General features: G+C 38.0%; 1 protein-coding gene and 2 long non-coding RNA genes across 3 annotated transcripts; all 3 read left to right on the top strand.

Annotated features, from left to right (window-relative positions):
• The first annotated feature begins 5,962 nt into the window (after nucleotides 1-5,962).
• LOC149895082 (uncharacterized) lies at nucleotides 5,963-7,243 on the top strand. Its single transcript, XR_016458536.1, has 2 exons — nucleotides 5,963-6,438; nucleotides 6,840-7,243. It is a non-coding gene; the product is annotated as an uncharacterized LOC149895082 (long non-coding RNA).
• A 43,881-nt stretch (nucleotides 7,244-51,124) lies between these two features.
• On the top strand, nucleotides 51,125-68,458 carry LOC149895081 (uncharacterized). Its single transcript, XM_090119142.1, has 6 exons — nucleotides 51,125-51,188; nucleotides 55,109-55,837; nucleotides 56,162-56,274; nucleotides 56,413-57,861; nucleotides 67,335-67,504; nucleotides 68,413-68,458. The coding sequence occupies exons 1-6, from the start codon at nucleotides 51,125-51,127 to the stop codon at nucleotides 68,456-68,458; spliced, it is 2,571 nt and encodes an 856-aa protein (XP_089975268.1).
• A 389-nt stretch (nucleotides 68,459-68,847) lies between these two features.
• LOC149895080 (uncharacterized) lies at nucleotides 68,848-70,055 on the top strand. Its single transcript, XR_016458535.1, has 2 exons — nucleotides 68,848-69,264; nucleotides 69,652-70,055. It is a non-coding gene; the product is annotated as an uncharacterized LOC149895080 (long non-coding RNA).
• The last annotated feature ends 2,034 nt before the right edge of the window (nucleotides 70,056-72,089 follow it).

Here is a 72,089-nt window from a genome sequence, read left to right as displayed (position 1 = left end):
AACATCAAGAATATATTTGCCGCATCAACGAAACAAGAAACAAATACTGGAATTACATACGTTATCTAATTAAAATAGCCATTTTACTATTATAATAAACAGTCATAGCCATTTTACTATTATAGAAAGCAATGAAAACATTGGTCAGACGCAATAGCCAAACAAACATGAGTGACATGATGACTTTTTCTCACTCCAAAAATGTCTCGAAGCTGACAAAAGAAATTTTCTGTTCACCAAAGGAAACGTCGTAAGTGGACAAAATCCTTGATAAAAGCCAAAGAAAATTGACTATCACAGTGAAAGTTCACGGTAAATATAATATATGTAGTTAAAAAAAAATGGCATTATGATCCAGTTGCCGTCGTATGTGAGGTCACAAAGTTTTGGAACTAAACTGAAGTGCAAATTATAACCGAACGAACATGAAACTAAAATCCTAATATTAACGACATCAAATACAACACTGAAGGCTATGCTTTTATGATTGATTTGTATGATAATATTTTCTGAAACGACATCCAAACAAGAACATGAATTCTATCCGGTTGCTGATCGCACTCGCTGGGCTTCCCAAAAGGGTCTCACCCGGTGGGGTTGATCGCACGGATCCTGCAAGCAAGTGGAGTTAATGAATTTTAATTTACCTACATAAAAATACTTGACTGTATTCAGTATTGAAGTATGGTGGAATAGTTCGATATATATGTGAATAGCGTTTATTTAGTAATTCCAGTATTTTGAATCACCTCAATCAAGCAAGATCAAGATTTATTTTATAATTTAGTATAAAAAAATGTATTCGTATAAATTTATTCTTTCATCTCGTTTTAAATGGAACTAAAGTTTAAAACAAATGTTGGTTGTCGATTATTATGTACTTATGAAAAAAAAATATATTAACATACACGTTACGTTGTCAACAGTTATTTTAAAATAAATTAAAGTTATAATATTGTAATTCGTATTGCAAAAATAAAAACTTTCTTCCTTACTTTTACTCTGCCTTCTCTTCTTCGAGAGAAACTTTATTGAATTAAAGTATCAGGCAACTCTTCTATTTTTTCGCTATACCTTCTTATGTAACTCGCCCTTTTCGTTTCGTGTTATTTAATTACACCACTGTGCCTATTCTTCTTTCTCTTCTTTATATCTTCTCTAAATTCTTCTTAATACGTTATAGTTTATACTATGTGTAATTTAAAAAAAAATCAACGTTAACCTGTAATATTAAGAAAGCATTGTATATAAAGTACATACTATCATTATGTAAAATACATTTTATCTTAATGTACCTAATGTTGGAATACAGCTGGTCGACTGGTTATTTATTTTGTAATTTGAAACATTTCATTGCTTGCTTGCTTAAAATAATTAAAGTGACTATGTAGTAAGTACGGTTATCGTACAAACTCCAAACCTATCGAGAACTGAAGAATTGTTATACTAACTAAGTACAATCAATTGCTTTTTTCACATGCATATAATATATCTATAAAATATAATTTTAGTTTTTATTAGATACATAAGTAGAACATTTATGTTTACGTATCACCTATAAGTTTTTGTTATTTACAATATTTTATTAAGACAATGTAAAATGTATGAAATACTCTAAGAGTTGAAAACATCTTTTGTTAGTATGATAACCATATTCTTGAATATTTTCCAACGCAAAAAAAAACTACATTATCAAAAACAATTAATCAATATCATAATTACTTCGAAAATGCATAGTGTCTTATTGTGATTTTTTTACCAAGGATATCTTTGCCCGAAGATCAATTCATAAGTCAATTTTTAAATTGTTAAAATACCTTCATACTTTGGCAATATTCAAAGTATTTGGTGTAAAATAGTTGGTTAATTTGTCTGTCAACACTGCCTATTGTGTGTGTCGCTAATTTAAATCAGCAACTTGTTGTAACTCATTGAATATCATGTGTCAATTCGCGGGAAAAAAAAATGGTGAAAATTCAAGTTGATAGTTTGTGCATGATGGCGAAAACACAGGTTTCTTTTACTCATAATATGTCATTAAATAACGTTTGAAATATTATAACTAACCACTGAAGGTTGTTTTAAACAAAAGTTACAATGATGGGCAAAATTACCTAATAATGTAGCGATCTATATTTTACAACATTGCTCAGCATCAAAAGAAGCTTAGGGTTAGCACATTTTATATTACCACATAATTTGATAGTTAATAAATATTATTTCTATTCGGTTAATTTCGGAAAAATAAGCCTAATTTGGTATCTCGGAAATAACCATGGTAAATAAAGTTAAATCACTGAATTTAAAGCACAACTTAAATGTAAAAATATGATTATTTTTATTTAATTGTCAATGAACAATATTCTGTTTTGCTTTTTTTGTCTTTTTATTGCCTACAACATAATCCCACTACGAAATCTTTGCAGCAAAAGAAATCGAAAGAATGCTCATTTTACTGAGATGTACCAGCTTTTTGGAAAAGTAAAATGCGATTTATATGAAAACGAGAAAAAAAAATGCCTGGGTAACATTTCCCAGCATCTGAAGGTTCCCGACCTTTCATGATACTGCTTTGACTTTTAAAGTAAACGACATCTTTCGTTTTGTGAATATTTCACGGTATATTAATAAAATAATATTAATAAACATGTCCATTTAAATTTTGTTTACATGATAGTGATAACATTCACTCAACAATTACGTTTTACATCTCACTACTACAACATATTGGCTGCATCATATCGATCGCTTGGCTTCATCCTACGGTGCTCCAAAGAATTCAAGGATCCTAAAACAGCGCTTGTACTTTACAACAACTTCGTTCGTAGTCGTCTGGAGTATTGTTGTACAGTCTGGAACCCATCTTATCAAACGCATATAATTCGGATCGAGCGTTTACAAAAATTACTGGTCCGTTGTCTAGCATTCAGAACTGGAATTGGTAAAACCTGCACAAGTTATCTGGACAGACTCAATAACTTCAAGATGTTGAGCTTAAAATCTCGACGTACAATATTACGTTAGATATATTTTTCTTATATAAAATAATTAATAATTGTATTGATTCTTCTGAATTATTGGGCAGAATATGTATTAATGTCCCCGCCAGGATCCCTCGATATCCCTGCGCTATACTCAGAACTCCTCCATTTCGAACAAACTTATGGAAGCATTCCCCAATAGTTAGACTTACCCATGAGTACAACGTTGTTGCAGCAAAGTCGCGTGAAATTGATATATTTCACAATTCACTTGCGGTATTCAAGCGTACTGCGTATTCTTAATAAACATTTCAATGAAACATGTCGATAAGCACCATACTATTTACAAATAATAGTAGTCAGCATTAGTTTTTTAATTAGTAATTAGTAATATTAGTAAAAACGATATTATTGCAAATTTGTTTTGGATCTACTTTGGTAAATTATTATTTGTTTGTTTGTATTTCCTGCATCAGAAATTGTATTTCATTTTTTCATTAAACTAACATGATATTGTTATCCGTTTAAATATACGATTGTTGTAATTTCCTATAAGTAAAGAAACATAATATATTGTTATTATACGATAAGCTATTTTAGTATTAACTATTAAGAGTTTATAAATTATGTTTTCTTTGTTGGAAATTCTTAATAAAAATAAAAAAATAAAAACATTTATCAAATTTGATACTTAAAATAAATAACAATTATTTATAGGAACATAAAATTGTTTTTATTTTGTGTATCCGTGATCTGTCCATTTTTTTTTCAAATACGCAAATATTTTGGTTAGGTTAGCACAATTATGACATATTATAATATGAGATGTAATATAAATATTAATACATATAACTTGAGAGAAACGCCCCGCATTATCAATCGTAATATTCTATTGTTTCGACACTGTCTACATCTAGCCACCGCCATCACTGCAGGCGCGACGCAGCGCCAATGCAAAGCGACTTAGGGCACCGCACTCACCTCTGCGACAGAGCCGCTCCTGCGCCCGCCGCGGCGCGCGCCGGCCCGGCCACGTCTCGCCGCCGAGCGAGGCCGCTCGCGCGCAGCTCCGCCCGACACCGGCCCGGTACCGTCCGCGGATCCATTCCTTCCGTTGGACTAAAAGCGCCCGCTATCGTCTTTCATGATCCATCGTTATTCTATATTCGAAGGGCTATCATTTCATTTTTATAAATTGCATCACGTCCGACGTATATTTACAGTACAACGCGCTACATCATTACTTCTAATATCGTACTTTTACATTCGCTGAGCGCATTTTACAGTAATATTTAAATATTTTGTCTCGCTATGCTTCAATTTTCTATGTAGATCAATCAATTTTGTTTTTTAACATAAACTTACATGCACAACACAAACTATATTTTTGTGTACATAAAATCAATTAAGTTTAGTTTATAGGTATATAGACTAGAGTAAACTAGAGTAAATTAATTTAGATCGTGTAAATTATTGATGTAGAATGTAGATATTTTATTCATACATTTTATTTACGTGTATGTATTTTTGATAGAATCATGGTTATATTTATTTAATTTTATTTTATTACACGCATAACGCTTTACTTAAACACGTGTCAATCATATACACACTTTACAATTTTTATTTCTTTTATAGTTAAGTATAATAGTAGTAATTAGTGTATATCGAGTATTTAGACGGTAGTTAGGTAACTCCGCCTGTGTTTGAGGGTGAATAGAATAAATTTTATGAGATTATTTTATTCTACCTCATCGCAGCCAGTCCCAAGCCTGGATAAAGGAGGAGGTGGTAGTTTTGCATTAATACAGAAAGTTTCATTTATTTATTTATTTATTTAAAGATATAATTTGCTCAGTATGATGTGAAACACCTCGCTGCCAGTCAAAAAAATTGAAAACAGTGTTCCTTTTTGCGGATATTTGTCATAGGTTTATATTATCTTTTATAATCTTCTTATTATCTTTCTAAATTTATGATACAACTTATATATTTCATATTTTCCAGATCGCAGAAGACGGACAAACAACACAAAATAATAGGTTTAATATGACAACATTAAATCACAAGTTAAGTATATTATATTTGTTTGGCATAATTCCTGTTTGTCTAAAAAGGAGCATTAAAAAAACATAATATCTTGATTAAGTTTAGATAACAAAAGTATGGATGCAAAACTCTCAATAAATTTAAAAAAAACCGGCCAAGTGCGAGTCGGGCTCGCGCACAAAGGGTTCCGTAGCAGCAAATATAATAAATTACAGTTAAATCAACCTATCTCAAAAACTATAAGAGATACTTTGATCAAACCAAAAATCGTTGAAAGAGTTAATTAGCATGCATCACCTCTATTTTTTTTAGAATTTTATACCCCGTAGTTATAAAAATAGAGGGGGGGGGACATACTTTTTACGACTTTGAGAGCTGATATCTCAAAAACCGTTCACTTTAAGAAAAATGTTTTTTAGAAAACTTTATATCATTTTAAAAGACCTTTCCATTGATACCCCACACGGGTATGTACATCGAAAAAAAAAATTTCATCCCTCAGTTACATGTATGGGGGGCCCCACCCCCAATTCTTTTTTTTACTATTTAGTGTCATATTTTTGTAGCGGTTCATACAACACATATTCCCATCAAATTTCATCACTGTAGTACTTATAGTTTCCGAGTAAATCGGCTGTGACAGACGGACAGACGGACAGACGGACAGACGGACATGACGAAACTATAAGGGTTCCGTTTTTGCCATTTTGGCTACGGAACCCTAAAAAACGTTTAAAATGATTGCCAGTGATAAAAAATGAGGATAATCAAATATTTTATAAATGTTTTTTTTTTCAGAAACGCCACAATTGAATCCCAGTAGAAATAGGAAAATATAAAAGACCAGTTTCATCCATAGGAAGAAAGATACTACTTATTTTACCAATAAAAGGACTTGAGGGCAAAATATTTACATATTAGGTAACTACATGTATATAAAGTTTTGATGAAGAATTTTGATGAGAAAAAATATCAAGTTAAGTACATAATATATTTATTGACCTAATTCCTGTTTGTGAAACATTTAAACTGCATAAATATAATAAATAACACATCATGATTAAATTTACATTTTAATCGACTTCGAAATTGGATTTATTCTCTTTTTCGCTTTGTTACATCATAATTTTTCACTGGGAAAACCGATTTTGAGAATTCTTTTTTTTTATTTGAAAGCTGCCTGCAATGTGGTTGGTGGTCCCAATTATTTGATTTAGTTTTGACAAATTGAAGGTTTTCATTAAATGTGGATTTTTTTTTTCAGAAATGCCACAAATTACTCTATAACATAAAGACAGTTTCATCAGGAGGAGGAATGACACAACCAATAAAAGGAATAATTGAAGTCAAAATATTGTACATATATAAAACAGGCTTTGTATCAGTACAAAATGGAATCACCAGTTAAGTATGTTAATTATATTTTTGGCCTAATTTTTGTTTATGAAACGATCAAACTACATAAAGTATTGATCAAAAATAGTTTCCTCAATGCAACCTCTGTTACTATTAGAACAAAATATATTTTTTTATAAATTTATACTATTAACTATATTTGTTGTAAAATACATTAAAATCTTTAATTTCTAACTATAAAACTCTCGTCACAAACAATAAGTTTTATAATAAACATCGCTGTTCAAAACCAAAGTTGTGACTTTCAAGAATTCATAGATATTATATCTATTCATAAATTGAATTTCAATCGAATCTTTATTATGGACTATTCTTGATTTTTGATTGATACTCATACTCATGCATGTGAAAAAGGATAACAAAAATATGTATTCATATTTTAAACAATTTCAGCCAGACGCGCCAGGTGCTCAAAGCAGCGTCACTAAGAAGAAACACGTGAAAGCACGAAACAGACCACCATCGTGCTCCGTGGCTTTATCCGCATTGTTACGCTCCTATTGGTCTTAGCAAGATGTTATATTATATGTTTAGCCTTTAATATGTTGATCCGACCTGTTTTTATAATATTTATTCAAAATTTTAAGTTTATCCATGCACTACTGTTTACGTCTAGCCCGGGGTAGCATATTTTTTGCTTCGATTATTATTTTGTAAATCGCACCCAAAAAATATTCAAGTGTATTTTCCTACGTTTTTTTTATGTATAGATTTTATTTAAGTTGTATGAAAAAATGTATTACTGTTACCATTAGTTGAATAATATAGTCATGTTAATAAAACCATTTTAGTTTCAATTATTGTTGTTTTATTCGCAATTCAAAAATAATTATTATTATTGATTTTATGAAACTAAATTTTGATATAATATGTAAATAATCTATGAAGATAGCTGTTTTATTATTGAAATAATTAAAGTTTTGATTAGATAAATTGCCTATCATCTACTACACAAAACAATGTTTAGTACTTATTACCTACTTAAAATTAGCTTTTTCTTATGCCATTTACTTAATGATCTAAGTATGCCATAGAAACACATAGAAATGAACTACTAAAATCATTATTCACATGTTCGATTCAATAAACAGTGTATGAAGAACTTAACAAATTAATCATTGCAAACCGACAGATGGAACTGATAACATAAATAACGTAGATATAAATCACATACCTGAACTCAGTAGTCACGCATTTATCTCATTTAATCTACCTATGAATAAAGTAGTAAAAATTAAACCTTGCTGGAAAATATACAGATCGTTAAAGGACATTGATATTGAACATTTTAATAATGATTTAATGAATATAGATTGGAAAAGTATTTCGTGCCTACCTAATGTAAATGATACAGTAAATGTGTTTACGGATATTTTGATACTGTTGTTTGATAGTCATGCGCCATATAAAAGAATATTTTCTAAAAGTTCTGTTTCACATCCTTGGATTACCTATACAATAAAGGAAATGATGAAATTGAGGAATGAAGCTTTTGACAACTATCGAACTACTAAAAGTGACACACATAAGGACTATTATAAACAACTAAAAAAAATTACTAATACAGCTTTATTTAACGAGAAACGTGCATTTTTTAGTAAAAAAGTTAATGACCAGTTTACTAATCCACGTATTCTCTGGAAAAATCTAAAAAAATCGCTCAATATAAATAAGAAACCAGAAATAGAGATCCCACCACATATAAATAATCCAAATCTTATAAATGCGTCATTTCTTAATGCTCCCGGCAATAATGATATTGGTATTGACATTATTCAGAAGTTCAGTGATTGTAGATATGGAGACTCTAAATTTGACATCCGCACAGTTTCCCAAAATGAAGTAAAAAAGGTTATCGATTCTTTGCATTCAAATGCGACAGGTATTGATGGTATTAACTTGGATATGGTAGCTCTAACTATGCCTAATAGCCTCTGTACTATAACTTCTATAATAAATAAATCAATTGAGTCACACACCTTTCCAGAATTATGGAAAAGGGCTATAGTAAAACCATTACCTAAAAACAATGAACCGGTGAATGTGAAAGATCTAAGACCAATCAGCATCTTGCCATGTTTATCTAAGGTTTTGGAACGTATAGTGTACATGCAGACGATCTCATATTTGGAAGAGAACAATATTTTACCATCACGTCAGTCAGGCTTTAGAAAGCGTCATGGTACAGCCACTGCACTCTTAGATGTTACTGATAGTTTGCTGACTGCTCAGGATCGCGGGGAAGGGTCCATCTTAGTACTATTAGATTTTTCGCGTGCGTTTGATACAATAAATATTAATCTGTTGCTTGCTAAATTGTATTTTTATGGATTCGAACCTGGAACCATTGAGTGGTTTAGGAGCTACTTGTGCGGTCGAACCCAAGCTGTGGAAGTTCGTGGAAGCGATGGAATTGCCGTTAAATCAGACCTACAGCCACTTATTAGAGGAGTGCCGCAAGGCTCTATTTTAGGCCCTTTACTTTTTATTCTTTATACAGCAGAGGTTATAAATGAAATTCAATATTGCCAGTATCATCTCTATGCAGATGATATTCAAATATATTTGTCCTTTAAACCTAATGATACACCCAGGGCCGTGGTAAAAATTAATGAAGACCTGGATAGGATAGCAGCTTGGGCAGATTCGGTATCTTTAGCGTTAAATCCTAGTAAAACAAAGTTCATGGTATTGGGATCTAAAAAACAAATAAAAGATATTGTTAGTTATAATTTGGACATAAAGGTACAAGGTGTTTCAGTGGAAAGAGTTTTAGAGGTTCGTAATCTAGGACTTATTTTTGATCAAGAGCTTAGATTCGAAACTTACATACAGAATTTAGTTAGGAACTGTTTTTACCGTTTAAAAATGTTATATCAAATTCGTAGTTTTCTTAGCACTGATATTCGAATTAGGTTATGCGAGGCTCTTGTACTTTCTAAATTTAATTATGCTGACTGTGTATATGGGCCTCGACTTCTTGCAAGAACAGAGCGAATAGTGCAGCGAGTGCAAAATGCTTGTGCAAGATACTGTTTCGACATTCCTCCTCGCACTCACGTGACACCTTACCTCAACGAGAGAAACATTTTAAAGATGTCTCTCAGAAGGGAACTCCACATTGCCACTTTGCTCTTCGGTATTGTGACCAGTAAGAAACCAACTTACCTCTACGAAAAACTGGAATGGTGCAGTGGTATTGTTAACACTCGTCTGGTAAGCAACCCGGCACTGCGCTTACAGCGGTATAGCACGGCGGCTTTTCGTGGTAGTTTTAGATACGTTTCGTGTAAGTGTTGGAATAACATTCCACCTCCCATTCGCAATTTAGGATCTGTCTATACATTTAAAAAACAGTTAAAAATTAAACTAAATCATCACCAAAATCAGTTTCCTCCTGGCTCACGCGTTCTTCCCACTTACACGGCGTATATTTCATAACTGCTGTACCTGCTTGCTTCATCAGTGTCTAGTGCCGGCGTATTTATTTATTTGTTTCTTGTGTAGTTAATGGTAGTGATATATATGTATGTATATGTATTATGTGTATGTGTGTATGTATGTATGTGTGTATAATATGTATGTGTATTATGTATAAACGATTATTTGTTGTATAATATATTATATAAATATTTATATTCGTTCAGGCTATATAGTTAAACTTTGCGGGAGCGATTTGACTTTTTTTAAAAATAAATAAAATAAAATTAAAATTAAACTTATTTAATTATTAACTATAACAAGTGGACGATTTGGAGTCACAAATGTTAATGCCAGAATTACATGCAATGATACAATCGATACCTTATTGCGAAATAAATGTTTTTCAATAACTGCAACGCTTATGCTAAATTGCAAGAACTCTCCGGTGGTCTTGCTGAGGCCAGCGGAAGGCTATTGCTCAACCTAATACAGAGGGTTGGGGTGGATGCGTAACTCCTCCCTCCTTAAGTGCGAAATTATCGGTTTGTTCATTTTTAATAACTATCCGATGATTTCGCAGACATGTTACATTTAATATCTTATAACGAAGTAAGTAAAGTAAAAATAGAATTACAAGTACAAAGATTAAAAATAGAGACGTATAGCCTAAAGTAGCACTGAATCTAAAATTTCTTTCACTGTTAACCATTTCACTATCACTGAACACTGATTGCTTTAATATCGTTGACATATATTTAACTTCGTCCAAGTTGATGCCTCGCATATTGAGTACACGTGTACTGGATAATATTGGAGTTCTATTCACAGGTAATTGCGGCAAAACTATAATTTTTGTTGGTTCTACAGGATCATTCTCAGTGATTACTTGGTGAGGGCGAATCGTTATATTCTGGATCTCGATGCTACATGGTTCGTCGATGGTCATTATGTATGTGCCCACGACAGGATATTTGCTGACATCACCATTGCAAATTTGAGTCAGAGTATTTCTGTATTTTGAGAAAAGTATCCAACTTATAGGTGTGATTCTTGAAATTCTCGCATTCTCTATATTGATTAGCTGTTGTTCGCAGTGCATTGGGTTTCCTTCAAATTTAAGCAGTTGTTCTATGCAAGTAGTTTCAGGATATGGCGTTTGATTTTGTTCATCGCATAGAAATTGTTCTCCAGCAGCGAGCGATCGGCACGGTTTTACGACCGGTAAGTATTTCATCCCCTTTGCCAACAGGTAAGGATATTTAGGAAAAATGGAAACGGTATTACTATCGGATTCACGGTACATAGGTATAGAGTATAATTTGTAATAGTTATAAGTATAATTATCTGTAATTGGAACCTCCATTATGAACGTAATCTGGTTTTGTTTAATATACGATTTAACATTAATAGTTTCTTCTAGTTTTACTAAATTTGCCTCACTCGCTTTAAACACTAAATTTTCAGTTTGAGATATAAGAATTAAATGTTGCAACAACTCAGTAGAATTAATAATACTTTGATGTAATATGGATACTTTACTAAATGCTAGAGCAGTCTCTATTTCTCCTAATTTTATAAAAATAGAACGAAAATTACTAACAAATAAATTTAAAAGGCTTACAACATAAGTAGTATAAACCCAATGATTATCCTTAGATGCTAATTCCTTAATCATAGATTCTACAATTTTTAAACGCTTATCTAATATATTAGAATTTTGATTTAAGACTTCAGTAGAATTGATAAAACTATCGAGCATTTTAGATATTAAGGTAATTTTATTTCTAATGATAGTCTGATCGTTTTCAAGTTTAGCTGTAAGTTTATCGTATCTAATTGCGTCACTATAGTCTAAATTTCCCGTTATAATTTTAATTAAGGAACCCAGAGGGTTGAGGATACCTCTCTTGACGCGTTTGTGTGGAACTAACTGTTCGTATTTCTGAACCGTTATGTCGCGAATATATTCAGCGTGATATTTTGCCACTTGAAAATCGTGTAAGTATGAAATATTCTTATTAATTAAACTATCGAATTCTCTGTATTTGCTAATAATAAAATTTAAATCATCATTTATCTTATCTAAATTTAAAACCTTAATTATAGTCCAATAGTCTGTTTGGAGATATGCTTGCCCTTCTTTCACAGGATAAATTCCCGGGTTATGTTGAAGAAGTTGTAGTTGAAGGGCCAGCGCGGACTTCATCACTATCAGCCAACACCACAACGCGGAAGGCGTTTTACATTTTTAATAGGGACCATAGTCTTCCTTTTACCAATCTTTATCGATATAACGTTCCTTGAACCTTGACCTATAACCTTAGCTTTGTGGAATCGCGGCTTATCCTTGCTTTTTCGCTTATTAACGTCTTTCGCAAATATAATTTTTCCCGAAGGGAGACTGATTTGATCTTCACCACCTCTCCTATCCTTTACTTTTTGCTTTTCACGTGAAAGGTCGTGAACTTGCATTTCGTTCTTAAACCACGTATATACTAAAATTTGATTTGGTTTCGTATCTATTGCTTCATGTAATATAGGTATACCGGACGATTCTACTATATTAGCTGAATGAACTGTATCCGATTTTGACGTTACAGATGGTGACCTGACTGGGTAGTCACATGTTCTAGGAGAACTTAGCGCCGATAGAGTTTCAGAGTCGGGAATAGATATCGTTTCACTAGAATCGCGTTCTGGTATAGTAATTGTACTAGAGTCGTTACGCGCTCTTGGCCTATTGTCTTTATCGCCTATATTAACAACCATAGATTCGTTTTCATTATCGGAATGCGTAGCGTTAACTCTAATTCTAGATAAAGCGTCCGCGTTAAAATTTTGCTTCCCAGTATCAATCATAAATTTGGAATTAGTTTCAGGAATATAATTGTGTGGAAATTTCAGATTTGGATCGCAATTTAATTCTATGATTTTTTCCTTGTAGAGGCTTTCGTTTGAAAATTTTCTTCATCAGACGGAAGCACATTAACGTCTTGATTATCGTCAGTGGGTGTATAAATCTCATTCGCGACGTATTCGTAATTCGTATCGTAAGGATTACAGCCATAATAATTCGTATAGTCGTAAGGATTATAGCCATAGTAATAATTATCATATAGTGAATTGTCATTATGTAAGTCGGTTTCATTCACTCTAAAACCTGGCTGAGTTATATTTTGTGGTCGAGGGGGTGCCGTCCTCATGGAAACGTCAGTAGACTCAAAGCGGTTATTTTGAGGAGGTCTTTGACCGAAATTCTGTGGCGTCATACCAAAAGTTTCAGGAGGCCTATAACCAAATTGTGGGTTTTGATTAAATGTTGGCCTGTAACCAAATTGTGGATTTTGATTTAATGTTGGTCTATAACCAAATTGTGGATTTTGATTGAATGAAGGCCTATACCCGAACTGTGGGTTTTTATTAAACGGTGGCTTATAACCAGATTGTGAATTTTTATTAAACGGTTGTTGGGGTGTGAATTTAAAACCAAATTTTTGAGGTACATTTGGTGTCCCAAAATTAAATCTTTGTTGAGGATTTTGTAAAAATTGGGGCACCGTTGTATAATTATGGGTACGATTGCGCGACTGATATTGTTCGTGAAAATTAACTTCTTCTAACACAATTTCTAGAGCCTGTTCTAATGTATTAGGCGATTTTAGTCTAACAATTCGCACCATATTTTCGGGCAAATTATACAAGAAAACGTTCAGGGCTGTATGATTATAAATCGCAATTTTCGCGCGTTTAATTTCCGTATCTACCGATAAATTAACCTTCGATATTAGTAACGATCTAATATTCTGTATCCTATTACAAAATTCAAGATAACTTTCCCCGGATTTTATTTTACAGGACTCGAGAGAGATTTTTATGCAATCCTCAGTTCGCGGATCGCCAAAATGTTGTTCCAGTAATTCTTTTAGCGCGGGCCAAGTGTTAATATCTTCGCGCTCGGATAATAACGCGGCGGCATCGCCTATTAATCTACTAGTTATTGCATGTAAAACGTAAATATTCTGCTCTTCATGCCCTCTAAATTTATTAATTATATATTCACATTTTCGAAAGAATAGATTCAAAATTCTTTTGTCTCCACCAAAAAGAGGAATAAGCTTTAACATATCACTCGGAATTGTTATTATGTTTACGCTTTCCATGTTAAATAAGTACAGAGTAATTAAAGTTCTGAAGTCTTTAACCAATTACAATAATTTCGAATTATAAAAATCACACACACAAAAATCAATTTAAAACACAATATAATAAAAATTCTTAAAATATAGCACAATAAAAAAAATTATGTTATCAATTACTATAAAAATTAAAACTTGAAGTTAGGTATAAAATCACATATAAAATATAAAAATTATTAATTGAATTACGATCGATTTTGAGATCAATTAAATCAATTAATATTGATATTTATTTATGCAAAAATCATTTAATTTTCTAATTCAAAACTTTTAATTAAGTTACACTCTATAGTTAATTAGTCTGTGCAGAGTTTTATGCAAGACAATTTCTTAGAATTAAATACGATATTTCTTATGCATAAGTTATAACTAATTACTGATTTAATAGAATTTCATATTAAAATCAGATCCGTTATAATGCGAGACGTTCAATCCCAAAATAACAGTTAAAAATAGTTAAAAGTCAAAATTACACTCTCGTGAAAAGGATATGGGAATATATCAGAAAGGATGGCAAAAAGTTTTACTCACCAACCGATCGTCGATCCCATTATTCCTCGTCGTGGTCGTTTAACAAATTTATTTTTCGGTTCTTTTAGGATAGCACGGCCTTTATAGCAATGTTCTAGGGCTAATTTTGAAGACCTCTAGACATGCAGACCTTATATGGCTATCCTACCGGCTGCGCCAGTTAAACTTTGCGGGAGCGATTTGACTTTTTTTAAAAATAAATAAAATAAAATTAAAATTAAACTTATTTAATTATTAACTATAACAAGTGGACGATTTGGAGTCACAAATGTTAATGCCAGAATTACATGCAATGATACAATCGATACCTTATTGCGAAATAAATGTTTTTCAATAACTGCAACGCTTATGCTAAATTGCAAGAACTCTCCGGTGGTCTTGCTGAGGCCAGCGGAAGGCTATTGCTCAACCTAATACAGAGGGTTGGGGTGGATGCGTAACTATATTGACTGGCAGTCGTGCTCTGTTATTTGAGCCGCAAGTCCTATTACTGGTCCTCACTGAAAACCAGTGTTGCAGAAACACTCTGTAACTTTTGCTGACGTGGGGACCCTTTTGGCATCACACTAACTTTATTTATTTTTTTAATTTTAATTTTATTTTGTATTTCTTCTTTTTGTTCATTTTTTTATTTAATTGCATTATTTTTGTAAAAATTGGTGCCAAATAAATGAGTTTGAGTTTGAGTTTGAGTTTGATATAAATAACTATATTTTTATTTTTTTATAATAAACTTAGGTATATCTTCCTAACACCTAATTCAGTAGGTACATAAATTAAATAAGGCACTACGAGGATTATAAAATGATAGAATTAAAAAAAAAAACACTGATGAATGATATTGACAAACGAAAATTTTAAGATTTTTAACTAAGTAATATTAATGGTCCCAACTACTATTTAAATTATTGGCTTGCAGCTAAATTACTAAAATACCTAAGGGACTAGAAATATTGAGAAAACAACTTCAATTAAAAATCAACAAAGTCAATTTAATGTAACTAGATAAGAAAAAATAACGATAACAAACTATTATTTCGAGGTTTTACATAACGAACTACCTACCTACTTAACATTTAATTTTAATATCAGCTACACTCCACAGGAGTACTTGTTTATATAATTCAGTTTTTTGTTAGTTTTTAAACAAGACAAGAGGTAATCATTATTTGTAGGTATATGAATATGTTCAATGAAATTAAAACACATTATTTAGGTATCTAATTTTGTATTGTATCTTTTAAAAACACGTTTTGCCGAGATCACTTTTTCATTAAATAATTTCAATCTTCTATTTTCATTATTGCTTCTGTTAAAAACAATCACTTTCTATATTATCGAAGTCGTTCAAAACTGAAAGAGAAATTAGTGATATTTAAATTTTGTATTATAATGTTTAATATATAATATGTATTTAAAGACAAGTAATTTATCGGCTGGGATCTAAGAGACTAGGCTGCTCGAAAACTGAGCATTGATTTATTTATTTTTTCTTATATTTCGCTTTTTTATACTTTTAATTAAATAAGAAAAATAGGGTAGTACATATATGATTAATGAATATCGATCAAATTATGAAGTATGGTGGTGTAAGATTTTTAAACATTATTTTTTCAATTATTATTCTTCAATATATAATATATCATAATAACAATATTAAAGATTGATGTAACACAGTATAAATATACAGGTATTACATATATTTAACTTAAAAAATGTGTCAGTTTGCTATTTTCTTTTTAGTTGGTACAACTATAAGTATGTACTATACAACAAAAATACACAAATTACATTGCCAATTACATTCTGTTGTTGAAACATGTATAATTGTATAATGATTATAATAGAAAAAACATACAATTTCGGTGTATTTTTTTTACATCAATGATCTCTTAGCGTTTTTTGTCATAATATACCCTATATAGTTATATATATATTTTTTTTATGATTATGAAACGATGAATTGCGATTAAGTACTTGTTTGTTTAATTGAGTAAGTGTTGTCTTGGACTTTTTTTTCTGACAAAATAAAAATTAGAAATTATATTGCTATAGTCCAAGAGCTGATGATAGCTAGAATAATTATAGATAAAAAAAACAACATCGTTTGTTAAAACTCTTGGAGCACACGGAAGCTCGCGGGCTGCTTGCAGCCCGCGCACAACGCACCAGCTAGTCATATATATATAAAGCTACACTACCACTCACTGACTGACTGATTGACATCGCTTTTCTCGGAAACTACGGGGAAAGTGGGGGGGATAATTATGTGATTGTGTAGAGGTGCGCCGAGTGACCAGAGGAAAAATATAGCGATCTCGATCATCTTCGAAAACCGAGTGGACCCCTGGAGGTGCGCAAAAACGGTGGTACCTTGAGGGGGGTGTCTGAACAAAAAATGCTCGGAACTGGTGGCGATTACCAGGGGGGGTGGAAAAATGGCGATTTTCGCGAAAACAAGATGGCCGCCGTACTTTGCCAAAATCGCCGTTTATGAATCCTTACGTCTCAAATTTGGCACACGTGCTCTGTTCGAGCCGGCGAATCGATCGGTGCCCAGTTCGAGTGGCTCCGGGCCCCCGTTTCCGACTTTCATACAATGGAAAATCCAACGGCCCGCGGAAACGGTGCGAGTTGGGTGGGGGGTCCCGGAACTAAAAATGATCACCACCCTGGGACGCTACCAGGGAGCCATAGTGGGTCGCTCGATTTTGGAATTTTTCCATTTTTGGCGCAAACATAAAAACGTAAATTTAGACGAGGTGGCGCAACGGAGAAATACACCAATGTTGCATTCGTACTCGCCCAGCTCCCAGGATATCCAGAAAAATCCGAAATTTTGAACTTTCTCACAGCCCGCGGAGACGGTCAATGGCCCGCGCAAACGGTAGCAGCTACATCTGGGGTGCTCAAACTAAACTTGGAGTAGACCTCGAGCAATTACCACAGAAAGTGAAAAAAATTCAAAATGGCGGAAAAAATGGCCGCCGCCATACAAATGCTAAAATGGCCATCGCTGGTCCGATCGCGCTGAAACTTGGCACAGGGGCTTTAATCAAGCCGCACATTAAGTTGGCATACTCATAATCGAGTTTTCACTGCTGGTTTCCGAGTTTCATACAACGCGAAATTCGACGGCTCTCCGAAACGGCGCCAGATGGGTGGGGGGTGTAGAACTAAAAAATGATTAGAAACATGGGGCGCTACCAGTGCAATCGAGAAATTTCAAATTGGACGCAATTTTTTTTTCAAAAATGGCCAATTTTTCAAAGCAAGATGGTGGCGCCGGTTACTTTACGATCGGTCTAAAAATTGATTTCTGTGCTCTAATCAGCCAGATTTACAAAACTGCATACTCAGAATTTTTCTCCGACCCTCGGTTTCCATTTTCCATACATCACGAAATTCAACGGCTCTCTGAACCGGTGGCAGGTAGGTCGGGGTGGCCCAAGCAAAAAATGCTTCAAAACCTGGTCCGCTTCCAGGCATATAAAAATTTTTGGTAAAAAGCGAAATTTTTTTTTTCGAAAATTTTGTATGGAAATTTCCATAGTAGGAAGGGTAATTGAATAGCAACGGCAAAAGACGGCACCGCGGGCTGCTTGCTGCCCGCGCACCGCGCAACCTCGAAGGTCGACAGCCTCCCGGAGTAGAAAATATTTATTAACTTTTGAACTACCGCACGAGCCAAGCGAGCGAAGCGAGCGAATCACGGCAGCGGCTGGCGTAAATATTCAAATTGGTAGCGAGGAGCGAAGCGACGAGCGAGTTAGGTTAACTTTTGAACTACCGCACTAGCCAAGCGAGCGAAGCGAGCAAGTTACGTCAGCGGCCGGCGTAAATATTCAAAGAAGTAGCGAGGAGCGAAGCGACGAGCGAGTTAGGTTAACTTTTGAACTACTGCACTAGCCAAGCGAGCGAAGCGAGCAAGTCACGTCAGCGGCCGGCGTAAATATTCAAAGAAGTAGCGAGGAGCGAAGCGACGAGCCAGTTAGGTTAACTTTTGAACTACCGCACTAGCCAAGCGAGCGAAGCGAGCAAGTCACGTCAGCGGCCGGCGTAAATACTCAAAGAAGTAGCGAGGAGCGAAGCGACGAGCGAGTTAGGTTACTTTTGAACTACCGCACTAGCCAAGCGAGCGAAGCGAGCAAGTCACGTCAGCGGCCGGCGTAAATATTCAAATAGGTAGCGAGGAGCGAAGCGACGAGCGTGTTAAGTAAACTCTTTAACAGTTTATTATGAAAAGTCACTGCCCGCTATCGATTAGACACCTCAAAATGATGAAATTCGGGGATCACGTTTCAAGAATTTAACCAATATTTTAATAAGTAATTTATAAACAGTTTCGACTGACTGTAGAATCGCTGTTAGCAGATGTAACAAATGGACAGGAAATTCAAATGCATTTTCAAATGACTGAAGATTTCTGCCCTGGGATGAGCCGCGAGCTGCTTGCAGCTCGCGCACCACGCACCCTCGAAGGTATACAGCCCCCCGGAATAGAAAATATTTGAATGGGAAATTTATAAGCACTTCCGATTGACTGTGGAATCGCTGTTAGCAGATATTAACAAATTGACGGGGAATTTTTATGCATTTTCAACTGACTGAAGATTTCTGCGCTGGGATGCTTCGCGGGCTGCTTGCAGCCCGCGCACCACGCACCCTCGAAGGTGGGCAGCCTCCCGAAGTGGAAAATACTTGAATGGAGAGTTTATAAGCACAACCGACTGACTGTAGAATGGCTGTTAGCAGATGTAACAAATGGACAGGAAATTCGAATACATTTTCAAATGACTGCCCTATTGCTTCAACCCAGAGGCAAAAGAGGCTCGCGGGCTGCTTGCAGCCCGCGCACCACGCACCCTCAAAGGTTGACAGCATTTCAAAATAGAAAATATTTGAATTGGGAATTTATAAACACTTCCGATTGACTGTGGAATCGCTGTTGGCAAATAATAACAAATTGACGGGGGATTTTGATGCATTTTCAAATGACTGCCCTATTGCTTCAACCCAGGGGCAAAAGGGGCTCGCGGGCTGCTTGCAGCCCGCGCACAACGCACCAGCTAGTATTATCATATATATATAAAGCTACACTACCACTCACTGACTGACTGACATCGGGTTTCTCGGAAACTACGGGGAAAGTTGGGGGGATTTCGACGTGATCGTGTAGAGGTGCTCCCAGTGACCACCGGAAAAATATAGCGATCTCGATCATCTTCGAAAACCGAGTGGACCCCTGGAGGTGCGCAAAAACTGTGATACCTGGAGGGGGGGTGTCTGAACAAAAAATGCTCGGAACTGGTGGCGATTACCAGGGGTGGTGGAAAAATGGCGATTTTCGCGAAAACAAGATGGCCGCCGTACTTTGCCAAAATCGCCGTTTATGAATCCTTACGTCTCAAATTTGGCACACGTGCTCTGTTCGAGCCGGCCAATCTATCGGTGCCCCGTTCGAGTGGCTCCGGGCCCCAGTTTCCAACTTCCATACAACGTAAAATCCAACGGCCCGCGGAAACGGTGCGAGTTGAGTGGGGGGTCCCGGAACTAAAAATGATCACCACCCTGGGACGCTACCAGGGAGCCGTAGTGGGACGCTCGATTTTGGAATTTTTCCATTTTTGGCGCAAACATAAAAACGTAAATTTAGACGAGGTGGCGCAACGGAGAAATACACCAATGATGCATTCATACTCGCCCAGCTCCCAGGATATCCAGAAAAATACGAAATCTTAAACTTTCCCTCATCTCGCGAAGACGGTCAACGGCCCGCGCAAACGGTAGCAACTACATCTGGGGTGCTCAAACTAAACTTGTAGTAGACCTCGAGCAATTACCACAGATAGTGAAAAAAATTCAAAATGGCGGAAAAAATGGCCGCCGCCATACAAATGCTAAAATGGCCGTCGCTGGTCCGATCGAGCTGAAACTTGGCACAGGAGCTTTAATCGAGCCTCACATTACGTTGGAATACTCATCATCGAGTTTCCATCGCTGGTTTCTGAGTTTCATACAACGCGAAATTCGGCGGCTCTCCGAAACGGCGCCAGATAGGTGGGGGGTGTAGAACTAAAAAATGATCAGGAAGATGGGGCGCTACCAGGGCAATGGAGAAATTTAAAATTGGACGCAATTTTTTTTTCAAAAATGGCCAATTTTTCAAAGCAAGATGGTGGCGCCGGTTACTTCATGATCGGTCTGAAAATTGATTTCTGTTCTCTAATCGGCCAGATTTACAAAACTGCATACTCAGAATTTCTCTCCGACCCTCGGTTTCCATTTTCCATACATCACGAAATTCAACGGCTCTCTGAACCGGTGGCAGGTAGGTCGGGGTCGCCGAAGTAAAAAATGCTTCAAAACCTGGTCCGCTTCCAGGCATATAAAAATTTTTGGTAAGAAGCGAAATTTTTTTTTTCGAAAATTTTGTATGGAAATTTCCATAGTAGGAAGGGTAATTGAATAGCAACGGCAAAAGACGGCGCCGCGGGCTGCTTGCTGCCCGCGCACCACGCAACCTCGAAGGTCAACAGCCTCCCGGAGTAGAAAATATTTATTAACTTTTGAACTACCGCACGAGCCAAGCGAGCGAAGCGAGCGAATCACGGCAGCGGCTGGCGTAAATATTCAAATAGGTAGCGAGGAGCGAAGCGACGAGCGAGTTAGGTTAACTTTTGAACTACCGCACTAGCCAAGCGAGCGAAGCGAGCAAGTCACGTCAGCAGCCGGCGTAAATATTCAAAGAAGAAGCGAGGAGCGAAGCGACGAGCGAGTTAGGTTAACTTTTGAACTACTGCACTAGCCAAGCGAGCGAAGCGAGCAAGTCACGTCAGCGGCCGGCGTAAATATACAAAGAAGTAGCGAGGAGCGAAGCGACGAGCCAGTTAGGTTAACTTTTGAACTACCGCACTAGCCAAGCGAGCGAAGCGAGCAAGTCACGTCAGTGGCCGGCGTAAATACTCAAAGAAGTAGCGAGGAGCGAGTTAGGTTACTTTTGAACTAACGCACTAGCCAAGCGAGCGAAGCGAGCAAGTCACGTCAATGGCCGGCGTAAATATTCAAATAGGTAGCGAGGAGCGAAGCGACGAGCGTGTTAAGTAAACTCTTTAACAGTTTATTATGAAAAGTCACTGCCCACTATCGATTAGACACCTCAAAATGATGAAATTCGGGGATCACGTTTCAAGAATTTAACCAATATTTGAATAAGTAATTTATAAACAGTTTCGACTGACTGTAGAATCGCTGTTATCAGGTAACAAATGGACAGGAAATTCAAATGCATTCTCAAATGACTGAAGATTTCTGCCCTGGGATGAGCCGCGAGCTGCTTGCAGCTCGCGCACCACGCACCCTCGAAGGTAGACAGCCCCCCGGAATAGAAAATATTTGAATGGGAAATTTATAAGCACTTCCGATTGACTGTGGAATCGCTGTTAGCAGGTATTTACAAATTGACGGGGAATTTTTATGCATTTTCAACTGACTGAAGATTTCTGCCCTGGGATGCTTCGCGGGCTGCTTGCAGCCCGCGCACCACGCACCCTCGAAGGTGGGCAGCCTCCCGAAGTGGAAAATACTGGAATGGAGAATTTATAAGCATTACCGACTGACTGTAGAATCGCTGTTAGCAGATGTAACAAATGGACAGGAAATTCGAATGCATTTTCAAATGACTGCCCTATTGCTTCAACCCAGAGGCAAAAGAGGCTCGCGGGCTGCTTGCAGCCCGCGCACCACGCACCCTCGAAGGTCGACAGCATTTCAAAATAGAAAATATTTGAATTGGGAATTTATAAGCACTTCCGATTGACTGTGGAATCGCTGTTGGCAAATAATAACAAATTGACGGGGGATTTTGATGCATTTTCTAATGACTGCCCTATTGCTTCAACCCAGGGGCAAAAGGGGCTCGCGGGCTGCTTGCAGCCCGCGCACAACGCACCAGCTAGTTATATCATATATATATAAAGCTACACTACCACTGACTCACTGACTGACATCGGTTTTCTCGGAAACTACGTGGAAAGTGGGGGGGATTTTGACGTGATCGTGTAGAGGTGCGCCGAGTGACCAGAGGAAAAATATAGCGATCTCGATCATCTTCGAATACCGAGTGGACCCCTGGAGGTGCGCGAAAACGGTGCCACCTGGAGGGGGGGTGTCTGAACAAAAAATGCTCGGAACTGGTGGCGATTACCAGGGGTGGTGGAAAAATGGCGATTTTCGCGAAAACAAGATGGCCGCCGTACTTTGCCAAAATCGCCGTTTATGAATCCTTACGTCTCAAATTTGGCACACGTGCTCTGTTCGAGCCGGCGAATCGATCGGTGCCCCGTTCGAGTGGCTCCGGGCCCCAGTTTCCAACTTCCATACAACGTAAAATCCAACGGCCTGCGGAAACGGTGCGATTAGGGTGGGGGGTCCCGGAACTAAAAATGATCACCACCCTGGGACGCTACCAGGGACGCATAGTAGGTCGCTCGATTTTGGAATTTTTCCATTTTTGGCGCAAACATAAAAACGTAAATTTAGACGAGGTGGCGCAACGGAGAAACACACCAATGATGCATTCATACTCGCCCAGCTCCCAGGATATCCAGAAAAATCCGAAATTTTGAACTTTCTCACAGCCCGCGGAGACGGTCAACGGCCCGCGCAAACGGTAGCAGCTACATCTGGGGTGCTCAAACTAAATGTGTAGTAGGCCTCGAGCAATTACCACAGAAAGTGAAAAAAATTCAAAATGGCGGAAAAAATGGCCGCCGCCATACAAATGCTAAAACGGCTATCGCTGGTCCGATCGCGCTGAAACTTGGCACAGGGGCTTTAATCGAGCCTCACAGTACGTTGGCATACTCATTATTGAGTTTCCATCGCTGGTTTCCGAGTTTCATACAACGCGAAATTCGACGGCTCTCCGAAACGGCGCCAGATAGGTGGAGGGTGTAGAACTAAAAAATGATCAGGAAGATGGGGCGTTACCAGGGCAATGGAGAAATTTCAAATTGGACGCAATTTTTTTTTCAAAAATGGCCAATTTTTCAAAGCAAGATGGTGGCGCCGGTTACTTTACGATCGGTCTGAAAATTGACTTCTATGCTCTAATCGGCCAGATTTACAAAACTGCATACTCAGAATTTCTCTCCGACCCCCGGTTTTCATTTTCCATACATCACGAAATTCAACGGCTCTCCGAACCGGTGGCACTTAGGTCGGGGTCGCCAAAGTAAAAAATGCTTCAAAACCTGGTCCGCTTCCAGGCACATAAAATTTTTTGGATAAATACGAAATTTTTTTTTTCGAAAATTTTGTATGGAAATTTCCATAGTAGGAAGGGTAATCGCATAGCAATAGCAAAAGACGTCGCCGCGGGCTGCTTGCTGCCCGCACACGGCGCAACCGCGAAGGTCGACAGCCTCCCGGAGTAGAAAATATTTATTAACTTTTGAACTACCGCACGAGCCAAGCGAGCGAAGCGAGCGAATCACGGCAGCGGCTGGCGTAAATATTCAAATAGGTAGCGAGGAGCGAAGCGACGAGCGATTTAGGTTAACTTTTGAACTACCGCACTAGCCAAGCGAGCGAAGCGAGCAAGTCACGTCAGCGGCCGGCGTAAATATTCAAAGAAGTAGCGAGGAGCGAAGCGACGAGCGAGTTAGGTTAACTTTTGAACTACTGCACTAGCCAAGCGAGCGAAGCGAGCAAGTCACGTCAGCGGCCGGCGTAAATATTCAAAGAAGTAGCGAGGAGCGAAGCGACGAGCGAGTTAGGTTAACTTTTGAACTACCGCACTAGCCAAGCGAGCGAAGCGAGCAAGTCACGTCAGCGGCCTGCGTAAATATTCAAAGAAGTAGCGAGGAGCGAAGCGACGAGCGAGTTAGGTTACTTTTGAACTACCGCACTAGCCAAGCGAGCGAAGCGAGCAAGTCACGTCAGCGGCCGGCGTAAATATTCAAAGAAGTAGCGAAGAGCGAAGCGACGAGCGAGTTAGGTTAACTTTTGAACTACCGCACTAGCCAAGCGAGCGAAGCGAGCAAGTCACGTCAGCGGCCTGCGTAAATATTCAATGAAGTAGCGAGGAGCGAAGCGACGAGCGAGTTAGGTTAACTTTTGAACTACCGCACTAGCCAAGCGAGCGAAGCGAGCAAGTCACGTCAGCGGCCTGCGTAAATATTCAATGAAGTAGCGAGGAGCGAAGCGACGAGCGAGTTAGGTTACTTTTGAACTACCGCACTAGCCAAGCGAGCGAAGCGAGCAAGTCACGTCAGCGGCCGGCGTAAATATGATCATAGGTAGCGAAGAGAGAAGCGACGAGCATGTTAAGTAAACTCTTGAATAGAAGCGACTTTAGGGCGATTCCCACTCAAACAAAAAAAACTACGTAGGTTAAAAACTATTAAAACTACGTTAAAAAAAACCGCCTTCAAAAACGGAAAAGTAGGTTCTTATTTTTAGTGCCAAAAGCATAATGAATTTGATTTTAAACGAAGCTACTAAAAAGACTGAACTTTTCAATATGTAATAATATACACATCTTCACACATTTATTGAGTGAATGAGCCAATCGTTCACGCTTTATAAGCATAGGACTTAGGTACACCAAGAGTAGTGTAGGTTTTGTATCGAAAATACCCAATTTTTTGTGTTGCGAATAATGTAATTGAATTGCAAGTAGGTAGTTCTTGTATCGAAATAATCTTAGTTCTTGTATCAAAAAATAGCGTAGTTTTATAAGTGTTTAGTGCTTGGCACCGACTTCAAACCTATATAGTGAATAACACAACTAAATAATATGTAGTAATTAATTATTTTTTACTGTCCCGGTTTTTTTAAAGTAGTTATTTTTATAGTGTAACGATATGTAATTCGATACACCCTTTGACTGTAGTCCTATGGCTTTCACTTAGATATTTTTAGTGCCGAAAGCATAATGAATTTGATTTTAAACGACGCTACCTACTAAAAAGACTTGAAGTTTTCAATATGTCTTACACATCTTCACACATATTTTATTAAAGTAAAACTTTTATTACATTGTCTCAAACTTTTTGGTCTGTGTAGCGCATGTCGCGTGACGGTTGGCTGCCGAGTAGGTATAAAGCAGTGTTCGGAACCGTTCGAATAGTTTCACTTTTACCGTGGTTTCATAAAACCACACAACATTTTTTGTCTTGAACAGTTTATTAAGAAAAGTCACCGCTATCGATTAGACACCTCAAAAAAATGAAATTCGGGGATCACGTTTCAAAAAATTAACCAATATTTGAATAAGTAATTTACAAGCCGTTTCGACTGACTGTAGAATCGCTGTTAGCAGATGTAACAAATGGACAGGAAATTCGAATGCATTTTCTAATGACTGAAGATTTCTGCCCTGGGAGAGCCGCGAGCTGCTTGCAGCTCGCGCACCACGCATCCTCGAAGGTGGACAGCCTCCCGGAATAGAAAATATTTGAATGGGAAATTTATAAGCACTTCCGATTGACTGTGGAATCGCTGTTAGCAGATAATAACAAATTGATGGGGAATTTAAATGTATTTTCAAATGACTGAAGATTTCTGCCCTGGGATGCGCCGCGGGCTGCTTGCAGCTCGCGCACCAAGCACCTTCGAAGGTTGACAGCCTCCTGGAGTAAAAAATACTTGAATGGGGAATTTATAAGCATTACCGACTGACTGTAGAATCGCTGTTAGCAGATGTAACAAATGTACAGGAAATTCGAATGCATTTACAAATGACTGCCCTATTGCTTCAACCCAGGGGCAAAAGGGGCTCGCGGGCTGCTTGCAGCCCGCGCACAACGCACCCTCGAAGGTCGACAGCATTCCAGAATATAAAATTTATGAATTGGGAATTTATAAGCACTTCCGATTGACTGTGGAATCGCAGAAAATTATAAATGGACTTGGAATTCTAACACATTTTCTAATGACTGCCCTATTGCTTCAACCCAGGGGCAAAAGGGGCTCGCGGGCTGCTTGCAGCCCGCGCACAACGCACCAGCTAGTTACATATATATAAAGCTACACTACCACTCACTCACTCACTGACTGACTGACATCGCTTTTCTCGGAAACTACGTGGAAAGTGGGGGGGATTTTAACGTGATCGTGTAGAGGTGCGCCGAGTGACCAGAGGAAAAATATAGCGATCTCGATCATCTTCGAATACCGAGTGGACTCCTGGAGGTGCGCGAAAACAGTGCCACCTGGAGGGGGGGTGTCTGAACAAAAAATGCTCGGAACTGGTGGCGATTACCAGGGGTGGTGGAAAAATGGGGATTTTCGCGAAAACAAGATGGCCGCCGTACTTTTCCAAAATCGCCGTTTATGAATCCTTACGTCTCAAATTTGGCACACGTGCTCTGTTCGAGCCGGCGAATCGATCGGTGCCCCGTTCGAGTGGCTCCGGGCCCCCGTTTCCGACTTCCATACAACATAAAATCCAACGGCCCGCGGAAACGGTGCGAGTTGGGTGGGGGGTGTCGGAACTAAAAATGATCACCACCCTGGGACGCTACCAGGGAGCCATAGTGGGTCGCTCGATTTTGGAATTTTTCCATTTTTGGCGCAAACATAAAAACGTAAATTTAGACGAGGTGGCGCAACGGAGAAATACACCAATGTTGCATTCGTACTCGTCCAGCTCCCAGGATATCCAGAAAAATACGAAATCTTAAACTTTCCCTCATCTCGCGAAGACGGTCAACGGCCCGCGCAAACGGTAGCAGCTACATCTGGGGTGCTAGAACTAAACTTGGAGTAGACCTCGAGCAATTACCACAGATAGTGAAAAAAATTCAAAATGGCGGAAAAAATGGCCGCCGCCATACAATTTCTAAAACGGCCATTTCTGGGCCGATCGCGCTGGAACTTGGCACAGGGGCTTTAATCGAGCCGCACATTAAGGTGTGATACTCATAATCGAGTTTCCACCGCTGGTTTCCGAGTTTCATACAACGCAAAATTCGACGGCTCTCCGAAACGGCGCCAGATAGCCGGGGGGTGTAGAACTAAAAAATGATCAGGAAGATGGGGCGCTACCAGGGCAATGGAGAAATTTCAAATTGGACGCAATTTTTTTTTCAAAAATGGCCAATTTTTCGAGGCAAGATGGTGGCGCCGGTTATTTCACGATCGGTCTGAAAATTGACATTTGTGCTCTTATCGGCCATATTTACAAAACTGCATACTCAGAATCTCTCTCCGACCCCTGGTTTCCATTTTCCATACATCACGAAATTCAACGGCTCTCTGAACCGGTGGCAGGTAGGTCGGGGTCGCCGAAGTAAAAATGCTTCAAAACTTGGTCCGCTTCCAGGCATATAAAAATTTTTGGTAAAAAGCGAAATTTTTTTTTTCGAAAATTTTGTATGGAAATTTCCATAGTAGGAAGGGTTATTGAATAGCAACGGCAAAAGACGGCGCCGCGGGCTGCTTGCTGCCCGCGCACCGCGCAACCTCAAAGGTCGACAGCCTCCCGGAGTAGAAAATATTTCTTAACTTTTGAACTACCGCACGAGCCAAGCGAGCGAAGCGAGCGAATCACGGCAGCGGCTGGCGTAAATATTCAAATAGGTAGCGAGGAGCGAAGCGACGAGCGAGTTAGGTTAACTTTTAAACTACCGCACTAGCCAAGCGAGCGAAGCGAGCAAGTCACGCCAGCGGCCGGCGTAAATATTCAAATAGGTAGCGAGGAGCGAAGCGACGAGCGAGTTAGGTTAACTTTTGAACTACCGCACTAGCCAAGCGAGCGAAGCGAGCAAGTCACGTCAGCGGCCTGCGTAAATATTCAAAGAAGTAGCGAGGAGCGAAGCGACGAGCGAGTTAGGTTACTTTTGAACTACCGCACTAGCCAAGCGAGCGAAGCGAGCAAGTCACGTCAGCGGCCGGCGTAAATACTCAAAGAAGTAGCGAGGAGCGAAGCGACGAGCGAGTTAGGTTACTTTTGAACTAACGCACTAGCCAAGCGAGCGAAGCGAGCAAGTCACGTCAGCGGCCGGCGTAAATATTCAAATAGGTAGCGAGGAGCGAAGCGACGAGCGTGTTAAGTAAACTCTTTAACAGTTTATTATGAAAAGTCACTGCCCACTATCGATTAGACACCTCAAAATGATGAAATTCGGGGATCACGTTTCAAGAATTTAACCAATATTTGAATAAGTAATTTATAAACAGTTTCGACTGACTGTAGAATCGCTGTTAGCAGATGTAACAAATGGACAGGAAATTCAAATGCATTTTCAAATGACTGAAGATTTCTGCCCTGGGATGAGCCGCGAGCTGCTTGCAGCTCGCGCACCACGCACCCTTGAAGGTAGACAGCCCCCCGGAATAGAAAATATTTGAATGGGAAATTTATAAGCACTTCCGATTGACTGTGGAATCGCTGTTAGCAGATATTAACAAATTGACGGGGAATTTTTATGCATTTTCAACTGACTGAAGATTTCTGCCCTGGGATGCTTCGCGGGCTGCTTGCAGCCCGCGCACCACGCACCCTCGAAGGTGGACAGTCTCCCGGAATAGAAAATATTATAATGGGGAATTTATAAGCACTTCCAATTGACTGTGGAATCGCTGTTAGCAGATAATAACAAATTGGCTGGGAATTTTAATGCATTTTCAATTGACTGAAGATTTTTGTCCCTGGGATGTACCGCGGGCTGCTTGCAGCCCGCGCACCACGCGCCCTCGAAGGTCGACAGCATTTTAGAATAGAAAATATTTGAATGGGGAATTTATAAGCACTTCCGATTGACTGTGGAATCGCTGTTGGCAAATAATAACAAATTGACGGGGGATTTTGATGCATTTTCAAATGACTGCCCTATTGCTTCAACCCAAGGGCAAAAGGGGCTCGCGGGCTGCTTGCAGCCCGCGCACTATGCTCCCTCGAAGGTGGACAGCCTCCCGGAGCAGAAAATACTTGAATGGGGAATTTATAAGCATTACCGACTGACTGTAGAATCGCTGTTAGCAGATGTAACAAATGGACAGAAAATTCGAATATATTTTCAAATGACTGCCCTATTGCTTCAACCCAGGGGCAAAAGGGGCTCGCGGGCTGCTTGCAGCCCGCGCACAACGCACCAGCTAGTTATAATATATAAAGCTACACTACCACTCACTCACTCACTGACATCGCTTTTCTCGGAAACTACGCGGAAAGTGGGGGGGATAACGACGTGATCGTGTAGAGGTGCGCCGAGCGACCAGAGGAAAAATATAGCGATCTCGATCACCTTCGAAAACCGAGTGGACCCCTGGAGGTGCGCAGAAACGGTGGCACCTGGAGGGGGGGTGTCTGAACAAAAAATGCTCGGAACTGGTGGCGATTACCAGGGGTGGTGGAAAAATGGGGATTTTCGCGAAAACAAGATGGCCGCCGTACTTTGCCAAAATCGCCGTTTATGAATCCTTACGTCTCAAATTTGGCACACGTGCTCTGTTCGAGCCGGCAAATCGATCGGTGCCCCGTTCGAGTGGCTCCGGGCCCCAGTTTCCAACTTTCATACAACGGAAAATCCAACGGCCCACGGAAACGGTGCAAGTTGGGTGGGGGGTCCCGGAACTAAAAATGATCACCACCCTGGGACGCTACCAGGGAGCCGTAGTAGGACGCTCGATTTTGGAATTTTTCCATTTTTGGCGCAAACATAAAAACGTAAATTTAGACGAGGTGGCGCAACGGAGAAATACACCAATGATGCATTCGTACTCGCCCAGCTCCCAGGATATCCAGAAAAATACGAAATCTTAAACTTTCCCTCATCTCTCGAAGACGGTCAACGGCCCGCGCAAACGGTAGCAGCTACATCTGGGGTGCTCAAACTAAACTTGTAGTAGACCTCGAGCAATTACCACAGATAGTGAAAAAAATTCAAAATGGCGGAAAAAATGGCCGCCGCCATACAAATGCTAAAATGGCCATCGCTGGTCCGATCGCGCTGAAACTTGGCACAGGGGCTTTAATTGAGCCGCACATTAAGTTGGCATACTCATAATTCAGTTTCCACCGCTGGTTTCCGAGTTTCATACAACGCGAAATTCGACGGCTCTCCGAAACGGCGCCAGATAGGTGGGGGGTGTAGAACTTAAAAATGATCAGGAAGATGGGGCGCTACCAGGGCAATGGAGAAATTTCAAATTGGACGCAATTTTTTTTTCAAAAATGGCCAATTTTTCGAGGCAAGATGGTGGCGCCGGTTATTTCACGATCGGTCTGAAAATTGACATTTGTGCTCTTATCGGCCATATTTACAAAACTGCATACTCAGAATCTCTCTCCGACCCCTGGTTTCCATTTTCCATACATCACGAAATTCAACGGCTCTCTGAACCGGTGGCAGGTAGGTCGGGGTCGCCGAAGTAAAAAATGCTTCAAAACTTGGTCCGCTTCCAGGCATATAAAAATTTTTGGTAAAAAGCGAAATTTTTTTTTTCGAAAATTTTGTATGGAAATTTCCATAGTAGGAAGGGTTATTGAATAGCAACGGCAAAAGACGGCGCCGCGGGCTGCTTGCTGCCCGCGCACCGCGCAACCTCAAAGGTCGACAGCCTCCCGGAGTAGAAAATATTTATTAACTTTTGAACTACCGCACGAGCCAAGCGAGCGAAGCGAGCGAATCACGGCAGCGGCTGGCGTAAATATTCAAATAGGTAGCGAGGAGCGAAGCGACGAGCGAGTTAGGTTAACTTTTGAACTACCGCACTAGCCAAGCGAGCAAGTCACGTCAGCGGCCTGCGTAAATATTCAAAGAAGTAGCGAGGAGCGAAGCGACGAGCCAGTTAGGTTAACTTTTGAACTACCGCACTAGCCAAGCGAGCGAAGCGAGCAAGTCACGTCAGCGGCCGGCGTAAATATTCAAAGAAGTAGCGAGGAGCGAAGCGACGAGCCAGTTAGGTTAACTTTTGAACTACCGCACTAGCCAAGCGAGCGAAGCGAGCAAGTCACGTTAGCGGCCGGCGCAAATACTCAAAGAAGTAGCGAGGAGCGAAGCGACGAGCGAGTTAGGGTACTTTTGAACTACCGCACTAGCCAAGCGAGCGAAGCGAGCAAGTCACGTCTGCGGCCGGCGTAAATTTTCAAAGAAGTAGCGAGGAGCGAAGCGACGAGCCAGTTAGGTTAACTTTTGAACTACCGCACTAGCCAAGCGAGCGAAGCGAGCAAGTCACGTCAGCGGCCGGCGCAAATACTCAAAGAAGTAGCGAGGAGCGAAGCGACGAGCGAGTTAGGGTACTTTTGAACTACCGCACTAGCCAAGCGAGCGAAGCGAGCAAGTCACGTCAGCGGCCGGCGTAAATATTCAAATAGGTAGCGAGGAGCGAAGCGACGAGCGTGTTAAGTAAACTCTTTAACAGTTTATTATGAAAAGTCACTGCCCACTATCCATTAGACACCTCAAAATGATGAAATTCGGGGATCACGTTTCAAGAATTTAACCAATATTTGAATAAGTAATTTATAAACAGTTTCGACTGACTGTAGAATTGCTGTTAGCAGATGTAACAAATGGACAGGAAATTCAAATGCATTTTCAAATGACTGAAGATTTCTGCCCTGGGATGAGCCGCGAGCTGCTTGCAGCTCGCGCACCACGCACCCTCGAAGGTAGACAGCCCCCCGGAATAGAAAATATTTGAATGGGAAATTTATAAGCACTTCCGATTGACTGTGGAATCACTGTTAGCAGATATTAATTAACAAATTGACGGGGAATTTTTATGCATTTTCAACTGACTGAAGATTTCGGCCCTGTGATGCTTCGCGGGCTGCTTGCAGCCCGCGCACCACGCACCCTCGAAGGTGGGCAGCCTCCCGAAGTGGAAAATACTTGAATGGAGAATTTATAAGCATTACCGACTGACTGTAGAATCGCTGTTAGCAGATGTAACAAATGGACAGGAAATTCGAATGCATTTTCAAATGACTGCCCTATTGCTTCAACCCAGAGGCAAAAGAGGCTCGCGGGCTGCTTGCAGCCCGCGCACCACGCACCCTCGAAGGTCGACAGCATTCCAGAATAGAAATTTTTTTAAGTGGGAATTTATAAGCACTTCCGATTGACTGTGGAATTGCTGTTAGCAGAAAATTACAAATTAACTTGGAATTCTAACACATTTTCTAATGACTGCCCTATTGCTTCAACCCAGGGGCAAAAGGGGCTCGCGGGCTGCTTGCAGCCCGCGCACAACGCACCAGCTAGTCATATATATATAAAGCTACACTACCACTCACTGACTGACTGATTGACATCGCTTTTCTCGGAAACTACGGGGAAAGTGGGGGGGATAATTATGTGATTGTGTAGAGGTGCGCCGAGTGACCAGAGGAAAAATATAGCGATCTCGATCATCTTCGAAAACCGAGTGGACCCCTGGAGGTGCGCAAAAACGGTGGTACCTTGAGGGGGGTGTCTGAACAAAAAATGCTCGGAACTGGTGGCGATTACCAGGGGGGGTGGAAAAATGGCGATTTTCGCGAAAACAAGATGGCCGCCGTACTTTGCCAAAATCGCCGTTTATGAATCCTTACGTCTCAAATTTGGCACACGTGCTCTGTTCGAGCCGGCGAATCGATCGGTGCCCAGTTCGAGTGGCTCCGGGCCCCCGTTTCCGACTTTCATACAATGGAAAATCCAACGGCCCGCGGAAACGGTGCGAGTTGGGTGGGGGGTCCCGGAACTAAAAATGATCACCACCCTGGGACGCTACCAGGGAGCCATAGTGGGTCGCTCGATTTTGGAATTTTTCCATTTTTGGCGCAAACATAAAAACGTAAATTTAGACGAGGTGGCGCAACGGAGAAATACACCAATGTTGCATTCGTACTCGCCCAGCTCCCAGGATATCCAGAAAAATCCGAAATTTTGAACTTTCTCACAGCCCGCGGAGACGGTCAATGGCCCGCGCAAACGGTAGCAGCTACATCTGGGGTGCTCAAACTAAACTTGGAGTAGACCTCGAGCAATTACCACAGAAAGTGAAAAAAATTCAAAATGGCGGAAAAAATGGCCGCCGCCATACAAATGCTAAAATGGCCATCGCTGGTCCGATCGCGCTGAAACTTGGCACAGGGGCTTTAATCAAGCCGCACATTAAGTTGGCATACTCATAATCGAGTTTTCACTGCTGGTTTCCGAGTTTCATACAACGCGAAATTCGACGGCTCTCCGAAACGGCGCCAGATGGGTGGGGGGTGTAGAACTAAAAAATGATTAGAAACATGGGGCGCTACCAGTGCAATCGAGAAATTTCAAATTGGACGCAATTTTTTTTTCAAAAATGGCCAATTTTTCAAAGCAAGATGGTGGCGCCGGTTACTTTACGATCGGTCTAAAAATTGATTTCTGTGCTCTAATCAGCCAGATTTACAAAACTGCATACTCAGAATTTTTCTCCGACCCTCGGTTTCCATTTTCCATACATCACGAAATTCAACGGCTCTCTGAACCGGTGGCAGGTAGGTCGGGGTGGCCCAAGCAAAAAATGCTTCAAAACCTGGTCCGCTTCCAGGCATATAAAAATTTTTGGTAAAAAGCGAAATTTTTTTTTTCGAAAATTTTGTATGGAAATTTCCATAGTAGGAAGGGTAATTGAATAGCAACGGCAAAAGACGGCACCGCGGGCTGCTTGCTGCCCGCGCACCGCGCAACCTCGAAGGTCGACAGCCTCCCGGAGTAGAAAATATTTATTAACTTTTGAACTACCGCACGAGCCAAGCGAGCGAAGCGAGCGAATCACGGCAGCGGCTGGCGTAAATATTCAAATTGGTAGCGAGGAGCGAAGCGACGAGCGAGTTAGGTTAACTTTTGAACTACCGCACTAGCCAAGCGAGCGAAGCGAGCAAGTTACGTCAGCGGCCGGCGTAAATATTCAAAGAAGTAGCGAGGAGCGAAGCGACGAGCGAGTTAGGTTAACTTTTGAACTACTGCACTAGCCAAGCGAGCGAAGCGAGCAAGTCACGTCAGCGGCCGGCGTAAATATTCAAAGAAGTAGCGAGGAGCGAAGCGACGAGCCAGTTAGGTTAACTTTTGAACTACCGCACTAGCCAAGCGAGCGAAGCGAGCAAGTCACGTCAGCGGCCGGCGTAAATACTCAAAGAAGTAGCGAGGAGCGAAGCGACGAGCGAGTTAGGTTACTTTTGAACTACCGCACTAGCCAAGCGAGCGAAGCGAGCAAGTCACGTCAGCGGCCGGCGTAAATATTCAAATAGGTAGCGAGGAGCGAAGCGACGAGCGTGTTAAGTAAACTCTTTAACAGTTTATTATGAAAAGTCACTGCCCGCTATCGATTAGACACCTCAAAATGATGAAATTCGGGGATCACGTTTCAAGAATTTAACCAATATTTTAATAAGTAATTTATAAACAGTTTCGACTGACTGTAGAATCGCTGTTAGCAGATGTAACAAATGGACAGGAAATTCAAATGCATTTTCAAATGACTGAAGATTTCTGCCCTGGGATGAGCCGCGAGCTGCTTGCAGCTCGCGCACCACGCACCCTCGAAGGTATACAGCCCCCCGGAATAGAAAATATTTGAATGGGAAATTTATAAGCACTTCCGATTGACTGTGGAATCGCTGTTAGCAGATATTAACAAATTGACGGGGAATTTTTATGCATTTTCAACTGACTGAAGATTTCTGCGCTGGGATGCTTCGCGGGCTGCTTGCAGCCCGCGCACCACGCACCCTCGAAGGTGGGCAGCCTCCCGAAGTGGAAAATACTTGAATGGAGAGTTTATAAGCACAACCGACTGACTGTAGAATGGCTGTTAGCAGATGTAACAAATGGACAGGAAATTCGAATACATTTTCAAATGACTGCCCTATTGCTTCAACCCAGAGGCAAAAGAGGCTCGCGGGCTGCTTGCAGCCCGCGCACCACGCACCCTCAAAGGTTGACAGCATTTCAAAATAGAAAATATTTGAATTGGGAATTTATAAACACTTCCGATTGACTGTGGAATCGCTGTTGGCAAATAATAACAAATTGACGGGGGATTTTGATGCATTTTCAAATGACTGCCCTATTGCTTCAACCCAGGGGCAAAAGGGGCTCGCGGGCTGCTTGCAGCCCGCGCACAACGCACCAGCTAGTATTATCATATATATATAAAGCTACACTACCACTCACTGACTGACTGACATCGGGTTTCTCGGAAACTACGGGGAAAGTTGGGGGGATTTCGACGTGATCGTGTAGAGGTGCTCCCAGTGACCACCGGAAAAATATAGCGATCTCGATCATCTTCGAAAACCGAGTGGACCCCTGGAGGTGCGCAAAAACTGTGATACCTGGAGGGGGGGTGTCTGAACAAAAAATGCTCGGAACTGGTGGCGATTACCAGGGGTGGTGGAAAAATGGCGATTTTCGCGAAAACAAGATGGCCGCCGTACTTTGCCAAAATCGCCGTTTATGAATCCTTACGTCTCAAATTTGGCACACGTGCTCTGTTCGAGCCGGCCAATCTATCGGTGCCCCGTTCGAGTGGCTCCGGGCCCCAGTTTCCAACTTCCATACAACGTAAAATCCAACGGCCCGCGGAAACGGTGCGAGTTGAGTGGGGGGTCCCGGAACTAAAAATGATCACCACCCTGGGACGCTACCAGGGAGCCGTAGTGGGACGCTCGATTTTGGAATTTTTCCATTTTTGGCGCAAACATAAAAACGTAAATTTAGACGAGGTGGCGCAACGGAGAAATACACCAATGATGCATTCATACTCGCCCAGCTCCCAGGATATCCAGAAAAATACGAAATCTTAAACTTTCCCTCATCTCGCGAAGACGGTCAACGGCCCGCGCAAACGGTAGCAACTACATCTGGGGTGCTCAAACTAAACTTGTAGTAGACCTCGAGCAATTACCACAGATAGTGAAAAAAATTCAAAATGGCGGAAAAAATGGCCGCCGCCATACAAATGCTAAAATGGCCGTCGCTGGTCCGATCGAGCTGAAACTTGGCACAGGAGCTTTAATCGAGCCTCACATTACGTTGGAATACTCATCATCGAGTTTCCATCGCTGGTTTCTGAGTTTCATACAACGCGAAATTCGGCGGCTCTCCGAAACGGCGCCAGATAGGTGGGGGGTGTAGAACTAAAAAATGATCAGGAAGATGGGGCGCTACCAGGGCAATGGAGAAATTTAAAATTGGACGCAATTTTTTTTTCAAAAATGGCCAATTTTTCAAAGCAAGATGGTGGCGCCGGTTACTTCATGATCGGTCTGAAAATTGATTTCTGTTCTCTAATCGGCCAGATTTACAAAACTGCATACTCAGAATTTCTCTCCGACCCTCGGTTTCCATTTTCCATACATCACGAAATTCAACGGCTCTCTGAACCGGTGGCAGGTAGGTCGGGGTCGCCGAAGTAAAAAATGCTTCAAAACCTGGTCCGCTTCCAGGCATATAAAAATTTTTGGTAAGAAGCGAAATTTTTTTTTTCGAAAATTTTGTATGGAAATTTCCATAGTAGGAAGGGTAATTGAATAGCAACGGCAAAAGACGGCGCCGCGGGCTGCTTGCTGCCCGCGCACCACGCAACCTCGAAGGTCAACAGCCTCCCGGAGTAGAAAATATTTATTAACTTTTGAACTACCGCACGAGCCAAGCGAGCGAAGCGAGCGAATCACGGCAGCGGCTGGCGTAAATATTCAAATAGGTAGCGAGGAGCGAAGCGACGAGCGAGTTAGGTTAACTTTTGAACTACCGCACTAGCCAAGCGAGCGAAGCGAGCAAGTCACGTCAGCAGCCGGCGTAAATATTCAAAGAAGAAGCGAGGAGCGAAGCGACGAGCGAGTTAGGTTAACTTTTGAACTACTGCACTAGCCAAGCGAGCGAAGCGAGCAAGTCACGTCAGCGGCCGGCGTAAATATACAAAGAAGTAGCGAGGAGCGAAGCGACGAGCCAGTTAGGTTAACTTTTGAACTACCGCACTAGCCAAGCGAGCGAAGCGAGCAAGTCACGTCAGTGGCCGGCGTAAATACTCAAAGAAGTAGCGAGGAGCGAGTTAGGTTACTTTTGAACTAACGCACTAGCCAAGCGAGCGAAGCGAGCAAGTCACGTCAATGGCCGGCGTAAATATTCAAATAGGTAGCGAGGAGCGAAGCGACGAGCGTGTTAAGTAAACTCTTTAACAGTTTATTATGAAAAGTCACTGCCCACTATCGATTAGACACCTCAAAATGATGAAATTCGGGGATCACGTTTCAAGAATTTAACCAATATTTGAATAAGTAATTTATAAACAGTTTCGACTGACTGTAGAATCGCTGTTATCAGGTAACAAATGGACAGGAAATTCAAATGCATTCTCAAATGACTGAAGATTTCTGCCCTGGGATGAGCCGCGAGCTGCTTGCAGCTCGCGCACCACGCACCCTCGAAGGTAGACAGCCCCCCGGAATAGAAAATATTTGAATGGGAAATTTATAAGCACTTCCGATTGACTGTGGAATCGCTGTTAGCAGGTATTTACAAATTGACGGGGAATTTTTATGCATTTTCAACTGACTGAAGATTTCTGCCCTGGGATGCTTCGCGGGCTGCTTGCAGCCCGCGCACCACGCACCCTCGAAGGTGGGCAGCCTCCCGAAGTGGAAAATACTGGAATGGAGAATTTATAAGCATTACCGACTGACTGTAGAATCGCTGTTAGCAGATGTAACAAATGGACAGGAAATTCGAATGCATTTTCAAATGACTGCCCTATTGCTTCAACCCAGAGGCAAAAGAGGCTCGCGGGCTGCTTGCAGCCCGCGCACCACGCACCCTCGAAGGTCGACAGCATTTCAAAATAGAAAATATTTGAATTGGGAATTTATAAGCACTTCCGATTGACTGTGGAATCGCTGTTGGCAAATAATAACAAATTGACGGGGGATTTTGATGCATTTTCTAATGACTGCCCTATTGCTTCAACCCAGGGGCAAAAGGGGCTCGCGGGCTGCTTGCAGCCCGCGCACAACGCACCAGCTAGTTATTATAATATATAAAGCTACACTACCACTCACTGACTGACTGATTGACATCGCTTTTCTCGGAAACTACGGGGAAAGTGGGGGGGATAATTATGTGATTGTGTAGAGGTGCGCCGAGTGACCAGAGGAAAAATATAGCGATCTCGATCATCTTCGAAAACCGAGTGGACCCCTGGAGGTGCGCAAAAACGGTGGTACCTGGAGGGGGGGTGTCTGAACAAAAAATGCTCGGAACTGGTGGCGATTACCAGGGGTGGTGGAAAAATGGGGATTTTCGCGAAAACAAGATGGCCGCCGTACTTTGCCAAAATCGCCGTTTATGAATCCTTACGTCTCAAATTTGGCACACGTGCTCTGTTCGAGCCAGCGAATCGATCGGTGCCCCGTTCGAGTGGCTCCGGGCCCCAGTTTCCGACTTCCATACAACGTAAAATCCAACGGCCCGCGGAAACGGTGCGAGTTGGGTGGGGGGTCCGTGAACTAAAAATGATCACCACCCTGGGACGCTACCAGGGAGCCATAGTGGGTCGCTCGATTTTGGAATTTTTCCATTTTTGGCGCAAACATAAAAACGTAAATTTAGACGAGGTGGCGCAACGGAGAAACACACCAATGAAGCATTCATACTCGCCCAGCTCCCAGGATATCCAGAAAAATCCGAAATTTTGAACTTTCTCACAGCCCGCGGAGACGGTCAACGGCCCGCGCAAACGGTAGCAGCTACATCTGGGGTGCTCAAACTAAATGTGTAGTAAACCTCGAGCAATTACCACAGATAGTGAAAAAAATTCAAAATGGCGGAAAAAATGGCCGCCGCCATACAAATGCTAAAACGGCCATCGCTGGTCCGATCGCGCTGAAACTTGGCACAGGGGCTTTAATCGAGCCGCACATTAAGTTGGCATACTCATCATCGAGTTTTCATCGCTGGTTTCCGAGTTTCATACAACGCGAAATTCGACGGCTCTCCGAAACGGCGCCAGATAGGTGGGGGGTGTAGAACTAAAAAATGATCAGGAAGATGGGGTGCTACCAGGGCAATTGAGAAATTTCAAATTGGACGTAATTTTTTTTTCAAAAATGGCCGATTTTTCGAGGCAAGATGGTGGCGCCGGTTACTTTACGATCGGTCTGAAAATTGACTTTTGTGCTCTGATCGGCCAGATTTACAAAACTGCATAGTCAGAATTTCTCTCCGACCCCCGGTTTCCATTTTCCATACATCACATAATTCAACGGCTCTCTGAACCGGTGGCAGGTAGGTCGGGGTCGCCAAAGTAAAAAATGCTTCAAAACCTGGTCCGCTTCCAGATATATAAAAATTTTTGTTAAAAAGCGAAATTTTTTTTTCGAAAATTTTGTATGGAAATTTCCATAGTAGGAAGGGTAATAGGAATATAGCAACGGAAAAAGATGGCACCGCGGGCTGCTTGCTGCCCGCGCACCGCGCAACCTCGAAGGTCGACAGCCTCCCGGAGCAGAAAATATTTATTAACTTTTGAACTACCGCACGAGCCAAGCGAGCGAAGCGAGCGAATCACGGCAGCAGCCGGCGTAAATATTCAAAGAAGTAGCGAGGAGCGAAGCGATGAGCGAGTTAGGTTAACTTTTGAACTACTGCACTAGCCAAGCGAGCGAAGCGAGCAAGTCACGTCAGCGGCCGGCGTAAATATTCAAAGAAGTAGCGAGGAGCGAAGCGACGAGCCAGTTAGGTTAACTTTTGAACTACTGCACTAGCCAAGCGAGCGAAGTGAGCAAGTCACGTCAGCGGCCGGCGTAAATACTCAAAGAAGTAGCGAGGAGCGAAGCGACGAGCCAGTTAGGTTACTTTTGAACTACCGCACTAGCCAAGCGAGCGAAGCGAGCAAGTCACGTCAGCGGCCGGCGTAAATATTCAAATAGGTAGCGAGGAGCGAAGCGACGAGCGTGTTAAGTAAACTCTTTAACAGTTTATTATGAAAAGTCACTGCCCGCTATCGATTAGACACCTCAAAATGATGAAATTCGGGGATCACGTTTCAAGAATTTAACCAATATTTGAATAAGTAATTTATAAACAGTTTCGACTGACTGTAGAATCGCTGTTAGCAGATGTAACAAATGGACAGGAAATTCAAATGCATTTTCAAATGACTGAAGATTTCTGCCCTGGGATGAGCCGCGAGCTGCTTGCAGCTCGCGCACCACGCACCCTCGAAGGTAGACAGCCCCCCGGAGTAGAAAATATTTGAATGGGAAATTTATAAGCACTTCCGATTGACTGTGGAATCGCTGTTAGCAGATATTAACAAATTGACGGGGAATTTTTATGCATATTCAACTGACTGAAGATTTCTGCCCTGGGATGCTTCGCGGGCTGCTTGCAGCCCGCGCACCACGCTCCCTCGAAGGTGGACAGCCTCCCGGAGTGGAAAATACTTGAATGGGGAATTTATCAGCATTACCGACTGACTGTAGAATCGCTGTTAGCAGATGTAACAAATGGACAGGAAATTTGAATGTATTTTCAAATGACTGCCCTATTGCTTCAACCCAGGGGCAAAAGGGGCTCGCGGGCTGCTTGCAGCCCGCGCACAACGCACACTCGAAGGTCGACAGCATTCCAGAATAGAAAATTTATGAATTGGGAATTTATAAGCACTTCCGATTGACTGTGGAATCGCAGTTAGCAGAAAATTATAAATGGACTTGGAATTCTAACACATTTCCTAATGACTGCCCTATTGCTTCAACCCAAGGGGCAAAAGGGGCTCGCGGGCTGCTTGCAGCCCGCGCACAACGCACCAGCTAGTTATCATATTATCATATATATATAAAGCTACACTACCACTCACTCACTGACATCGCTTTTCTCGGAAACTACGCGGAAAGTGGGGGGGATTTCGACGTGATCGTGTAGAGGTGCGCCGAGTGACCAGAGGAAAAATATAGCGATCTCGATCACCTTCGAATACCGAGTGGACCCCTGGAGGTGCGCAAAAACGGTGGTACCTGGAGGGGGGGTGTCTGAACAAAAAATGCTCGGAACTGGTGGCGATTACCAGGGGAGGTGGAAAAATGGGGATTTTCGCGAAAACAAGATGGCCGCCGTACTTTGCCAAAATCGCCGTTTATGAATCCTTACGTCTCAAATTTGGCACACGTGCTCTGTTCGAGCCGGCGAATCGATCGGTGCCCCGTTCGAGTGGCTCCGGGCCCCCGTTTCCGACTTCCATACAACGTAAAATCCAACGGCCCGCGGAAACGGTGCGAGTTGGGTGGGGGGTGTCGGAACTAAAAATGATCACCACCCTGGGACGCTACCAGGGAGCCATAGTGGGTCGCTCGATTTTGGAATTTTTCCATTTTTGGCGCAAACATAAAAACGTAAATTTAGACGAGGTGGCGCAACGGAGAAATACACTAATGATGCATTCGTACTCGCCCAGCTCCCAGGATATCCAGAAAAATACGAAATCTTAAACTTTCCCTCATCTCTCGAAGACGGTCAACGGCCCGCGCAAACGGTAGCAGCTACATCTGGGGTGCTCGAACTAAACTTGGAGTAGGCCTCGAGCAATTACCACAGATAGTGAAAAAAATTCAAAATGGCGGAAAAAATGGCCGCTGCCATACAAATGCTAAAATGGCCATCGCTGGTCCGATCACGCTGAAACTTGGCACAGGGGCTTTAATCGAGCCGCACATTAAGTTGGCATACTCATAATCGAGTTTTCACCTCTGGTTTCCGAGTTTCATACAACGCGAAATTCGACGGCTCTCCGAAACGGCGCCAGATAGGTGGGGGGTGTAGAACTAAAAAATGATCAGGAAGATGGGGCGCTACCAGGGCAATAGAGAAATTTCAAATTGGACGCAATTTTTTTTTCAAAAATGGCCAATTTTTCAAAGCAAGATGGTGGCGCCGGTTACTTTACGATCGGTCTGAAAATTGATTTCTGTGCTCTAATCGGCCAGATTTACAAAACTGCATACTCAGAATTTCTCTCCGACCCTCGGTTTCCATTTTCCATACATCACGAAATTCAACGGCTCTCTGAACCGGTGGCAGGTAGGTCGGGGTCGCCGAAGTAAAAAATGGTTCAAAACCTGGTCCGCTTCCAGGCATATAAAAATTTTTGGTAAAAAGCGAAATTTTTTTTTTCGAAAATTTTGTATGTAAATTTCCATAGTAGGAAGGGTAATTGAATAGCAACGGCAAAAGGCAGCGCCGCGGGCTGCTTGCTGCCCGCGCACCGCGCAACCTCGAAGGTCGACAGCCTCCCGGAGTAGAAAATATTTATTAACTTTTGAACTACCGCACGAGCCAAGCGAGCGAAGCGAGCGAATCACGGCAGCGGCTGGCGTTAATATTCAAATAGGTAGCGAGGAGCGAAGCGACGAGCGAGTTAGGTTAACTTTTGAACTACCGCACTATAGCCAAGCGAGCGAAGCGAGCAAGTCACGTCAGCGGCCGGCGCAAATATTCAAAGAAGTAGCGAGGAGCGAAGCGACGAGCGAGTTAGGTTAACTTTTTAACTACTGCACTAGCCAAGCGAGCGAAGCGAGCAAGTCACGTCAGCGGCCGGCGTAAATATTCAAAGAAGTAGCGAGGAGCGAAGTGACGAGCGAGTTAGGTTAACTTTTGAACTACCGCTCTAGCCAAGCGAGCGAAGCGAGCAAGTCACGTCAGCGGCCTGCGTAAATATTCAAAGAAGTAGCGAGGAGCGAAGCGACGAGCGAGTTAGGTTACTTTTGAACTACCGCACTAGCCAAGCGAGCGAAGCGAGCAAGTCACGTCAGCGGCCGGCATAAATATTCAAAGAAGTAGCGAGGAGCGAAGCGACGAGCGTGTTAAGTAAACTCTTTAACAGTTTATTATGAAAAGTCACTGCCCACTATCGATTAGACACCTCAAAATGATGAAATTCGGGGATCACGTTTCAAGAATTTAACCAATATTTGAATAAGTAATTTATAAACAGTTTCGACTGACTGTAGAATCGCTGTTAGCAGATGTAACAAATGGACAGGACATTCAAATGCATTTTCAAATGAGTGAAGATTTCTACCCTGGGATGGATATATACCCGAAGTGGAAAATACTAGAATGGAGAATTTATAAGCATTACCGACTGACTGTAGAATCGCTGTTAGCAGATGTAACAAATGGACAGGAAATTAGAATGCATTTTCAAATGACTGCCCTATTGCTTCAACCCAGAGGCAAAAGAGGCTCGCGGGCTGCTTGCAGCCCGCGCACCACGCACCCTCGAAGGTCGACAGCATTTCAAAATAGAAAATATTTGAATTGGCAATTTATAAGCACTTCCGATTGACCATGGAATCGCTGTTGGCAAATAATAACAAATTGACGGGGGATTTTGATGCATTTTCAAATGACTGCCCTATTGCTTCAACCCAGGGGCAAAAGGGGCTCGCGGGCTGCTTGCAGCCCGCGCACAACGCACCAGCTAGTTATTATAATATATAAAGCTACACTACCACTCACTGACTCACTGATTGACATCGCTTTTCTCGGAAACTACGCGGAAAGTTGGGGGGATTTTGACGTGATCGTGTAGAGGTGCGCCGAGTGACCAGAGGAAAAATATAGCGATCTCGATCATCTTCGAAAACCGAGTGGACCCCTGGAGGTGCGCAAAAACGGTGATACCTGGAGGGGGGTGTCTGAACAAAAAAAGCTCAGAACTGGTGGCGATTACCAGGGGTGGTGGAAAAATGGCGATTTTCGCGAAAACAAGATGGCCGCCGTACTTTGCCAAAATCGCCGTTTATGAATCCTTACGTCTCAAATTTGGCACACGTGCTCTGTGCGAGCCGGCGAATCGATCGGTGCCCCGTTCGAGTGGCTCCGGGCCCCAGTTTCCGACTTCCATACAACGTAAAATCCAACGGCCCGCGGAAACGGTGCGAGTTGGGTGGGGGGTGTCGGAACTAAAAATGATCACCACCCTGGGACGCTACCAGGGAGCCGTAGTGGGAGGCTCGATTTTGGAATTTTTCCATTTTTGGCGCAAACATAAAAACGTAAATTTAGACGAGGTGGCGCAATGGAGAAACATACCAATGATGCATTCATACTCGTCCAGCTCCCAGGATATCCAGAAAAATCCGAAATTTTGAACTTTCTCACAGCCCGCGGAGACGGTCAACGGCCCGCGCAAACGGTAGCAGCTACATCTGGGGTGCTCAAACTAAACTTTGAGTAGACCTCGAGCAATTACCACAGATAGTGAAAAAAATTCAAAATAGCGGAAAAAATGGCCGCCGCCATACAATTTCTAAAACGGCCATTTCTGGGCCGATCGCGCTGAAACTTGGTACAGGGGCTTTAATCGAGCCGCATACTAAGTTGGCATACTCATAATCGAGTTTCCACCGCTGGTTTCCGAGTTTCATACAACGCAAAATTCGACGGCTCTCCGAAACGGCGCCAGATAGGTGGGGGGTGTAGAACTAAAAAATGATCAGGAAGATGGGGCGCTACCAGAGCAATCGAGAAATTTCAAATTGGACGCCATTTTTTTTTTCAAAAATGGCCAATTTTTCAAAGCAAGATGGTGGCGCCGGTTACTTTGCGATCGGTCTGAAAATTGACTTTTGTGCTCTCGTCGGCTATATTTACAAAACTGCATACTCAGAATTTCTTTCCGACCCCTGGTTTCCATTTTCCATACATCACGAAATTCAACGGCTCTCTGAACCGGTGGCACTTAGGTCGGGGTCGCCCAAGCAAAAAATGCTTCAAAACCTGGTCCGCTTCCAGGCATATAATTTTTTTTGTTAAAAAGCGAATTTTTTTTTTCTAAAATTTTGTATGGAAATTTCCATAGTAGGAAGGGTGATTGAATAGCAACGGCAGAGGACGGCGCCGCGGGCTGCTTGCTGCCTGCGCACCACGCAATCTCGAAGTTCGATAGCCTCCCAAAGTAGAAAATATTTGAATAAGTAATTTATAAGCAGTTTCGATTGACTGTGGAATCGCTGTTAGCAGATAATAAGAAATGGATAGGGAATTCTAATGCATTTTCAAATGACTGAAGATTTCTGCCCTGGGACGCGCCGCGGGCTGCTTGCTGCCCGCGCACCACGCAACTTCGGTGGAAGACGGCCTATTGGAGCAAAAAAAACTTTAATGGGAATCTATAATAAGCATTTCCGACTGACTGTGGAATCGCTGTAGGCAGATAACAACAAATGGACTGGGAATTACAATTAATTTTCAAATGACTGCCGCTTTCTGCCGCGGGCTGCTTGCAGCTTTGATATCGTTTTTCGCAAATTACCTACAATAAAAACAGGGGCAATGCATTATGAAGTGAATGAAAAATTATTATGCACTTAACATGCTGACTTTGTCATCTTTTTTGAAGATAACACATTATAAACATTAACATTCACAATAACAAACTAAAACATTAATTAGAATAAATTAATGTATCAAATGAATATCACATTTTTTGAACGATTATATAAGTAAAATAAAAATTCAATAAAATGATATTATCAAATTATAGAACTCCGCTGCGGTAAGTTCGGTCATATTTAATCATAAACTTGTTGGATTCTTTCGTTTTCGCTCACCAAGTGCAACCAGCTGGGATTCGAAAATGGACATGTAGTTGAACTTTTGACTCTTCGGTATACTGAATAGGTACCTCACGATCTTCTCTGGCTGGATCAGTGTTCAGTGATCGTGTGAAGACTCACGATTGCTTTGGGGCTTATAAAACAAGCGTAATGTATTAGCAAAGCAATTGCTCTTTGTAAAAAATATTTAATGTGCAGTTCAAATGGACTGTTTACTTTTTATTTTATGTTAAGTAGGTGTATATTAAAAAAAATGCGTCAAGTGCGAGTTGGACTCAAAACACTAAGGTTTCCGTATAAATATGAAACTGAAAAAATGAAATAATTGGTTCAGTAAGTAGTTAAGGCGTGATTGAGTAACAGACAGACAGACAGAGTTACTTTCGCATTTATAATATTAGTAAGGGTACTTAAGAAATATATACGTATACTAGCAGCCCGCCCCGACTTCGCCCGTAGTACATATGAAAAATAGATGTTGGCCGATTCTAAGACTTACCCGATATGCACAGAAAATTTCATGAGAATCGGTCCACCCGTTTCGGAGGAGTATGCAGACTAACATTGTGACACGAGAATTTTATATATAAGAAGAAGATAAAAATATATGTATAGAAAAAATAATAAATTATGAAAAAAGTATGTAATTAAATCGGTCCAGTATTGGAGGAGAAAACAGGGGACTACGGAACTCGAATTTGCGTTATTTTCCTTGGTACCTATTTTCGGCCCGAGCTGCAATTATTGTCCCTGTCGCGCTCTACGGGGGAGGCTTGAGGCATAGCTTGACAACAATAAATAATATGAAAAACATTGAGATATAGGAAAAACTAATTTTTAATTCTCTCACTCATTTGTTTGGCTATTAATATTAAAAGAACTAAAATATAATATACATACTAGCTTTCCGCCCGCGATTTCAAAGGAAAACTCGCATAGTTCCCGTTCCCGTGGAATTTTCGGGATAAGACCTATCCTATATTACTCGTGGATAATGTAGCTTTCGAATGGTGAAAGAATTTTTAAAATCGGTCCAGTAGTTTATCAGCCTATTCATTACAATCAAACAAACAAAGTTTTCCTCTTTATAATATTAGTGTAGACTAAGTATATCATTAATGTCTAATATGTATTTACCTATTATTTATTATACTTAACAGTTTTTTATTTCATTAATTTATTTCATCAATATAAACAATGAATGAATGAAATGAAGTGTGCATAAAATATACCTACCTACTCACTTCAAATAAGAATAATATATAGGTATATTTATAATTTATATGATTTCAAATTGGAATAATATTAAATAAACATAAAATTTTAAATGACCAAACATTCAATGAGAATTTCATACTTCAATTAATACTTTAACATGTGCTATAAGCAATGGTACCTATCTAATATGAAATGCAATAAGATAAATTATATGAATAGCAATATAGTATATAATAATAAATAATAATAAAAAAAACATTTGTTTTTAACTACTTTATGAATATTTAACTAACTAATAAAACTAGATTAATAAGAAAATGAAACACATGAAAAAGTTTTGTCATTATATATTTACACTGAAAACATAATATACAACAGTGATATTTATTAAAGTTGGTACACATTACATCGTATTGGCATAATTATTAACATGGCTTAGTATATATTATACATATATCATGTTTTAATTGATATTTTAATAACATAGTAACTTTTATTAAATATTTTTGTCAAGACTTCTGGGATCCCGAGTTACATTGTTCTTGCAAGACATTTTTTGGATAGATACATAAAATTTATTATGTTTGCTGAATTTAAATTGATAAAGAGGACTTGGCCACCTTGCTGGACTCGGCTCTATTTTTTGAAAGCAAACAATGATGTTTAAAATGCAGACGGCTTCTACTTATTAGGTTTTTTTCCTTTATATTATAATAAGAAGTACAGTAACAATAGTTATAAAGTTTTCAGACATATTATCATGGTTATTCAAATTGAAATTTATACACTTTATTATTATTTTTTCATCTATAATAATTATGATCTGCATAATACCATCAATGGGTCAATCAGTCTGTTTTATTCAATATTGATAATACAAATAACTCTCTGGAATCTTCAATAAATGTAAAAATATGTGAGCATCTGCAAGTCATAAAAAGTTCGTTTAAGTTTGGTAAATTCAACTTTTATTTTTCTTCATTTTCATACCCTCTGATCTTATTAGATTTCACTTGTTTTACACTTGGTATTGTAGTCTTCTTTGATCACAAAAATGTATGTTTTAATTCATTGAATCGTTGTTTTATTTTTATTACTTATTGGAATCAAACGTTATAGTATCCACACTTTTTAGAATTAAATATAATAATATAATGAGCTTCTTATCTTCTTACTTTTGGAGTGATAAAATTGCAAAACATATTTTTGCTATGCATAAATAACACATAATACACAAGAATTTAAATTACATTATACACAAGAAGCCGTTTTCTTATTTGTTTTCGGAAAGTTGTTTGTTGACATAAAATTATTCATTTGACGTTTCAATGATCATTTAAAATTTGACATTAGTATCAATAGTAAAAAAGTGCATTAACAACTGAAAGACTTTAATTCATTAAATCTTTAAAAGAAATATAATGACGTAAAAATAAAACAGATTTAATGAAATAAAAAATTACGAGCACGTATAACTTTTTTCCAAGTGCATTTAAATTAAAACATTGCTATTATGACTAAAAAATATATTATAATGTTGGCAGCATTGGATATTATATTTTTCTCAAATCAGAATAAACTTGAATAAAATTTATTAACTTGCAATTTAATTATGACGATACGTTTTTTGTTTACTTTAAAATAATTTCATAAATATTTTAGTTGTGTTTAATAATTATGAAAATATTGATTTCTTAGTTATGTTTATAAAAAGCATAATTTGACTTTTATATTTGAATTTTGAAAACAATATTAAGCGTCTTATTTACGGTCCATCTTGACGTACGTCCCGCCAAGGTCATACACGATGCACGACGCAAAACGACAGTGAATAGTGTTGACGTACGTCAATAATTATTATTATTATTTTGCTGGAAGTGCATGACCAACTTTTCATCCAGCGAACACCCCCACCACCGCGAACGTCGTGCAGATGGACAGTGAATAGCGCGGACGTACAGCAGATCAGTGTTCAGCCAACAGAAATTAATGTAAATACTTGGAAACGTGGCCTATTGATATGATTTTTTTGTGATAAAATAGAGTATTGTACTATCATGTAGGCATACTCTATAATCTATAATGCTAAAATACTCTATTTTACACAATTTTTACTATAAGTGAGTGCCAGTCATGTAATATTATGCAAACCCATTATCAAAACCAAAAAAATCGACTATTTACTGTATCGTCTGTATCCCCAATTCCCCAAGACAAATGTTTGATTTATTTAGAAAAATGGTTTGATTTTAGTAGTGATAACTCTATATCTTCACTAAATAAAATATCTTTAAAAAAATATTATTGAATTTAATAATTTAGAACAAATTATAGAAGGAAAACTTAATTTACGAAGACTAAACATACCTACATAGGTTGATCCAAAAGTAATGATAATCAATATTAAAAAGTTACACATGGACAGTTTATATTCAGAAGTTATTATTTTAAAAGAACTCCAAGGCGAATTGTTGAATAACACAGATTTTATGCAAAAGTCCACTGCAGAAAAATGGCAATTTATTTAAAATAAATATCTTGACGAATTTGTTTGTTTAAAAAACAAGCCCGCCCCGCCCGCCACTTCAGCATTTACTGAAAGAGTCTTATCGGTCATGAATGTGAAGTGGCAGGAAGAGAGAAACCGAGCTTCATTAAAAATTAATTAAAAATGAGCTCTTGAAATATATAAATTTAGATTTGGAATGTTTGGATTCATATAATACATTTAAAAATAATGAAAACTTCTTAGTTACTGCAAAAAGTACAAAAAAATATATTTTTAAAAATATTTATTTACTCTTTATTTACCTCCTTTAAAATCAGATATACTCTATTTCTTCAAATAAAAGTTGGCAACCCTAGCCATGCTTGATGCGCGCACGATCGTCAGTAGGATACATCCAGCACCGCGGCCTTGAGCCGACGTACGTCGGGGATGGACCGTGAATAAGACGCTTTACGTATTCAAGGTATTCATAGACACAGTCTTCTATAATTATTGTGTAATAATAAAAATAAATTAAACATTACATAGTTAGTTGTTATTATTATTAAAAAAATATATTTGTATTTATTATATTCTACATATCATATTTTCGAAAAATAATTAAATATGAAAATAATAAAACATAAATTAAACCCCTTACTAACAGTTGGATATTAATTTAATACATATTATGTTTCTAAATTATTTTATCGTTATATCAATATATTTTTTAGATTAGATTACGTATTTTAAATATCGCTTATTAATTAAAATATATTTTGATTAGGATAAGAAAAAAAAAAAAAAAAACTGTGAAATTGTCTATTCCCACTTTTTTCGTAATGTTTGCAACTTCCGGTGGGAAATTAAGAATAAAACGCCCCGCGCCCGCGCCAATTCTCTTCCATTAACATTTCGTCTGTTCGCAGGGTAAGTCGATTTACATTTTATTATTAATTATTGGTCTCTTATGTACTTGGAGTGATTAATGATTTGAGTTTTATTGTTGTATTTATACATTTTTCTTACTAACAATTAAATTTATTACTTTGGGTAATTATAAAATATAAAATAAGACTTCATTTCAATTCATGACGATTTATTCTTTTGTTTTTTTTCAATGGTTTAATAAAAACAAGTGATGTCTGATATTTAATGCTTTGTTTTTTTAAATATTCATTTATCGTTTTCAGTAACTTCGAGATTCTACGTGACTTCGTGCCTCAACATGTTCCAAGCATCATCTAGCAACAATGGCGGCAACGCAACGGCAATGGCGTGCATCGCTACCGGTAAGCTTTATTCAATTTATTAGGTTTAAAGTCAATTAATATACCTACGTATATTTTCACAAGGCTCTGTTAGGTAGGTAATCAATCACTTTTATCTTTTTTTTGTGCAAATTGAAATGTTCTGAATAAGTTGATACCTACTTTTAATAATAACTCAAAGTTTTTTATATTGTACATATTATATTTATAAAATTGGTATCTAATGTTTAACATCTTAATACCTACGTAATTACCGTTGTTGTCATGTGTGTCTATGTACCTTATAGGTTACAGAATAAAGTCATTTTCTTAAACATAAAATAGTATAAATGTAGTAGGTAATAAGTCGGTATTATATTTTTTTCCTAATTTGTTGTACTTAAATCGAAATGCGCGGGAATCGCAAACCGGCAACGCGCGCGACGAGCGGGCGCGCCGCGCGCCGCGGGCGGCGTCGGTCGCCATTTTGTGTGATAGATATATTTATTTTTATTATAAAAATAAAAATAAATTAGATATTAGGTAATTCATTCAAAATTGTAAATATCCTTAAATAGTAAAAATATTAATTATTATAAATCATGAAATTGTCTCTGATCATTCAAACACATGTTAGGTATATCAATGTTCTGTATTTTAACGTATGTTTTAAGGATACATACATGAAAATTTGTATGTAATTGAACGTATATTATAATATATTTTATTTTATATTTATTTATTTTTAACTTATCTGTGGGTATAGATAAAGTATTGATATTTTCGGTTTAATTTATTATACATACAATTAATTATTCACATTCTTCACATTATGTAGCGAAGTTAATTTACACTATTATATTAGAAAAAAACCAGTGACCCCGGCTTCGCACGGGTGCAATGGCGGCCGGCCGGTACCGCCGCAAACGCTATGTCCCGCAATTTTTAAATCTGTATTATTTTCGAAAATATTCACTTACATCATACGGTGTAAAGGGCCATATAGATCTATATGAAATGAACAAGGTATTTAATTGGTTAAGGATTAATGCTGTATTAGTTAAAATCGCTTCGAAAATTAACCATTATTTGTCGTAAAAAGTAAATGACAAAAAAAGTTATTGTGGGTTATCCATAAGAGATAGACATATACATATTATATATAACCATCACGGACTTTTCTATAGACCTTTTCAATGTTTACAATACTTAGTATATTATTTTGATAAAACTCGTAGCCTGCGTTTTGCAATGTAAGCGGAAAAAATGCGTTTGAAAAAATTATTTGCGACATCACATTAGAAACCTCAAAAATAACAGTACTTCTCCACTATTTAATGGATTATACATATAAACCTTTCTCTTGAATCACTCTTATCTACCTATTAAAAAAAACCGCATCAAAATCCGTTTCGTAGTTTCAAAGATTTAAGCATACAAAGGGACATAAGGAAATAGGGACAGAGAAAGCGACTTTGTTTTATACTATGTAGTGATAGTGATGTAGGTAGGTACTTACTTTCAACATTAAAGAGAGATTTATAAACTAGGTTTTAGAATTACATAGGAGACGGAAGGACGACTATGTTGTATCATATACCTACTAGAGTCTAGAATTTTACATGATAGGTAATGAGATTAATTTTGATTTGATATTACAAATATATAAGTTATATGTATACCTATACATGATTTAATAATTGCCAATAACAGTATGTAAACTATTTCCATAAAATAATAACATTCCATCATATTACGTAAGTAAGTAAGTTTTGATAGGATTAAAATTAACATGATAAATAATTCTAGATATGTTTAATTATACGAGTATAATATTATACTGAAACGTAGATCGTCGCGAATATTTTTTTTTATAGATTGCGGGGTAAAGTAGAATGATGCCACATTTTCTATTCGTATTTCGTAGCGAACTTAGTATTTTTTTTTAGAGTAGTTTCGACTCCTTTTTCATCTTGGATCTCATTCTCAACCCATATCTAATCGACTTAATATTTTTGTGTTACGAAATTTTAGAAATGAAGTAGTGATTTCACTAGGGATACTTTCTTTAACATATTTCATACGGATTTGTATTTTATAATCAAAGGTACAACGCATTATTCTTTGTTTGGAACATTTCAATTTGCTTAACAAATTATAAATAAATTGTGCGGCATCATATAAATATTATGTTACTTCTGACCTGATAAAATCTCATTCTGTTTTTATTATTATTTTAATCGGTCAAATTATTATTAAAGGGTCAACGCATCAAGCCGATCCCCGGTTTAAGGGTAACAACGCACAATGTGTCGCGATGGCAACATGCGCGGCTGTTTACTCTTCTATTCTAAATAGAGCCGTATTTTCTCAGGAAAATATTGACACTATTTTAGACTTTGGTGACATGTTATACATTCAAGTAAGACCACTTGGGGTTGCGCATAATCATCCTCATTTATATCCTGAAGAATTGCCTTCTGATATACGTGTAGGGACCTATTTGGCTAAAATTAAATCGATGGCAGACAACGATAGTTGGATCGACAACGGACTGTTTCCCACATGTGACAGCGACATAGCCACTTACACTTTACAATTAAAATTAATCCTAAAAAATAAAATATTTCACACTGCACACAACGACTCCACACATAGCTACCTTTTCACCGGCGCTAATAATACGATATCTTTTTGGAGGTCAAATAATTCATATTTTATTTTTAATAGCCATAAAGTAGACGCGAATAATAAATACGTCCATAACTCGCATTCGGTAGGAGCCGCACGTCTCTTTCAGTGCAACAATTTAGATACTCTTGCAAAGTTTTTGTTTTGGAATCCGGCGTTTGGTAGTCAATATCAAATTCATAAAATTATTTTAAATCATTTTCATAGTGTAAATATTATTAATGAATTAGTTAGTGTAGACAACCAATTAGTTAATGTAGACGATCAATTAGTTATTGTAGACGACCCTAAATTGTCTAATTTAAAACCGATAGTTTTAGTTAAGAAAGGTATACCCCCAAAATATGACCCTAAATTAAATTCCCTAAAACCAAAAGTTTTAATTCAAAATATTCGCGACCCTAAATTAACAACACTGACACCCGTTGTCTGCATAACAAAATTACCCGACGTTAGGATTGTAGGTAAAAAACGCGGTAGACCGGCTAAATATAATAACAAACAAAACAATATAAACGTAGACTCAGATAGTTCATCAGTAAATTCAGTAGAAGTAGGACGTAAGAGGGGACGACCAGGTAGGCGATCTATAGATGCAAATTCTCATTTAAAAGCGGTCACAAAGTATAATGAAAAACATCCCGAAGTTCATAGGCAGGCAGTTAAAAAATATAACGAGAGCAATCCCGAGATTCATAGGCAGGCCAGTCAAAAGTTCAGTCAAAGAAATCCAGAAGTTAATAGGCAAGCCGTTCAAAAGTATAGTCAAAGTAATCCAGAAGTTAATAGGCAAGCCGTTCAAAAATATAGTCAATGTAATCCAGAAGTTAATAGGCAAGCCGTTCAAAAATATAGTCAATGTAATCCGGAGGTTAATAGGCAAGCTGTAGATAAGTATAATCAAGTTAATCGAAATCTAGACGTTGAATTACGGAATTCAAACAATTTAATAGGTACAAAGAGTGGCGACGGCTTAACTGTCGTCAAATTGTATAGTTTTAAGAATATTTCATTATTAGATAGGGAGGCGTTTTTATGTAGGCACTGTAATGCTAGATTGTTCTTTGAGGAAAAGAATCGTATCAAGTGGTGCTGTGGGGCTGGCGCTTATAACGTTCAAAATTTCCCGCCTTTAAATGAACCATTTTATAGCTTTCCTTCTTTCTTGAATAAACCTAGGGCTTATAATAATTTATTTGCTTTTAGTGCTTTAGGCGTTACACACGGATTTCAACATCCGACAACGGGGATATCATTTTTAAAAATTCAAGGTAGGGTTTATCACAGAGTTTTTGATCTTGCGTACTCAGAAACTACTAACCCGGCTGGACTTTACATCTATGATAACAGTGAGCGAGAGAGCCTCGCTACAAATTTAAATTTAGATTTAACTGTCATTCGATCGATTACAAATTTCTTGCATAATCACAACCCTTATATAGAGTGCTTCAAGCGGCTGAGCCAAGAACCATCCGACCACGCACACCTCATTTTTGAGCACACCACACGACGCACACATGGTAACATTCTCGGTGATATGCCGTTGGGCAACGAGATTGCTGCCATTATAAGCAATGAGCAGGAGCGTTACATACCGCGCGCCATTGCAATCTGGAAAATTGGTGACAAAAAGCCTCACACAGTAGATATAATGCACCCCTTATATGAAACTTTTCAATATCCATTATTGTATCCGCACGGTAACCCTGGATGGTTTCCTAACAAAACGGACAATAATGGAGCAAAACTAACCCAAAACAAATATGTAAGATGTCTCCTTCTGAGCGAATCCCGTTTCAACGATTTTAATCGTTTGTCCGAAGAGTGGTTAGTTGATATGCAATGTAGGATTTTAGAAGAAAGACTTCGTTACCTGTATAACATCCAAAAAGGTAACACGGATAATGCTCTCCGTTCCGCTCCATTAAGAGAAGTAGAGTCAGTTTTACAGCAGATCAGTGTAGATGAGACTATTCGAGGAGAGGGTGGGGTTGTGCCTGGTAGAGTTTATTTGCCAAGTAGTTACACGGGGGGGCCTAGATATATGAAGCAAAAGTATATGGATGCTATGGCAGTAGTTAACAGATTAGGATTGCCATCTTTTCTTTTAACTTTAACTTGCAATCCCAAATGGCCTGAAATACAAAATTCAACAACAGGTCATCATAATACGCCTTCAATTTGTGCTAGAGTTTTTAACATTAAATTACAACAACTTTTGAGGGATCTTCGCACAGGGGTTTGGTTTGGTAAAATTGTTTATATTTTATATGTAATAGAGTTCCAAAAACGGGGATTACCACACGCTCATATCTGTTTTGCAGTCGAGGGTGGTGGCCCCGTTCACGGTACTGATGTGGATAAATTTATTAGAGCAGATATTCCTGACGCTTCAGAAGTTGATGGAAAATTAAGAAAAGCTGTTTTAGATTACATGGTACATGGTCCATGCGGTCCGCCGCATAGGACAGATTTAAAATGTTGGGATAGTGAAAAAAAAAAATGTACAAGCTATTTCCCAAAACCAGAGACAGAAGTCACATATTGTAATGATAAAGGGTTTATTAACTTAAAGCGTAATAGTAAGAATACAGCCACCATTAAATACAGAGGGAGGGATGTAGAAATTAGTGATTTGTGGATAGTACCATACAACCCTGCACTTCTTCTTAGATATGATTGCCATTTAAATTTAGAATCAGTGTCCACTCGAACAGTCATTAAATATCTCTTTAAATATATGACTAAAGGTCCAGACGAGGCTCGAGTCGCCATTGTTCCGGAAGAACTAAAAAATAACGAAATAGAACAGTACGTCACAAAACGATACATCGGTTCTGGTGAGGCTGCTTGGAGAGTTTTTGAGTTTGACGTCACGGGACGTGAGCCTACTGTAAAGATGTTAGACGTTCACTTAGAAAATCACCAATCTATTTTTTTTAAGGCGGGAAATGAAGCGCGTGCCCTTCAAAATTCGGGTTCGGATCTCGTCACGTACTTTAATCGTCCCCTTGGTGAAGAATTCGATAGTTTAACATATTTAGATTTTTACGAGAGGTATATCGTTCATTCCAGCCGCCCCTCAACAAAAAATACAACCATTTATAATATGACCAACGGTAAATTTTTGACGAAAAGACAGAGGGGAGAAATAGTGACGCGTTTATTTTGGGTCGCGCCCAACAGAGGTGAACAATTTTATTTAAGATTACTGTTAGCTTTACACCCCTGCCGTAGTTACAGGGATCTTTATAACTTGGGTGGTCCAAATTGTAACACATTCCAGGAGGCCGCTAAAGCCGTTGGTATCGCCAACGATGAAGCCGAATACGAGATAGCTATGCAGGAAGCTTCATGTTTTTTGACCGGACCACGCCTGCGTAACTTTTTCGTATTATTGGCTGTTAACGGGGTAGCAGTAGCAACACTGTGGGAAAAATTTAAAAATGAGCTAGCTGAAGATATACTTAACCGCGTAAATAACGATCCGGATAGAGCGTACACCCAGGCCTTGGTTCAAATTGACCGTCTATTGCGAAAACATGGTTCGTGTTTGTTAGAGCAAGGTTTGCCTGACGCGCACGATGACACCACCGAACTAGGTCGTGAGAAGGCTCTACACGATGCAGACGGGTTACGCGAATTTGTGGATGTTTGGACGCCCAAGCTGTCTCATGACCAGCGGCAAGTGTTCGAATATGTGCAAAATTTGCTCACTGATCACGGTTTTCGCAATAGTAACGAAAGTGCTATTTATATAGACGGTCCGGCAGGCACTGGTAAAACGTTGCTATTAAATACGATAGCAGCGTACGTGAGGGGCGTACTCAACGGTGTAGTTTTATGCACAGCGAGTTCAGGTATTGCCGCGCAGAACTATGAGGGCGGTATGACTGCGCACAGTATGTTTAAGTATCCGTTAAGCGCTATTGACGATTTAGGCTATTGGTATGTAACAAACGGAACCCAGAGAGCTGAACTCATACTACACTCCGATTTAATCATTTACGACGAAGCGCCGATGGTACACAAGTACCTCATTCATTTGTTAGATAGGTCTTTGCAAGACTTGACGAAGTCTAATAAAAGTTTCGGGGGAAAGGTTATCATTTTTGCCGGAGATTTTCGTCAGATTCCGCCCGTAGTTACGAACGCCAAGTGTCATTCAGATGTATTTAATGCATCAGTAAAATCATCGCCCTTATGGCAGAGTTTAAAGACGTTTTCACTAACTACACCTCAGAGGTGTAGTGAAGATAGTGTTTTTTCTGATTTTTTACTTCAAGTAGGTTCAAATAATTTGCCTTTACATTCGGTAAAGGTGGGTAGATCTTGTCAAAATTTAATAGACCTTTCACTTTTATCATTTACTACTGATTTAAATGAGTTAATTAATTTTGTTTTTTCGGATTTCCTTTTAGAAAACGAGCCAGAAGTTTGTGTAGGTAGGGCCATTCTTTCCACTCACAATTCTAATATTAGAGAAATAAATAGGACTGTATTAGACCGTTTGCCAGGCGACCTTTTACATTTCTATTCAGTAGATAAAACGGCTACGGATGACACTGACGAATTGTATTTAGGCGTAGACGTGTTGAATAGTATGCACCCTAAAGGTATACCAGAACACGATCTCACTTTAAAAGTAGGATGTATTTGTATAATAATTCGTAACCTTAGTTTTTCAGATCATTTAGTTAATGGTACTAAAGTTATAATCGTAGCGACTTCACCTCGATTGATAACAGTTCGCAAACCGGGAATAGCCGAATTGTTTTTTATACCGCGAATCATGTTTAAAGCCCCCATTGATCATAATAGTCCAATAGAAATGTGTCGATTGCAATTTCCCCTTCAGGTGTGTTATGCAATGACCATTCATAAGAGTCAAGGTCAAACCATTAATAGGGTCGGCATAGATTTAAGATCGGACGTATTTAGTCACGGACAGTTGTACGTGGCATTAGGTCGCGTACGGGATAGGAACGATTTAATGCTTCTTGTACATAGGGAAAAATTAATCAACGGTAAACCTTACGTAAATAACGTCGTCATTCCACAGTTACTTTAGGGATTTCCCACCATGCATTACACTATTCACTTTGCTTGGTAGATTGACGAGTTACACTTGCAAGCATTACACACTCGGCTTCCTGGAATGAAATTGTTCACCTCCGTTCTATATCAGAAATCAATTATTAAAATCAAATCATGTTGCCAACGTTTACATTGTGCGTATTTTTTTATGAACTCTTATCATCACGACGCTAACATTAAAAAACGAATTGATTCTACGTAAGTTGAAACACTGTGTAACAAATTATTTGTATTAAAGTAAAATGCGAGAGCGAATTTGTATAAGTTTGTTATTGGTTTTAAGGTTGTATGCGCATTGTCGAGTATTTATATGTCAGTGACGGTGACAGTAATTTATAAAATTGACTGAACTTTTCTTATATATAATAATGTTATGGATATGTAAAGTCATAGCAGCTGCTTGGTTCATAGGAATTTAAATGGATTTGAATGGACCTTATCGGCTCGGTGACAGGTGGAAATGCGTGTCGAGAGTCCTCTGCAAGGCGGTAGGTCGTGAGTTCCGGAGCCGGCGGTCGGCCGTGGGACGCGCAGGAGCGACTCTGTCGCAGAGGTGAGTGCGGTGCCCTAAGTCGCTTTGCATTGGCGCTGCGTCGCGCCTGCAGTGATGGCGGTGACTAGATGTAGACAGTGTCGAAACAATAGAATATTACGATTGATAATGCGGGGTTTTTCTCTCAAGTTGTATGTATTAATATTTATATTACATCTCATATAATATGTCATAATTGTGCTAACCTAACCAAAATATTTGCGTATTTGAAAAAAAATGGACAGATCACGGATACACAAAATAAAAACAATTTTATGTTCCTATAAATAATTGTTATTTATTCTAAGTATCAAATTTGATAAATATTGAGTGAATGTTATCACTATCATGTAAACAAAATTTAAATGGATATGATTATTAATATTATTTTATTAATATACCGAGAAATATTCACAAAACGAAAGATGTCGTTTACTTTAAAAGTCAAAGCAGTATCAGGAAAGGTCGGAAACCTTCAGAGGCTGGGAAATGTTACCCAGGCATTTTTTTTTTCTTTTTCATATAAATCGCATTTTACTTTTCCAAAAAGCTGGTACATCTCAGTAAGATGAGCATTCTTTCGATTTCTTTTGCTGCAAAGATTTCGTAGTGGGATTATGTTGTAGGCAATAAAAAGACAAAAAAAGCAAAACAGAATATCGTTCATTGACTATTAAATAAAAATAATCATATTTTTACATTTAAGTTGTGCTTAAAATTCAGTGATTTAACTTTATTTACCATGGTTATTTCCGGGATACCAAATTAGGCTTATTTTTCCGAAATTAACCGAATAGAAATAATATTTATTAACTATCAAATTATGTGGTAATATAAAATGTGCTAACCCTAAGCTTCTTTTGATGCTGAGCAATGTTGTAAAATATAGATCGCTACATTATTAGGTAATTTTGCCCACCATTGTAACTTTTGTTTAAAACAACCTTCAGTGGTAGTTATAATATTTCAAACGTTATTTAATAACATATTATGAGTAAAAGTAACCTGTGTTTTCGCCATCATGCACAAACTATCAACTTGAATTTTCACCATTTTTTTCCCCGCGAAATGACACATGATATTCAATGAGTTACAACAAGTTGCTGATTTAAATTAGCGACACACACAATAGGCAGTGTTGACAGACAAATTAACCAACTATTTTACACCAAATACTTTGAATGTTGCCAAAGTATGAAGGTATTTTAGCAATTTAAAAATTTGCATGCAGTGTTCTTCAAAGCAAAGCTGATGACTCATTGTACGCTAATCATCACATTTTCAGTACCCAACCACTATATTAATTTACCTATGAATATTTTTTTTAGTATTAATTTATTATTTTATCAAAATACAAACTCGATACCATAAAGCATTGGTAGCACATCTTGTCTCTCTTTGCTTGAAGTGTTCTTCAAAGCAAAGCTGATGACCCATTGTACGCCAATCATCACATTTTCAGTACCCAATCACTTTATTAATTTATCTATGAATATTTTATTCGTATTATTATTTATCAAAATACAAACTCGATGCCATAAAGCATTGGTAGCACATCTCGTCTCTCTTTGCTTGAAGTGTTCTTCAAAGCAAAGCTGATGACCCATTGTACGCCAATCATCACATTTTCAGTACCCAATCACTTTATTAATTTATCTATGAAGATTTTATTAGTATTATTATTTATCAAAATAAAACTCGATGCCATAAAGCATTGGTAGCACATCTCGTCTCTCTTTGCTTGAAGTGTTCTTCAAAGCAAAGCTGATGACCCATTGTACGCCAATCATCACATTTTCAGTACCCAACCACTATATTAATTTACCTATGAATATTTTTTTAGTATTAATTTATTATTTATCAAAATACAAACTCGATACCATAAAGCATTGGTATCACATCTCGTCTCTCTTTGCTTGAAGTGTTCTTCAAAGCAAAGCTGATGACCCATTGTACGCCAATCATCACATTTTCAGTACCCAACCACTATATTAATTTACCTATGAATATTTTTTTATAGTATTAATTTATTATTTATCAAAATACAAACTCGATACCATTAAGCATTGGTAGCACATCTTGTCTCTCTTTGCTTGAAGTGTTCTTCAAAGCAAAGCTGATGACCCATTGTACGCCAATCATCACATTTTCAGTACCCAACCACTATATTAATTTACCTATGAATATTTTTTTAGTATTAATTTATTATTTATCAAAATACACTCGATACCATAAAGCATTGGTAGCACATCTTGTCTCTCTTTGCTTGAAGTGTTCTTCAAAGCAAAGCTGATGACCCATTGTACGCCAATCATCACATTTTCAGTACCGAATCACTTTATTAATTTATCTATCAATATTTTATTCGTATTATTATTTATCAAAATACAAACTCGATGCCATAAAGCATTGGTAGCACATCTCGTCTCTCTTTGCTTGAAGTGTTCTTCAAAGCAAAGCTGATGACCCATTGTACGCCAATCATCACATTTTCAGTACCCAACCACTATATTAATTTACCTATGAATATTTTTTTAGTATTAATTTATTATTTATCAAAATACACTCGATACCATAAAGCATTGGTTGCACATCTTGTCTCTCTTTGCTTGAAGTGTTGTTCAAAGCAAAGCTGATGACCCCCTGTACGCCAATCATCACATTTTCAGTACCCAACCACTATATTAATTTATCTATGAATATTTTATTAGTATTAATTTATTATTTATCTACTGAATGAACTATATACTGAAGCCCTATGCTTCTTGAGGAGATAAAGGAACAATCATCAACATTATTTTATTATAAGTATCGAAATATAAACTCAGCACCATAAAACATAAGAGGTACATCTTGTCTCCTCTTTTCTATTCAAAGCAAAGCTTATGATTGGGTATTATAATATACAACATTTTCAGTACTTAAATTGTAAATTATACCCGAATCCTCATAAATTGAAACTTTGATTACAGATTATATATTATAATAATCACACCTGCGCAAAGCATGCATATGCATTTACGAGTATTTTATGTAAAAAATATTGTAACAAGAATATGGTTATTCATCACATCGAATAAATTCAAGCGTTTGTTACTAACGTAAATAATATAAAGGGTGGAATTTTTACTTCTTAGATTATTTCGTATGCCTTTAATTTTCATAAATTAAAATGTATTTTTAATTATTCTATTTAAAACGGCAAATTGTTTAATAGCTACCAAAAAAATATCAGAAAAAATATCAGAAAAAAGAAATATACAAAAAAAAACACACAAAAAAGAACAAAAACAAAAAAAAAATATCAGAAAAAAAGAAATATACAAAAAAAAAACACTAAAAAGAACAAAAAAAAATAACAAAAAAAAAACGAAAAAATAATAATGATAGAACATCAAGAATATATTTGCCGCATCAACGAAACAAGAAACAAATACTGGAATTACATACGTTATCTAATTAAAATAGCCATTTTACTATTATAATAAACAGTCATAGCCATTTTACTATTATAGAAAGCAATGAAAACATTGGTCAGACGCAATAGCCAAACAAACATGAGTGACATGATGACTTTTTCTCACTCCAAAAATGTCTCGAAGCTGACAAAAGAAATTTTCTGTTCACCAAAGGAAACGTCGTAAGTGGACAAAATCCTTGATAAAAGCCAAAGAAAATTGACTATCACAGTGAAAGTTCACGGTAAATATAATATATGTAATTAAAAAAAATGGCATTATGATCCAGTTGCCGTCGTATGTGAGGTCACAAAGTTTTGGAACTAAACTGAAGTGCAAATTATAACCGAACGAACATGAAACTAAAATCCTAATATTAACGACATCAAATACAACACTGAAGGCTATGCTTTTATGATTGATTTGTATGATAATATTTTCTGAAACGACATCCAAACAAGAACATGAATTCTATCCGGTTGCTGATCGCACTCGCTGGGCTTCCCAAAAGGGTCTCACCCGGTGGGGTTGATCGCACGGATCCTGCAAGCAAGTGGAGTTAATGAATTTTAATTTACCTACATAAAAATACTTGACTGTATTCAGTATTGAAGTATGGTGGAATAGTTCGATATATATGTGAATAGCGTTTATTTAGTAATTCCAGTATTTTGAATCACCTCAATCAAGCAAGATCAAGATTTATTTTATAATTTAGTATAAAAAAATGTATTCGTATAAATTTATTCTTTCATCTCGTTTTAAATGGAACTAAAGTTTAAAACAAATGTTGGTTGTCGATTATTATGTACTTATGAAAAAAAAAATATTTACATACACGTTACGTTGTCAACAGTTATTTTAAAATAAATTAAAGTTATAATATTGTAATTCGTATTGCAAAAATAAAAACTTTCTTCCTTACTTTTACTCTGCCTTCTCTTCTTCGAGAGAAACTTTATTGAATTAAAGTATCAGGCAACTCTTCTATTTTTTCGCTATACCTTCTTATGTAACTCGCCCTTTTCGTTTCGTGTTATTTAATTACACCACTGTGCCTATTCTTCTTTCTCTTCTTTATATCTTCTCTAAATTCTTCTTAATACGTTATAGTTTATACTATGTGTAATTTAAAAAAAAGTCAACGTTAACCTGTAATATTAAGAACTCATTGTATATAAAGTACATACTATCATTATGTAAAATACATTTTATCTTAATGTACCTAATGTTGGAATACAGCTGGTCGACTGGTTATTTATTTTGTAAATTGAAACATTTCATTGCTTGCTTGCTTAAAATAGTTAAAGTGACTATGTAGTAAGTACGGTTATCGTACAAACTCCAAACCTATCGAGAACTGAAGAATTGTTATACTAAGTACAATCAATTGCTTTTTTCACATGCATATAATATATCTATAAAATATAATTTTAGTTTTTATTAGATACATAAGTAGAACATTTATGTTTACGTATCACCTATAAGTTTTTGTTATAATTACAATATTTTATTAAGACAATGTAAAATGTATGAAATACTCTAAGAGTTGAAAACATCTTTTGTTAGTATGATAACCATATTCTTGAATATATTCCAACGCAAAAAAAAACTACATTATCAAAAACAATTAATCAATATCATAATTACTTCGAAAATGCATAGAGTCTTATTGTGATTTTTTTACCAAGGATATCTTTGCCCGAAGATCAATTCATAAGTCACTTTTTAAATTGCAAAAATACCTTCATACTTTGGCAACATTCAAAGTATTTGGTGTAAAATAGTTGGTTAATTTGTCTGTCAACACTGCCTATTGTGTGTGTCGCTAATTTAAATCAGCGACTTGTTGTAACTCATTGAATATCATGTGTCATTTCGCGGGAAAAAAAAAATGGTGAAAATTCAAGTTGATAGTTTGTGCATGATGGCGAAAACACAGGTTTCTTTTACTCATAATATGTCATTAAATAACGTTTGAAATATTATAACTACCACTGAAGGTTGTTTTAAACAAAAGTTACAATGATGGGCAAAATTACCTAATAATGTAGCGATCTATATTTTACAACATTGCTCAGCATCAAAAGAAGCTTAGGGTTAGCACATTTTATATTACCACATAATTTGATAGTTAATAAATATTATTTCTATTCGGTTAATTTCGGAAAAATAAGCCTAATTTGGTATCTCGGAAATAACCATAAATAAAGTTAAATCACTGAATTTAAAGCACAACTTAAATGTAAAAGTATGATTATTTTTATTTAATAGTCAATGAACAATAGGTATTCTGTTTTGCTTTTTAGGGTTCCGTAGCCAAAATGGCAAAAACGGAACCCTTATAGTTTCGTCATGTCCGTCTGTCCGTCTGTCCGTCTGTCCGTCTGTCACAGCCGATTTACTCGGAAACTATAAGTACTACAGTGATGAAATTTGATGGGAATATGTGTTGTATGAACCGCTACAAAAATATGACACTAAATAGTAAAAAAAAGAATTGGGGGTGGGGCCCCCCATACATGTAACTGAGGGATGAAATTTTTTTTTTCGATGTACATACCCGTGTGGGGTATCAATGGAAAGGTCTTTTAAAATGATATAAAGTTTTCTAAAAAACATTTTTCTTAAAGTGAACGGTTTTTGAGATATCAGCTCTCAAAGTCGTAAAAAGTATGTCCCCCCCCCTCTATTTTTATAACTACGGGGTATAAAATTCTAAAAAAAATAGAGGTGATGCATGCTAATTAACTCTTTCAACGATTTTTGGTTTGATCAAAGTATCTCTTATAGTTTTTGAGATAGGTTGATTTAACTGTAATTTATTATATTTGCTGCTACGGAACCCTTTGTGCGCGAGCCCGACTCGCACTTGGCCGGTTTTATTTTGTCTTTTTATTGCCTACAACATAATCCCACTACGAAATCTTTGCAGCAAAAGAAATCGAAAGAATGCTCATTTTACTGAGATGTACCAGCTTTTTGGAAAAGTAAAATGCGATTTATATGAAAAAGAGAAAAAAAAATGCCTGGGTAACATTTCCCAGCATCTGAAGGTTCCCGACCTTTCATGATACTGCTTTGACTTTTAAAGTAAACGACATCTTTCGTTTTGTGAATATTTCACGGTATATTAATAAAATAATATTAATAAACATGTCCATTTAAATTTTGTTTACATGATAGTGATAACATTCACTCAACAATTACGTTTTACATCTCACTACTACAACATATTGGCTGCATCATATCGATCGCTTGGCTTCATCCTACGGTGCTCCAAAGAATTCAAGGATCCTAAAACAGCGCTTGTACTTTACAACAACTTCGTTCGTAGTCGTCTGGAGTATTGTTGTACAGTCTGGAACCCATCTTATCAAACGCATATAATTCGGATCGAGCGTTTACAAAAATTACTGGTCCGTTGTCTAGCATTCAGAACTGGAATTGGTAAAACCTGCACAAGTTATCTGGACAGACTCAATAACTTCAAGATGTTGAGCTTAAAATCTCGACGTACAATGTTAGATATATTTTTCTTATATAAAATAATTAATAATTGTATTGATTCTTCTGAATTATTGGGCAGAATATGTATTAATGTCCCCGCCAGGATCCCTCGATATCCCTGCGCTATACTCAGAACTCCTCCATTTCGAACAAACTTAAGGAAGCATTCCCCAATAGTTAGACTTACCCATGAGTACAACGTTGTTGCAGCAAAGTCGCGTGAAATTGATATATTTCACAATTCACTTGCGGTATTCAAGCGTATTCTTAATAAACATTTCAATGAAACATGTCGATAAGCACCATACTATTTACAATAAATTGTAATAATAATAATAGTAGTCAGCATTAGTTTTTTAATTAGTAATTAGTAATATTAGTAAAAACGATATTATTGCAAATTTGTTTTGGATCTACTTTGGTAAATTATTATTTGTTTGTTTGTATTTCCTGCATCAGAAATTGTATTTCATTTTTTCATTAAACTAACATGATATTGTTATCCGTTTAAATATACGATTGTTGTAATTTCCTATAAGTAAAGAAACATAATATATTGTTATTATACGATAAGCTATTTTAGTATTAACTATTAAGAGTTTATAAATTATGTTTTCTTTGTTGGAAATTCTTAATAAAAATAAAAAAATAAAAACATTTATCAAATTTGATACTTAAAATAAATAACAATTATTTATAGGAACATAAAATTGTTTTTATTTTGTGTATCCGTGATCTGTCCATTTTTTTTTCAAATACGCAAATATTTTGGTTAGGTTAGCACAATTATGACATATTATAATATGAGATGTAATATAAATATTAATACATATAACTTGAGAGAAACGCCCCGCATTATCAATCGTAATATTCTATTGTTTCGACACTGTCTACATCTAGCCACCGCCATCACTGCAGGCGCGACGCAGCGCCAATGCAAAGCGACTTAGGGCACCGCACTCACCTCTGCGACAGAGCCGCTCCTGCGCCCGCCGCGGCGCGCGCCGGCCCGGCCACGTCTCGCCGCCGAGCGAGGCCGCTCGCGCGCAGCTCCGCCCGACACCGGCCCGGTACCGTCCGCGGATCCATTCCTTCCGTTGGACTAAAAGCGCCCGCTATCGTCTTTCATGATCCATCGTTATTCTATATTCGAAGGGCTATCATTTCATTTTTATAAATTGCATCACGTCCGACGTATATTTACAGTACAACGCGCTACATCATTACTTCTAATATCGTACTTTTACATTCGCTGAGCGCATTTTACAGTAATATTTAAATATTTTGTCTCGCTATGCTTCAATTTTCTATGTAGATCAATCAATTTTGTTTTTTAACATAAACTTACATGCACAACACAAACTATATTTTTGTGTACATAAAATCAATTAAGTTTAGTTTATAGGTATATAGACTAGAGTAAACTAGAGTAAATTAATTTAGATCGTGTAAATTATTGATGTAGAATGTAGATATTTTATTCATACATTTTATTTACGTGTATACCTAAGTATGTATTTTTGATAGAATCATGGTTATATTTATTTAATTTTATTTTATTACACGCATAACGCTTTACTTAAACACGTGTCAATCATATACACACTTTACAATTTTTATTTCTTTTATAGTTAAGTATAATAGTAGTAATTAGTGTATATCGAGTACTTAGACGGTAGTTAGGTAACTCCGCCTGTGTTTGAGGGTGAATAGAATAAATTTTATGAGATTATTTTATTCTACCTCATCGCAGCCAGTCCCAAGCCTGGATAAAGGAGGAGGTGGTAGTTTTGCATTAATACAGAAAGTTTCAGATATAATTTGCTCAGTATGATGTGAAACACCTCGCTGCCAGTCAAAAAAATTGAAAACAGTGTTCCTTTTTGCGGATATTTGTCATAGGTTTATATTATCTTTTATAATCTTCTTATTATCTTTCTAAATTTATGATACAACTTATATATTTCATATTTTCCAGATCGCAGAAGACGGACAAACAACACAAAATAATAGGTTTAATATGACAACATTAAATCACAAGTTAAGTATATTATATTTGTTTGGCATAATTCCCTGTTTGTCTAAAAAGGAGCATTAAAAAAACATAAAATCTTGATTAAGTTTAGATAACAAAAGTATGGATGCAAAACTCTCAATAAATTTAAAAAAAAGTGTATTAAAACGTTTAAAATTATTGCCAGTGATAAAAAATGAGGATAATCAAATATTTTATAAATGTTTTTTTTTTTCAGAAACGCCACAATTGATTCCCAGTAGAAATAGGAAAATATAAAAGACCAGTTTCATCCATAGGAAGAAAGATACTACTTATTTTACCAATAAAAGGACTTGAGGGCAAAATATTTTACATTACATGTAAAGTTTTGATGAGAAAAAATATCAAGTTAAGTAAATAATATATTTATTGACCTAATTCCTGTTTGTGAAACATTTAAACTGCATAAATGTAATAAATAACACATCATGATTAAATTTACATTTTAATCGACTTCGAAATTGGACTTATTCTCTTTTTCGCGTTGTTACATCATAATTTTTCACTGAGAAAACCGATTTTGAGAATTCTTTTTTTTATTTGAAAGCTGCCTGCAATGTGGTGGTCCCAATTATTTGATTTAGTTTTGACAAATTGAAGGTTTTCATTAAATGTGGATTTTTTTTTCAGAAATGCCATAAATTACTCTATAACATAAAGACAGTTTCATCAGGAGGAGGAATGACACAACCAATAAAAGGAATAATTGAAGTCAAAATATTGTACATATATAAAACAGGCTTTGTATCAGTACAAAATGGAATCACCAGTTAAGTATGTTAATTATATTTTTGGCCTAATTTTTGTTTATGAAACGATCAAACTACATAAAGTATTGATCAAAAATAGTTTCCTCAATGCAACCTCTGTTACTATTAGAACAAAATATATTTTTTTATAAATTTATACTATTAACTATATTTGTTGTAAAATACATTAAAATCTCTATAAAACTCTCGTCACAAACAATAAGTTTTATAATAAACATCGCTGTTAAAAACCAAAGTTGTGACTTTCAAGAATTCATATATATATCTATTCATAAATTGAATTTCAATCTAATCTTTATTATGGACTATTCTTGATTTTTGATTGATACTCATACTCATGCATGTGAAAAAGGATAACAAAAATATGTATTCATATTTTAAACAATTTCAGCCAGACGCGCCAGGTGCTCAAAGCAGCGTCACTAAGAAGAAACACGTGAAAGCACGAAACAGACCACCATCGTGCTCCGTGGCTTTATCCGCATTGTTACGCTCCTATTGGTCTTAGCAAGATGTTATATTATATGTTTAGCCTTTAATATGTTGATCCGACCTGTTTTTATAATATTTATTCAAAATTTTAAGTTTATCCATGCACTACTGTTTACGTCTAGCCCGGGGTAGCATATTTTTTGCTTCGATTATTATTTTGTAAATCGCACCCAAAAAATATTCAAGTGTATTTTCCTACGTTTTTTTTATGTATAGATTTTATTTAAGTTGTATGAAAAAATGTATTACTGTTACCATTAGTTGAATAATATAGTCATGTTAATAAAACCATTTTAGTTTCAATTATTGTTGTTTTATTCGCAATTCAAAAATAATTATTATTATTGATTTTATGAAACTAAATTTTGATATAATATGTAAATAATCTATGAAGATAGCTGTTTTATTATTGAAATAATTAAAGTTTTGATTAGATAAATTGCCTATCATCTACTACACAAGACAATGTTTAGTACTTATTACCTACTTAAAATTAGCTTTTTCTTATGCCATTTACTTAATGATCTAAGTATGCCATAGAAACACATAGAAATGAACTACTGAAATCATTATTCACATGTTCGATTCAATAAACAGTGTATGAAGAACTTAACAAATTAATCATTGCAAACCGACAGATGGAACTGATATAAATAACTATATTTTTATTTTTTTATAATAAACTTAGGTATATCTTCCTAACACCTAATTCAGTAGGTACATAAATTAAAAAAGGCACTACGAGGATTATAAAATGATAGAATTAAAAAAACACTGATAAATGATAGAAAAAACACTGATGAATGATATTGACAAATGAAAATTTTAAGATTTTTAACTAAGTAATATTAATGGTCCTAACTACTATTTAAATTACCTATTGGCTTGCAGCTAAATTACTAAAATACCTAAGGGACTAGAAATATTGAGAATACAACTTCAATTAAAAATCAACAAAGTCAATTTAATGTAACTAGATAAGAAAAAATAACGATAATAAACTATTATTTCGAGGTTTTACATAACGAACTACCTACCTACTTAACATTTAATTTTAATATCAGTTACACTCCACAGGAGTACTTGTTTATATAATTCAGTTTTTTGTTAGTTTTTAAACAAGACAAGAGGTAATCATTATTTGTAGGTATATGAATATGTTCAATGAAATTAAAACACATTATTTAGGTATCTAATTTTGTATTGTATCTTTTAAAAACACGTTTTGCCGAGATCACTTTTTCATTAAATAATTTCAATCTTCTATTTTCATTATTGCTTCTGTTAAAAACAATCACTTTCTATATTATCGAAGTCGTTTCAAAACTGAAAGAGAAATTAGTGATGTTTAAATTTTGTATTATAATGTTTAATATATTTAAAGACTAGGCTGCTCGAAAACTGAACATTGATTTATTTATTTTTTCTTATATTTCGCTTTTTTATACTTTTAATTAAATAAGAAAAATAGGGTAGTACATAGTACATATATTATGATTAATGAATATCGATCAAATTATGAAGTATGGTGGTGTAAGATTTTTAAACATTATTTTTTCAATTATTATTCTTCAATATATAATATATCATAATAACAATATTAAAGATTGATGTAACACAGTATAAATATACAGGTATTACATATATTTAAGTTAAAAAATGTGTCAGGTTGCTATTTTCTTTTTAGTTGGTACAACTATAAGTATGTACATACAACAAAAATACACAAATTACATTGCCAATTACATTTTGTTGTTGAAACATGTATAATTGTATAATGATTATAATAGAAAAAACATACAATTTCGGTGTATTTTTTTTACATCAATGATCTCTTAGCGTTTTTTGTCATAATATACCCTATATAGTTATATATTTTTTTTTATGATTATGAAACGATGAATTGCGATTAAGTACTTGTTTGTTTAATTGAGTAAGTGTTGTCTTGGACTTTTTTTTCTGACAAAATAAAAATTAGAAATTATATTGCTATAGTCCAAGAGCTGATGATAGCTAGAATAATTATAGATAAAGAAAACAACATCGTTTGTTAAAACTCTTGGAGCACACGGAAGCTCGCGGGCTGCTTGCAGCCCGCGCACAACGCACCAGCTAGTCATATATATATAAAGCTACACTACCACTCACTCACTGACTGACTGACATCGGGTTTCTCGGAAACTACGCGGAAAGTGGGGGGGATAATTATGTGATTGTGTAGAGGTGCGCCGAGTGAGCAGAGGAAAAATATAGCGATCTCGATCATCTTCGAAAACCAAGTGGACCCCTGGAGGTGCGCAAAAACGGTGATACCTGGAGGGGGGGTGTCTGAACAAA

Source organism: Colias eurytheme, chromosome 32 (genome assembly GCF_061535395.1).
Source record: "Colias eurytheme isolate Ceu_HAF_F1 chromosome 32, ilColEury1 Martin Lab GWU primary, whole genome shotgun sequence".
In the NCBI taxonomy this organism is placed as follows: Eukaryota; Metazoa; Arthropoda; class Insecta; order Lepidoptera; family Pieridae; genus Colias; species Colias eurytheme.
The sequence above is the reverse complement of the archived record's forward strand: the minus strand, read 5'-3'. Positions and strand labels throughout refer to the sequence as shown.

Coding starts and splice junctions, on each gene's coding strand:
- LOC149895081 (XM_090119142.1), top strand. CDS start 51,125: ATGTTCCAAGCATCATCTAGCAACAATGGCGGCAACGCAACGGCAATG. Junction 55,838..56,161: donor AGAGGGTGGGGTTGTGCCTG/GTAGAGTTTATT, acceptor TCTGTTTTGCAG/TCGAGGGTGGTGGCCCCGTT. Junction 57,862..67,334: donor TTTACGACGAAGCGCCGATG/GTACACAAGTAC, acceptor GTCTACATCTAG/CCACCGCCATCACTGCAGGC.